A 72,089-nucleotide genomic window follows, 5' to 3' on the forward strand; every position below is an offset into this window, starting at 1 on the left:
AAAGATTAAAAGTTTGTGTGAACCAATTCAGTCATGGTCGGACAGAGCAGAAAGAGGACTTTTGGGTGAGTTAAATGTTCAGTTTACGCCTCTCAGACAATAATGAACCGTATGAGAATACTGTATTAATTTCTAAAGCCTCTAAATGATCAACAATCAGAATGTTGCTGAAAAACCTGCTGTTCCTGTTATACTGTTTAAGTTTTTTTGTAAAAACAACCTCCATTTACTTGTGGTTCATGTGTCTTTTTGCTGTGAAATCTTCACTGATTTTTTATAATGTAAGCTAAATGCAATGACTTTAATATTGTTCAAGATGAACATTTTCTGGACTAAGGCAACTCAGGTTAACTTGATTATTGATACATCATTTTTTTTATATGTCATGTAGGCTTTTGAGGAACGTTTGTTCTCACAAACATCATTGTATTGCATTGCATTATATGTTTTGCCCCCACAATTAAAACTACAGCGTCTGATCATAAGACTAAGCGAGGTGTCTTAAAGCGTACCGTTCACACTATCTCAACCTGTACTCAAATCTTCTGATCCACAATAATGTAGTGTATCATCTTGTGAACACATCATTGAGCTTTGAACACGCTCAGCATCACTGTTGTGGTCAGTCCAGCGCCCTCACGACCTCAGGGGTCAAAGAGGACGAGGAGGGAGCCCGACAGTTACTCTCTAAATCCAACCTGAAGGACCCAGTTTGGTTTAAAACCAACAACGAGCAGTGCCCGACATCTCAACTGGACTGCGAGCAAAGTAAGTTTAGTTATAGTTCTGGTATGATGTTGTATGTAAGTATCTCAAGATATTAAGTCAATATCTCTGTAACTTCCCAGAAACGACACTCAGAGTATTGTCTTTCACGTCTAAGGACGGCTATGCCCGTGTGAATGCGTCTTTCCCGCCACTTTCCGCGGTGAGCGTTTTCGGAAGAGGGTTTTGCGTTAGAAGAATAAGCCCGTGCTGGCCTAGAGGAGAGAGGACAAATATCGTCTAAGGTTGAAGTAGAACACAAAGTGGTCAGTTGCTGCACTTACACCCAGAGATAAGAAATGGGTACTGAAGGTGATGGAAGATAGGAGGATACTACGGAAGAAAGATGGGAGGGGAAAGAGAGCGCACGTTTCATCTAAAAGTAACCAGTATGGGGGGTGGGGGCACACAGTTAGCAAAATGTAGTTTAAATGTAATGAAGAAATGGTCAGAGATATGTAGGGGTTTACCAGAATGTTGTCTGCAATACAATTGCGTGTGTAAATGAAGTCAAGTTGGTTGCCTTATTTGTGCAGGGCTTGTAGTGGTAAGTCGCTTGAGATCAAATGAGGAAAGGAGTGAATGGAAGTCTGTAGCATAAGGCTTGTTCAGGTGAATGCTTGAAATCACCAAAGACTAAAAGTGCACTGCCATCCTCCCGGTTACAGTGATGACATGAGATTCAAATGAGTTATAATTGCATAGGGGAGAGTATATCCGATTTGTAAGATAATAATAATAATATTAATAATAATAATAATGTATTTATTATTATGATTATAACATTTTCAATATTTACTGTTTTCATTATATTTGTAATATTTTTTAAGTAGTTAATAATAATAATAATATAATAATAATTGTATATATATATATATATATATATATATATATATATATATAATATATATATATATATATATATATATATATATATATATTTCTGTTAACTTCTGGTGAAAATGCCTGTTTTTGCAGTGCCCCTGAAGACAGAAAAGCCACAAAAAAAGGATTGTGAGGTTTTTAATGGCTGGTCTGATGGTCAGCCTCAGTACAGCACTGCTCCCTGCACACACACGCTCCCTTCATCTGCAGAATGAGCAAAGGTGATAAAGAGATATGTAGACACTTTATTAGTGAAGTGTGAATGTATTGAAGAATGTGAGTTGTGAGTGTGTGCAGAGTGACAGTGCAGCTCTCTGATCCACAGACTATTATCTGAAGAAGAAGGACCTGAGAGAATCTCTAACGCTCAACCCAAGCCCCTTCATGCAAAGCGCCATGCAGTATGGCGTGGTACAGCCGTTTTCTAACAAGTGCTTTCTTAGCATGAATATTTTGCACACATTATTACCAGACTACAAATAAACTAAAACAATGACTGTAAAGAATTCCAGCAATAAGAGTAATATTTTTTTACCCACTAACATGTATTTGTCCCATTTCTCTCAGACTGCAGACAGTGTGCTCTCTGATACTGTAGATGTGCAGGGTTGGGCCTCTGTGTCCCGTCTGTTGAACGTGTCTGAGCAGGCTGTTTTAAAGAAGCAGGAGCAGCTGGAGGACAGGGACATGTTCTTTCTCATGCATGTTCTCTCTCGGGCCGCTGACCTGCCCAGCACCGCCAACCATAGTCAGCGTGAAGTGGAGAGCCTCGGCCAGAGCTTCATCACCATTGCAGATTCACTCATCAGCCAAGACAATGTCAGTAAATGGAACAGCATCAAAGAGGTGACTGTGGTTTTGTAATAATTAGATTAATTATTAATTATTAAAAGTGATTTTTGATGATCTCATGGACTGACACACTTATTTAAGTGAAACAATTTTCTAATATTACTTCTAATGTCAATTCTAATATGTTATCAAGAGTTCTAAACATTTAATTTAAATTACTTGGTAGTTTTATAACTCTGTAATAACTTTAATAAACATACTATTGCCTACAATTTGGGATCAGTAAGATCAGTAAGAAAAAAAACTTTTATGGTTTCCACTAAAAATAATAAGCAGCACAACTGTTTTCAATATTGAACATAATAATAAGAAATGTTTCTTGAGCAGCAAATCAGCATATGATAATGATTTATTTAGGATCATGTGACACTGAAGACTGGAGTAATGATGCTGAAAAATTCAGCTCTGCCAACAGAAATAAAATACATTTTAAAATGTTAAACAGTTATTTTAAATAAAATAATATTTCATAGTTTTTACTGTTCTTACTCTATGGTCAAATAAAAGCAACCTTTGGAGACCTTAAGATACTTCTTAAAAAAAAAAAACAATTCTAAATGGTAGTGTAAGTGATTAAATGATACTTGATAATTCAGTAATGAATGTACATTCAAAATATTAGTTTTATAAATAAGCAATATCACATGAGCAGTTCCACTGTATATCATCACTAGAGCATAATTGGTGTGTGATATTGTTTTTATACAACCGCTGAATAAGTTCAGTAATTAAGTATTTAATTTAATTTATTTTATGTATGTAAATAATTTATTTTTTAACCTCTTAAACTCTGCAGACCCGGTACCGGGTCCGAAAATAGCATGCCACATGTTTGTGTCTCATTTGCATATCCTTCCTTATATGGCATTTGCCCAAAAATGGGTTCATTTGAAAGCTTAGAGTGTTTTTCTTTACAAAGAATACCATTAATTGGGGTTTTATGATACATAAAGTAGTCAAATTAAGCTAAGAAATATATTTCCCCCCCATAAATTTCCATCTAACGATTGCGAATACGTTTTCGTAAGAATGTGTATTTAAAATATTTTTCACAAAACAGTCAAGTCATATATCACAAGAAAGCTCTCATTCTCAGGAATCTGAATGATGTAGATCATTTTATTGTGTGACAATCACAGATCGAATGATCTCAACAGAATCGCGATGTAAAATTTCTCACCTTATTATTCTTATACATTTTGCACCGCTTCAGTCAGCCGCAAAACAGCCACGCATACCTATATACTCGAATATAATCTTTTAGATTAGAATCTCTTCTTTCAAACAAGACAGCATTTTTACGTTTCTGCGTGCTTCCATTGCTGAGATATAAAGCGTTTTGTACAAGCTGCGCAAAAGCGCTCCAATGGCTGTTTTATTGAAAAGATCTTCAAGTCATATAGACGGGTCTAAATGCCTTCTTCTGGTATAGACGTCTGTTTTCTTTTGTGAAGCGCTATTTGTCATGAATAGGTGCCATTCACAAGTCGTTCTCTCCAATCGAAGCTGTGATTCAGCACCGCGGGGGTGCTGGAACTGGACAGCGACTGCCCACTCCTTTTCCGCTTGTGAGACGCAATGGTCTCTGGAAACTGAGTCTTTGGCTGCTTCTAAACAAAGGACACGCAAGGAAAAAAACTACTAATGGCCGACGCTCTTGGATTCATAATGCATAATATTCATAAAACAAGTTTACGGGGTGGCCAGACTTCGCCGTGGAGAGGTCAGGACGCGCATCTGGTAAGCCTATACGCGTGCTACTCGCTTTCATACATTTGATTCTTTATTCTGAGGCTTGGAAGCTTCGCTAGCAATAAGCTAATATGTTTATTTTCATAACTGTGCAGTGTTCGACCGCATCTCAGTGAATGTACAGTAATCCGTACAGTACTGGGGGAATAAACATAAATTAGTTTGTTGACGCTCCGAAGTTTCGCGCAAAAGCTTCGGGGAGCTTGTTTACACTGTATAGAAACCGAAACCAAAATACACGCTGGTAAAAAATCAAAATATGAAATATGAAAGAGACCGGCAAGGTCTCTCAATCTCTACACGATGCAGAATAGACATAAATGAAACGATATGAATCTGGAAATTGTGGATTCTATTTTAGATTGTGATAGACCAGATATTTTTTATAATTTTATGCATGCTGCTATCCTGTAATATGACTTTATTCTCTTTCAGAAAACCCACACACAAAAAAAGCACATTGTATTGAGATGGTTCATCATATGTGAAACAACATAAATAATACTATTTGTCACAAACAGCAGCTTTTTATGTAACTTCTGAGTGTTTTCTGTCAAATAATATACAGAGATCACATTATTCCATACTGCAAGTGTGCAAAAGATGACTTCATACTTATTTAGACAAAAATTTTATACAAAAATGGTATTATTCCTTCCTTCAGTTGGAATAGAATAACTTTTGCATAGATTAGGATAGAAAGAAATTTCTGTTTTCCTCTAATAGCAGAGAGTTGGAAGAATCACAAGCAATTGGTCTGAAGTTGCCAGCCCCTTCAATGCCTGAGTTATACCATTTCAAACTTCAGTTTACACAAATAAAATAAAAAAGCGCCTTGTTTTTTTCCCTATTTATTATAACACAGACAGCATATATTGTCATTTTTATCAATTTCAACAGTGTTTATGTAATTTCAAAGGGTTTCCTTTGAAATTATACCAACTTTCTGAGCTTACACTGTAGCATTAGTATAGGCAGGCATTCAAAATTAGGTAGGAAATGAAAACGGAAATCCCCAAAATAGCATTTGTGCTTAAGAGGTTAATAATTAATCACCTTGTATTATTTACATTTTAAAGAAACCATTCATTTCTTTACAAATCTCTGTTTTGTAGGTAGTGAAGGGCCCAATGGCAGTCATACAGAGTGTCGAACGCATGGTGAGCAACCTTAACTTTCTACTGATGGGACGACACAGAGAGTGTGCAGATACGCTCCGACAAAATCAGTAAGTTACACAGACATACAGAGGAACAAGACAGACTGACACGCACTGAAATTAAAATCAAAGTCAGAAAACTGTGGTCCTGTGTTGCAGAGCTGCAAGTCCAAAAGAAGCTGCTTTCTAAAGGTTCTCAGGTTTCTGTGTTTTGTGGACCGGATGCAGGAGATCGTGACTGCATCTCTGTCTCAGCAGAAAAACATGAAGGAACTGCAAAACAGAGGTAGGGACCAGGAGGTTTTTCACAGTGTTTCATTTTTCAGTTGTCAATGTGAAACCTGTTTATTTTTCTTCCTTCAATTTTTTATATGTTGTGCTTGTATAGGCATCAAAAATGTGACTTTACTGAATACATGGTACAGCTCTGTGAATTGTGTCTCAGAGAGAGAGGAAAACATTAGCCTTTCTCCTAAAGTCAGTGATGGATCTCATAGGTAAGTCGTGATATACACAGTATGCAGATTCACTGAATTCATTCATCAGATCAGCTGTGTCTGTGTTACATGAACACAGTCTTAAAAATAAAGGTCATCCAAAAGAGCAACCTTATTCTGTTTTCCCAAACGAACATTCAGAGGACAGTTGTTTTCTTAGTGAGAGAAACATGTAAAAAATCTAAAGAAGCTTTTCCACGATAAAGAACCTTTTGCAGAACGGATAGATTCAATTGATGCTAAAGGCTCTTCATGGAAACATAGACGCCAATAACGAGCCCGATTTATAAGAGTGTGTGGTACTTACACAGAGATTTGCTTGTCATTTCATATTTCAGTGTAATTGCAACATGAATGTGTTATCATATGGCTAATGAGAGTGCGTGTTTGCGTAAATCAGTAGTTTGCGCACAGTCTTGGTCTCATCGGTCATCTCCAGTACAGTGCTGGCAGATGGAAAGCTGATCAACATGGCCGTAAACTTCACACTCCAGCACCGGATTCAGGTACAAGAAATAACAAGTATTATTTTTATTGTGATCAAGGAATCAGTAGGAATCATGTAACCACATGTACGTTTCATTACGTATCTATATGACTTCCCTTTTTCTATGGAACAGGTGATTTTACTAAATGTCAACGCTGCTCTTTTGCATATAGTTTAGTCACAAGAGACATCCAAGCTCAAAAAGCACAAAATCTGATCACCAAGGCGGCATTTATTTATATAAAAAATACAATAAAACTGAAATTATGCGAAATATTACAATTGAAAATACAATTTATATATATATATATATATATATATATATATATATATATATATATATATATATATATATACATACATACATACATACATACATATATAAAATTTATTCCTGTGATCAAAGCTTCAGCATTTTTACACCAGTCTTCAGAGTCAAATGATCCTTCAGAAATCATTCTAAGCTGATTTGCTGCTCAAGAACATTTTTATTTTAAATTTTAAAAATGTTTTTGCGGCTTTTTTTTTTTTTTTTTTTTTTTAATCTTTTGTAATATCATAAATGTTTTAGGAGAACTGTTTAAAATGAGGATTGATCATGTGTTGTTGGACAGTCATGCCTGACTTCAGCTACAATGCTTCTTTTTCACTCTTGTTTAGAACAGTTCACAGAATTTGACACCTGTCTGTTCTTTTTGGGATTTTGACCTGATGTGAGCAAAATTCATGTACTTACATTTATTGTACTTGTAAAATCTCAAATGTTCTCATGTATGTTTTGTGATGAAATCTTGTTCTTTTGTCTTGACACCTCAGGCCAGATGGGGGAGGGTGGTCAACAAAGGGTTGCACCTTTATTTCCTCTCGAAATAACTCAACTTCCTGTTTCTGTAACCACACTACCAACTTTGCCTTGCTGTTACAGATCTACGATGTTCAGGTTAATTCTAATGAAGAAAAGGTTTGTTAAAGTTATTTTAATATTATCTCTATTTAGTAATATAGTATTTGTTCATATTTTGGATTGCATTTCATTTTTTATTGTTTTGGATTAGCTTATAATTTTTTTTCACATTTATTTCAATTGCCTGAAAATAATTTTCAGTTAAAATAGCGACCCTGGTTGCAGATAAACATAAAGAAGCAGAGTCTGTCCACTACAGAAAAGAAAGAGTTCAATTAAAAGAGCCAGAAAATTGTGCATATATTTTAAATATATAGTTAAATACAACTGAACCAATATAGATTTAGGCCTCATAAAAAAATTCTACATAAGGCATATTTATATCATATTTAATGAGTGTGTAATATTTTGTGGTAATTCATATATATATATATGTATACATATTAGTGGTGGGCCGTTATCGCCGTTAACGTGCTGCGTTAACGCGAGACTCATATCGGGCGATAAAAAAAATATCGCCGTTAATCTATTCTCAAAGTTGGGTTTGGAGCTGGGTCTATACTAAGCAAGCTATGATGACTTTCACCTTGATATGTTATATGACTGACTCGCTGAGGACAGCCTAAAAAGATGCTCAGGACAGTTGACGGGCCACTGCTGCGCATTGTCACGAAAGCTTATCTTTTTCACATGTTTTTACGCCTTACCGCTTGTCGATTTAAACATTAAAGCATCCAAACACAAGACACGGAAAAGCTGAACGGAGTAACTGGTTACTGGTGTTCGGTTCGGAGAGAGAGAGAGAGAGAGAGAGAGAGAGAGAGAGAGAGAGAGAGAGAGAGAGAGAGAGAGAGAGAGAGAGCCACGTATCACGGACAGCGACACTGAACTGAGCTTTCTTCTGCTAAGAGAAAGGCGTCTCAAAACACTTGAACATCGAATTTGTTTATTTTTGCTCTTGTGCCGACAAATACATACAAAATATGTCAAAATATCCACCTTGGAAATTATGCTCGAAAAAACTGTCAGTTATTTGTTAAGTGAAAGTAAACAGTTGAGGAAAAAATGGGATGTGTTTTATATTGGATGCGTTCAGACACCAGATATAATTATATATATATATATATATAGCAAAACTGTAATAATGTAAGAAATGTTGAAGGTGTCTGAATAAATGTAGGTTTTATTGTATATTTCATTTTTACATTAAAGACTATCCAGTGCTATTTTACATTTAATTATATATACTACAGCATTATACTTTTTAAAAAATTATTTGGACATCAAAATTCAAGTCTGGTTTGCTTCTTAAATTCTTTGTGTGTGTTTCAGAGCTATGAACAGGAGACAGGCCTGCAGATCTTCAGTTTGATTGGCTCTTTTGTGTCTCTGTGTGGTCTTGTCTTCACATTAATTCTCTTTGTGGCTGTTGGGTGAGTTTCTCTGTGTTTACAGGTATGATTATACAAAATAATAATAATAATAACTGTACAACTGTATAGTGTGGCTCATATCTAGTGTCTTACCTGGCATTGCATTATGTGTTGCTCTCTGTCTCCCTCCAGTGTTCCCAAATCAGATCGGACCACAGTTCACAAAAACCTGGTGGTGGCGCTCGCTGTAGCTCAGCTCTTGCTTATTTTCAGCGACTGGGCTGAGGGCAACCAGGTGGGACGTCACAAATATTAAATACAGCATCTTTTTGTTGTTGTTAATGCTGCTTAATACTAAAATGACTTGCTTAAATCAAGGAAATGTTCTGAAAATCCAATCGCAGACTTTTTAATTTTATTTATTTAAATGTTTTCATGTTTTTACTTTTTTTTTTTTATTATGACCCGCAAAAACCATGATGAACTAGCTTAGTGAAATATGAAAAGAGGACATTAAAGGGTTTTTTATTAATGCTTTGATAAATATCAGATGGTGTTATTTAATAAGAAATTACCATATAGTGGTGATTTCTTCTGAGGTAAATTATACACTACCATTCAAAAGTATATATATATATATATATATATATATATATATATATATATATATATATATATATATACTGATAGCAAGTATGGGCATGTTTTTTTGTCCGAATCTGAATAAAGCATATGTTCTGTATGTTGACGTGGAGCAGGAAGTCTGCTGGCTGGTGACGGTGCTGCTGCATCTGTTCTTCCTGTCGTCTTTCTGCTGGATGCTGGTGGAGGGCTTGCTGCTCTGGAGTAAAGTGGTCTCTGTGAACATCAGCGAGGACAGGAGAATGAAGCTGTACTATGTGCTGGGCTGGGGTGAGAACTGTCTGTGTGTGTAAATCATTATGATTCATCTTCTGTTTGATTAACCTTCCTCTCATGCATTGTGTCTGTGTTTGCCTTATCTTTCTCAGGGCTGCCGGTTGTTATAGTCGTAGTAACCTTGTCAGCCACTTTGGATCAGTATAAAGCACAGCAGTACTGCTGGCTGAACCTTCAGTCGCATGTTATTTGGGCTTTTGCAGGGCCTGTGCTCTTTGTTTTGGCTGTAAGTATATCACAAGTGTGCAGTTCCTTGAGTAAGTGTGTAAGAATAATTATCCCGATGGAGCTCTTATTTGCTTTTGAGTGTGTATGCAGTACTGTTCTGAAATTAAATGTATGCATTTAGCAGACGCTTTTACCCAAAGTGACTTACAGTGCATTCAGGCTATAAACTTTCACCTATCATGTGTTCCCGGGGAATCTAACCCCCAACATTGCTTGATATCGCAATGCTCTACCAATTGAGCTACAGGAACACAGGCATTTACACAAAAACACTAAAACAAATGCCTTTAAGGAGATGGAACCTGGAGATGAAAACATGCAACTCATTTCCAGGTTTTGGCCTATATAAATATGTCACCGCTGCTGTGAACGTGAAGAAGAAGCAAAAATCTTCACTAATATTATAAGTTTACCTACTGAAAAATACAAAAAATGTATTATGAGACCCTTTAAAAGTTGAAATATGGTCTTCCTTGATGGGAGATATGGTCTCTGTGCTTAGGTCAACGCTGTGGTGCTTTTTCGGGTGGTTATGGTCACAGTGGCCAGTGCACGTCGCAGAGCCAAAATGCTGACACCCAGTTCTGATTCGAAACTTCACATGCTGGATCTTACCTGGTGAGTTTTTTTTCACCTTTCAACTTCTTTTGAAATAAGAAAATAAATAAGAGATCGAAAGCAGTGTCAGCCAGTCATTACTCGCTATTGTAGACATTTCTAGTTTTTGTCTCATCTTGTTGAACAGAGGAAGCACCTAGAAAGCTATGGTCCACCAGTAACTCATTTATTCCTATCAGCCACCTGGACTTGAGAAGATATGATCCAAATAGCAACAGAAACGTGTTTGTCCTGTAATATGTATATTTCATATAAAGAAAGAGCAGAAATCAATCCAAAGTGTCTGTATACTTAGCTAGTTAAGCAGAGAACTGGAGTGTCCTTGAAGTAGATTTTCAGTCATACTGATGTGAAACTGTCCAGTGCATTCAGCTTTACTGGCTGCCAGTATTATGAAGGTGTAATACTGTGTTTGTGTGCGCACGCAGGGCAGCGACGAGGCCAGTGTTGATCTTGTTACCAGTGTTAGGTCTGACCTGGCTGTGCGGAGTGCTAGTACACTTGTCTGTCGCCGTGGCCTATCTGTTCATCACACTCAATGCTTTTCAGGTAACACACAAGACTTATACTATGACTAGGCGATTATTCACATTTTATTTTCAATTACGATTTTGGCTTCCAGTGATTATGAACACAAAATGAACTCAATTTCTCAATGCCGTTGTTTTGTCTTGCATTGCAAACTCTCCAGTCTGTCAACACATGTTGAAATGAACTTCCGCTCTCGGTTTTCAGCTTCACTTAGCTCTCTTTAACTGTATCTTTCTTCCTCCCGTGTCTTTAATGAATGAGAACTGAATTCCCTCCCAGAGCTTGTTAATGTAGATTTACTGTGTGCGTCTGGGAAAAAGATAAAAGAAGCAGGAGACAGATGGGGGAGACACACAGAGAGGAGGAGACATATGAGCAGAGTCCATCACTGCAAGGAAACTCTTCTGATATAATTAGCCAGAGCAGATCTGTCTTGAATGTTTTATGTAGCAGAGGTCTGGGAGAGCAGCAAGCATAAAGATACAGGAAGTATATGAAACATTCCTGTTAGCTGTAATATATGGCTGATTCTGTGCCATAAAGATCTAAGAATAAACCTTTTATGATTTGAGCTAAACTTCCAAAAATAATAAGGCTTCTCCTGGTTATTTTTGAAAGTTTTGTTATTTTTAAACTGTTTATTACACCCCAGACACTGAATCTTCAGACAGTAAAAATAAAAAGTAAATTAATATATATATATATATATATATATATATATATATGTGTGTGTGTGTGTGTGTGTGTGTGATACTTATGAATGGATAGAGTAAACAATATTTTAAGCGTTTTTTTTATGTTTTGACTCAGAGTGTTTATTATATTATGATTTTTATTTCAAATTGTTTATTTTCTGTTGCTTAATCTTTAAACACAATAATTGATTGAGACAAACCCATATTTTATATATTATAAAACAAAATTGAGAAATATTATAAATTATTTAGCTTATAGCACTATGAAGTTTCATGATTGCAGTGACCTTATTTTCATTAAAATGCAACATATTTCCACTTCCCCAAATTATTGTTACTGTAATGCAAAAAAAAAAAAAAACATAGTAATAATAATAACAATAATAGGCTTTATTTTCTTTATAAAGAAAATAATTTTTATTTGAAAAAATAAAAATATTTGGAGATGAAATATGACTCAGAAATGTCTGAGATCATTTTTATTTGTATATAATTGCTTTAAAATGTTTGCAAAACATACAGTAGAATTACCCATATACACCATTATAAATGAACTGTACATATAAACATCTTTTAGTGACTATAAAGTTTAAACTTTGCTCAGTGTTGTTAATATTCTAATCACTAGCTGCTTTATTAGCAGATGTGGCCTAATGGTTAGAGAGTTGGACTTGTAACCTGAAGGTCACAGGTTCGAGTCTTGGTGCTGGCAGGAGTTGTAGGTGGAGGAAGTGAATGAACAGCGCTCTCTTTCACCCTCAATACCCACAGCTGAAGTGCCCTAGAGCAAGACACTGAACCCCCAGTTGCTTCTCACTGCTGTGTGTGTGCACTTGGACGGGTTAAATGCAGAGCACCAGTTCTGAGTATGGGTTACCACACTTGGCAAATGTCACAACTTTCATTAAAAGTCTCTCATTCTAGGGCCTGTATATTTTTCTGGTGTATGGAGTTTACAACAGTGAGGTATGACTTCTACAATAACCTCAGCTATCAGTTTATATTTTTCTCATATTTCTGTAGTACAAAGAAGTTGTGTCATTTCCTTTCTAAATTGCATCATAATACTGTTTCTAAATGTTTTATACTTGTAATGTAGGTGCGAAACGCTATAAGAAGAATCCAGGACAAGCGGAAAGCTTTGTCATTTACAGTAAGACCATATTCATGTTCATTTAAATCTGTTTCTCTGTTACTGTACTCACTTTTGATGTCATTTCCTCTTGCAGAACTGCTCACAGCCGGTCAGCTGCTTGTCCTCCCAGAAGTCTCCCAGTGCATCATGGGTAAACAGCCTGTCGACTCGTTCCAGCCCGGAGAGCAGCGAGAGCTCGACTCCCATCACCACTTCCACAGCCGACTCGCTCGTCTTTGAGAACGGTGAGTCAAACTCATCCGTATCCACCATCTGCGGCTAAATTCCTCTTACTTTTAGTCAACAATGAAACTTAAAAAATTTAACATCTCTGTCCTTTCCTCTTTATATGCTAGAACGGTTTAAAGATGACCATATTGAGTTTCCCATTAAAACCAGCCAACAGAAGTCAGGTAAGCTGCAAACCACCCAAACTGATATTATACACATCAACAAATAGTAATTAGGCTTTAACCAGCTGTTATAATTTGAACAAAACCTGTTAATTTATATTTCTTGATTCTCAATACAACCAAATTACTATGGTGGCCAGGAGGTGACATGTTCAGTTCACTAAGTTTTGTCTTGGCCACGTCATAATAACTCGTGGGAACGTGATAATATGTTGCGACTATAAGATATTAATTTGTGGGAACGTCATATTAACCTGTGACATTATTACGAGATCATTTTATTGAGGGAACTATTTCTCATGGCCACGAGTTTAATACATAAACAAACCTGTGTGAATATATGTCGTTCCCCCAAAATACCATCTCGTGGCCATGAAATAATATCACGCACCCACGAGTTAATATGACATTCCCACAAATTAATATCTCGTGGCCACGACATGCAGTATTATCAGGTTGGCAAGAGTTTTTATGTAGTGCCATGACAAAACTAAGTGAACCGAACATGTCTCCTCCTGGTCACCTTAAATGATAAATTATTAACTTAAATAAATTGACAAATTACTAATTATTAATGAATTATTCAACTACTACGAAGTATATCCAACATTACCTGGACACATACAGAACACTCACATTAAGCAGTGATTTATATACCAAATTTCAAAAGCTTTATTTTAAAGTAAATTATATTATAGTCCAGCGATATATTAAAATTAGCATATATACAGTACATCCTACATACTGTTTACTCAAATAAAAAAAATGTAAAAACAAATTTTATATATACATATATCCCTTGTGCACTGTTCGATTTCTGTGTACACCCTTTACGGAGCGGGTCAAATTGACCCTAATTGGATTCAATACAATTCCTCAAAAATCACACTATAAAAAAAACAACAAAGATTCAGGTACAAACTGTAAACTTGTATTATCAACATTTGTCAAATATTCCCCCAAAAATATATCTGAAGGTATGATTTAATGAAAATGTTTTTTAACCATTTTTAAAAAGATGTTTTGTTTTGACAAAATTAGAAAATAAACAGTATGCTGACTTGTTTTGCATATACATTTTTTTTTTTTTTTGCTTTTTTTTTCTTAGAACATCATAACTGAACAATTAAATGTAGCTGTATAATGAAATTTCCAACAACTAGAAAATCTAAACAGGTCAAATTGACCCACAACATAACACAAGGGATATATATATATATATATATATATATATATATATATATATATATATATATATATATATATATATATTATATCCAACTTTAACCTCATACCTGTGCACTCAACTAAAGTGATATTTACTATAGTAAATCTCAATTTTCGTCCAATAATGTAACTGTATTATCGTGCAGCTCTTTATATAATGTTACATTATTGCATATATAAGTATATGCAACTTTATCTGCATACATACAGTAGGCTGATATTCACTAAACAGATAATCTCAGTTGCTTACTATTCAAATCGAATTGACTTGACTTGATATTTCAGCATTCTGCTTCGTTTCAGGTGATTCAGCTGACAGCCTTTAAGCCCTCAGGTAAAAACTGTTTCATATGAACCTCCTGCAAGATGTGATGTGTCCACACTGAAGCTCTAGGAGGCGCACTAGTTCTTCACTAGCATTGAACTGATGCGCTTCTCAACAAATACGTGATAAATAAAAATACATTAATATCAGAATAGACTACAATTCAATCTAATGCCAATGCTGATGGCAGAACAGTTTGAACACATTGGGAACTGAGGGAAATTGTTAAAATAGCATGACGGACTAAAGCTTTGACATGTTTAAGTAATGCCGTCTTAATACAAGAACTGCTATTTCTTTCTCTCTTTTTGCTTCACCACAGGTTGTTGAGGGGAAAACTACACTACAATTGTGCATGGACCCGTGGCTTATCCTGGGACGAGGACGTAGCTCATTCTGTGGAGGAGCACACACTGCCTCCTCCGCAATCCTGCAGGCCGTCTCATTCCCAGAGCTCAACAAGTGCATGAAATGACTTTTTCAGCAAACGTTCAATGAGACCGTGCTCAACGTTGTGTATTTAGTCATCATTTTAAAATGTATAGATGAGTACAAAGGTTCATAGTATTAAACAGGACAACAAAGAGCATCACACCGTTAATCGTGACCAGACAACAGAATGAGTTGTTAGTGATTTTTGACTTCGGTTGGGAACGAACAGCCCACATCCGTGGAGATTTACATTCAGTGTTTTGAAGAAACAGAAAACTGTGGACATTGAAACCTACCAGCTGTTTGATCTTTCTGAAGATACTGTTCAAAGTATCAATATATCATTTCAATGGCACTTTATTCATTTTTTTATTTAAAAAGTCTTTAGTTCTCAAAGAGCAAGTATGTGACGATCACCTGATCATAACATAATTTATATTTAATGGTTTATTCATGCTGTAATTCTACTACTCAATTGAAATTGTAAATAATTATCTTAATGTAATGGGTATAACCTATTTTTATTTAATGCATATAAAATGCAGTATGACTTTTTTCACTATTAAAAGTAATTTGTTTGTTTTGATGTGGAAAGTGTGTATCTCTGTAGTTATTAATGAATACTGCTTTTTTTTAAGCGATACACAGGACGTTTTATTTGATTAGAATAAAACTGAATAGAATAATAATTGGTTCAAATGGATTTCAGAAGAAGCACTCGCTCTTTATGCGCTTACAAAGGTGGCATCATGTGTGAATGTTTTCTGACCTTCATAACCTCTCTTTATTGGCCCACTGAAGAGACACATGAAGAGCAGCATGTCTGTCTTTAGAAACATGCCCATTCAAAGATTGCTTTCACACTGCCACACACACACAGTCCTCATACAACTGCCACGTGTTGTTTTATTTTATTGCAACCAGTTTTTTTCACTTAAATGGAAAGACAAATAAATGTGTAATCTATGTATAGAATAAAAGTGCTTTAAATAGTTAATTATATCATTTCAATAAATACCTTTTTTGATTCATTGTCGGAAAGGCCCCTTTGGAATGTTTTTTTTTAAATACCTCCTAAATAAATGTATTTGAAAACAAAGAAATTACAATAGTCATCATCCATTCAAAAGCAGAGGAGCATTAAGATAAAATAACATAGTCACATAAATAAGCGTTCAAATGAAACATCGCTCTTAGACTACAGAGATCACGCTTTGCAATTACCTTTATAGTCTAGAGAACACCAGGACAAATAAAATAAAAAACGCCTCCACGTCCACCAATGATTGTCATGCTTAAATGGTTTAAAAAGAACACAAATGAGAAAATTCTGTACATTCATCACGTAAGGTAAGAAAGAATTGCCTGAAAACTGTTCTCCATCCATTTTGCACAAGTGGCAGAAACTCTCCAAGCAGTGTCACTTTCACACGCCGGTGGACCTCTTGGCGTGAAGCATTTCTATAAGCAGGTTGTTGCACGGCACTTCTCCGCACAGGTGCTTGTAGCACAGGAAGTCCTCGGCCTGTGTGCTGAGCGACCGGACCTCAGGCAGCCGCAGAATGAGCTGACTGAAGCGATCCAGACACTGAGGGTAAGAGTAGAGCGTGTACTCGAGCAGAGCGCTGTTCACCTGCTCCTGAACGCTCTCCACTAACTGCTGGTTCTCCAGGAGCTTCACATCTGCAGACAAGAAACAAATCATTACAGGATACATTCACATCTATTGCTTAAAGCTGCAGTAACTTTTGTACAAATATATTTTTTACATATTTATTAAACCTGTCATTATGTCCTGACAGTAGAATATGAGACAGATAATCTGTGAACAAATCAAGCTCCTCTGGCTCCTCCCAGTGGTCCTATTGCCATTTGCAGAAACTCCATCGCTCCCGGTAAAAAACAACCAATCAGAGCTGCGGTCCGTAACTTTGTTTGTGTTCAAAATGTAGAAAAATTTATATAATAATAAGCAAGTACACCATGAATCCATTTTCCAAACCGTGTTTTTGGCTTGTCCTGAATCACTAGGGTGCACCTATAATAAGTGTTTATATTCTGACTATTTTAGATTGCTTCGGGGGCACCGCGGCGGAGTAACCCAGTACCTTTGTGATTCTTCATAGACATAAACAGAGAGAAGTAGCTCCGGCTACGATGTTCTTCCGCAAGACGCAAGCAGTTCTGTTTATTAACCGCTAGAGCGTCAAAAGTTACCAACTGCAGCTTTAAGGCTGGGACACGCCAAGCCGACTTCAAAGACTTCAGCAACGAACTGAACAGTGGTGACGAAACGAAGCCTCGTTTTTCTAAACTTCTGGTTACATACAACTGATTCGCAAACAATTCAAAGCTTTCTAAACAGTGTTTTGAAACACTACTGTCACTGTAATACTTACTCCTCACTGTCCCTCCACTGACTACCATCATGACTGTCTTCCATATTAACCGAGTGAAAAAAGTCAAATCTTTGGAGTGTCTCCAGTCAGCACAGAATTGTGACTAATGTTGATCTATAGTGGTGTTAAAGTTGCATGAATTCAGATATGACCATTCAGAATGAGCTTGCATTGCAAAACATCTGACTTGTATCTTATTTGATATCACATATGCAATTGTCCCAAACCACAAACTAAAAAACAACAACATGTGGGTTGTGTTATAAAAAAAAAAACTGAGTCATATATGAGAGAATTAATCGCATTTGGACTGTCTGAATATAGCTATAGTCTCAGCAGAGAGGTTTGTGTGTGTGTGTGTGTGTGTGTGACAACAGCCTGACCCATTAATGGAGCACTTTAAAGCATTAGCAGAGCTCATCAGAAGAGCCATTCACACAGTAATTAAAATGTTGAATAATCTTTTCAAGACATTTGAAGGACACAAATTAGTCAATAAAGCTGTTTCCATTTAGACCAAGAATGAAAAAAAAATCAATGTGAGCGTGAGAGGAGATGACAAATTCTTTCGCTTTCAAAACCAGCTTTCAGCTGTTAGTTTATTGTGCCTAATGAAACGGAAATTGGACATTTCTAGAAAAAGGTTTGTTTGCTAGGTACAAGTTAGAGTTAAAGGTGTTGTATTTATTTAATACCTTTAGTGCCCACTATATTTATTAATCTATATTTTTTTTAGACAGGGCTAGTTTTCATGTAAGGTTTCTGTAGAAGACACTTAGCTTAAATGCTTTTGAAGTATAATAACTTCTGAATGAATTCTGTCGTTCAAACTAAAATATTTTTAGCTGCTGTTGAAAACAACAACAACAACAACAACAAAAAAACAAGCATAAGTTGAAAAGAGTAACTAATTAATGTAGGCAGATATTAACTGAAAAGATACATTTTGTCCTCAAGACAAGTTTTTTTTTTTTTTCAGGAATATCAGAATGTAATATCTGAATCTGAGCAATACAAACTTTTTCACATATGTTTACAAAAGTTTTTTTTCTTTCTTTTGTGTGTGTGTGTTTAATCAAGACTTTAAGGCAGTGGTTCTCATCCTTTTTCACTCCAAGGCTCAATGTTGTCCACAAAAACCCCAAGACTTCTCCAGTTGTTTGTGTCTGAGTGGATTATGGACTAAGAATAAGAGTATTTATTATTATATATTATTATATATTATTATATTTTTATATTATACTATTTATTATATTTTATGATATTTATAGGTTTATTCTAATTTATTTGTATTAATATCTACATGATAACATTTTGAAGCATAACTAAAAATATATAATAAAATGTATAAAAATGATCATGAGGTTATAAGATTTCATTAAATTACTTGACTTTTCATTGCTTTGGTTTGTTTTAATGCTTGTTCATGACTATACAAAATTCATCATTCAAACATAAACCTACTTTATATTCAGTGGAATAAAACGTCTAACAGATTGCCTAAACATTTCAAGTGGATTTTTAAAATATGCAATCACACCTGTTTTTTGCTTCATATTTACCACATATTTACCACACTTTGTGTTTTGCATCTTTTTTTTTTTTTGCTATATTTTGTCCCTCTGTATACTGTCATTGTGTCTCTGTGTGTACTTAAAAGTATGTAGAGCAGTGTGTGAATAGGATGCAGTCGTACTCACTGGGGTTGAAGAGGATGAGGAACTTCAGACAAGCCATCTCTTTTCTGTCCACCTGCAGCAGCTGCAGTCTCCTGGCCAGCTCCTGTCCTCTCTGCACCATACTGACCAGAGGAGGTCCCGCGTCAGACACCGTCGACAGATCCACCTGCAGCACACAGAACCTTCACTACACTTTCTCTAATAACATCTTCTGCTCCTCTACAAGCATTGAAGCTTCCACACGATAATGATGAGGGCTGGAAACACTCACCTCCTGTCCTGTAATGAGTAGCAGACTGTTGTCTCTCCCATGATGCACCTGTCTGCAGATATGATCGAGAAGCAGCAGCTCACTCCAGCAGTTATGCAGCAGTCGCATCTGATCTCCTACCTACATCAGGAGAAATGAAGAGTTATTACATGCTTAGAGTATCAGGCCACAATACTGACTTAACGCATGATATTGTAATGTAAGAGGATAGTTCATTCAGTCTTTTTGTCCATAATCAGTGTTGTTAAATTCTATACTGAAAACTATGAGAATGTGTTTCTGTTAATTGAAACAAAGCTGAATAAAACCCTGTGGGTTCATCCCATAGGCGTACTGTAGAAACTGTATATTCTATCGCCCTTCACCAACCCTACCCCTAACCCTAACCCTCACAGGAAACTTTGTGCATTTTTACTTTATCAAAAAAACTAATTCTGTATGATTTATAAGCGTTTTGAAAAATGGGGTCATGGGTTATGTCCTCATAAGTCACCCTCTCCTTGTAATACCTGTGTCATACCCATGTCATTATACAGAGTTGTGTCCTGATATGTCACAAAAACAAGAGCACACACACACACACACACATATATATATATATATATATAGATTTAACATTAAAGGGGTCATACGATGTTGCTAAAAAGAACATTATTTGGTGTAATGAAATGTGTTTATGCAGTTTAAGGTTAAAAAAACATATTATTTTCCACATAGTTACTGTACATTATTGTTTCTCCTCTATGCCCATGTCTATACGACATGGCGATGGCGCCAACAACAATACTACCTTCTTTGTTTGCGTGAAAATCTTGTCTGTGTTATGCAAATCTTCAGATATAGTGATGTAGACATGTGGGGGCGTGTTTAAACGAGGTGTTTTGGAGGGTGTGGATGAGTCTTAACTTTTATAAAGAATATCTCTTTGGATTTAAGACTTTTGTGTTTGCAACTTAGAGCTTGTAACACTCCAAAGAGAAAGGAAAAATTGAAATCACATCATATGACCCCTTTAATAAATACTATGATAGCATATAAAAAATTAAAAAAACAATGAATTGGGTCCAATGTTGCTTTTGGACCCCATTGACTCTCATGATATTCTGTTTCCCTTTACACACACAGGGGGCGGAGCCTCTTTTCACATTCAACTCCAACATCCAATAACAGTTTGCAACACAAAAAGGAACAAAGTGCAACGTTAAACACCTTGTTATCCACAACACAACAACATTTTGTACATGCTACAGTATGGACAAAAACCGTTGAACACAAAAGTGTTTCGAAAGTCAAAAGGGGTCCAAACCATCATTGGAAACCTTTGACTTTAATCGTATGGACAAAACAGAGATACTGTATGTTTCAAAAGATCTTTTTCTGAGTTCCAAAGAAGAAAGTCTGGAATTACAGGAGGACTGTAAATAAAGTCGAGCGAATGCTTTGATTTAAGATCTGAGCTTGCCTGTAATTGAGTGTATGTGAGAAAGCAAAAAGCTTCAGAGAAAGCTGTGAATAGGAAATCGATGACTGTTCAACGAAAAGCTAAAGATATTTCACACATGATCTAAAAATATTAAATAATCATAATTTCAGAGTCTTGTTAGAATTTCTCCTCTCAATAAAAAGTCTCAAAAGGCCTAAACGACAATAAATGTGTCACATTCAGGCGATTTTACTTAACTCATAGAAAGTACACGGCACAAGCTCAAGCACGTCACCTCTGACTCTAAAACCCAACGCATGCAAAGGAACAGCTAAGCGGATAGAGACCATAAACTGAGGGAACGAGAGTCCTTGTGAGGAGCAGTCGTCGAGCACATATTGAATGCGCTGTATTTATGAGCACCGAACGATGACCTCTCAAACCTTCTCACCTGTCGTCCTTCATCGGTCTCTCCATCTCCATCCCGCTCTAATCTTCTGCTCGTATACAGTAGGCTGTATTCTGAAGGCCACGTTGTGTCAGTATTCTGACGGTAAAGCTCTAATAGAGGCGTATCGCTACATATATCAACCACAGCCCAGACACAATCACTCAAACCGTGTATCCACATCTAATCAACAGCCTCGGAAACCTGACCTCTCTCGTGCTTGCGGGCACAAAGAGTCAGACTTATTCACAAAACCTCCCTGGTACGCACACAAACAAGCACCCTTTTCAGTCCAAATGCAAGTTTTCAACATCGCACGAAACCTTTCAGCAGTTGGGAACAATGTGGCTGCGATTCCTGCACTATTGCTGTACGGAATGTAATTAAGTGTTTCTGAAAGCGTTGTGTCTGCAGGAGTCAGTCGCTGGAATGTGTTTTCAAACTCAACACAATTCATGCTCGCGATCGCAGAATGCTAGTTGCCATGGCTGCAGGATGGAATGAACTGTTTGAAAGTTTGAAATTCTGTTTCGGAATCACAGCAACAAGGACTCGTTTGTGATTTGCAACACTCCCAGATGTGAATATAGCAACTGAGTGTCCAAATTCGAGATTCCAAATTCACATCTGATGCCTTCTTGCCAAATTTCCTCTCAGGATATTAACATCCATCCGAACCCTTTTGGAAACTTGACGCATATCATCAGCGATACCGCCACTAAAATCTAAACATTAAAACGTAATCTTACTTTTAAAGCTGCTATACAAACATGCTACAACAAAACATTAACAATATCTGAATGCCTTGGCGTCCCTAAATGTTATCTTTCAGTAAGATACGTGGTTTGGCGACAAAATAGCAGACTTTCTCGTATTAGACAAAACACTCCAGAATGATCATTTGGATGATCAGAGATGTGTCCACAAGCACACACACACACAAACACACACACGCACACACACACACACTTTGTCTTATCACAGACATGTACCTTTAGTTCCTTGAAGAAGACACAGCTTCTTGCCCACTCGACTATTGAGAATAATGTCTGATCCGCCATGACACACAACATGCTGAACGGCCGCAGTTTATCCAGTTTCCCCTTCCCGCTCTGCTCCTGATGAAGATACGCACAGATCTTCCCTCTCACCTGCAAGTATAAAGGTATAGAGCAACTAAGTCAAATTGATAAAATAAATGTATAAAAATGGTGGGACCCACTTTATATTAAGTGGCCTTAACTCCTATGTACTTACATTTTAATTAATAATTTAGTACAATGTACTTATTGTGTACATACATGTTTTTACATTGTACTTATATCTAAAAAAAACTGTAATTACATCTGTATTTAATTTCTGTAATTACATTTATAATTACACTGTTGACCCATACTTTACACCTTAACCCACCCTTAAACTTACCCATACCTCCAACCCTCTCCCTAACCTTACCCCTATCCCACCTCAATAGCAGCAAAAGTGTTTTACAATGCAATATGAACACAATAAGTACATTGTACTTATTTTTTTATGTAAGTACATAGTAGTTAAGGCCACCTAATATAAAGTGGGACCAATGGTGTGTGAAATTAAATACCTTTGCACTGTTTTTAACTTAAATACTGCATCAACTGAAAAGCAGCATAAAACAGGTTTTTTATTTTAAATTTAGAGGCGAATACTGTTTAGTACCCTCAAAATACAAACTATTAAAGGAAAAGTGGTAACGTTTTACAATAAGATTCTATTAGCTCACTAATTAAAGGGTTAGTTCACCTCAGAATTAATCTCACCTGAGGCAAATCCAAGCATTTTTGTAAGATAAATATCCAGATTTCAAACTTAATAAACACTTTTTTCTCACTTCTGCCGACTGATGGACACGGAAGACAAAGAGGCGGATGTCGTAGTTCGTCAGTGCTGCGTGGTTAGTGACGAGCGCGGAGGGAACAAGACAAAACGCTGGTCACGAATTAGAACCACAAAATGAGGATTCGTAAAAAAAAAAACGTCTGAGGATTTCGAAATAAGCCAAGAGGAGACTTTGTTGAAACTTTGTTTCCTTTGCTCCTATATTTCCCAGAGGTGCACGCGACAACAAACACCCACTTACCCCCAATGAAAGACTTGGAAGAGCAAGGACAATATTTAATATAGCTTCGATTAGATTATTCTGAAAGATGAAAGTCGCATACACCTATGCTTCGAGGTTGAGTAGAAGATGGACAAATTTTATTTTGGGGGTAAACTAACCCTTTACTGTAGTAACTAACATCAACTATCGATCAATTTTGGTAATTGCTCATTGTTAGTTCATGTTAGTTCAGGCCATTAAATATTCTTAACAGATACAACTTTTGATTCTTGTATTTTTTGTTTTGTTTTTTGTTTTGTCTTTTGTACTGTATTTTGTACTGTTGTATTAGTAAATGTTGAAATTAACTGATTAATAAATGCAAAGTATTTTTATTGTTAGTTCATGTTAACTAATGAACAGTAGTTAACTAATGTTAATGAATGAATTCTTACTGTGAGGTGATAGAAAAATTTGATATTATTAAACAAAAAATAAAACATGCATTTAATTAAAACATATAAAAATAAAAATTTTACACTTGTCTTTGAAAGGTTTGAATTAAACTATGCACCCTTTTTAAATCCCAGATATCGCCTCCCTTTAAAGGGATAGTTCAGCCAAAAATAAACACTGTGGCAAACTTTGCCTAACCTCATGGTATTCCTCTTTTTTTAAATGTTTAAAATCATCTTTTGCAATCAAAAGAATGTCTTGGGTTAAATAAAGTAGATTCATTTTCCTTAACTAATTCATTTCTATCTCCAGACGATGAAACTCATACCTGCTCCTCATCTGGATCACAGCTGACCAGCTCGAGCACCAGCGGGGGCAAGCCAGGGTTCATGGGGCTGGTGTGTGGGGACGCAGGCATGCACCCGTCAGGGTACGGGTACCCTAATGAGGAGTCTGGTGAACTGGAGTATGTGTCTGGGTATTCAGCTTTAATGGATCTGCTCTGTAATGAGGGAGCAGTGTATTGGTACTGAGCCGGGAATGAACCATAGCTCTGCAGCGCAACTCCCAGGGCCGGGGGGCAGAGAGGGGGGCAGTCGTACTCCGGAGAGCACAGAGAAGGAGGGTGGAGACCTGAGAGTGATCCAGGAAGTGGGTACTCAGTCTGGGTGCTGGACAAGAGGGATGGCTTGACCTCTATTTTAAAGCCGCTAGCTCTGATTAAAGCTCTCTTCTGCTGTTTCAGGGCACGGTCCCGCTTGTACATGGGGCCAAACTTGTTTCTTCCCCCTCTCATTCGATCTGCACGGACAGCTGGGAGGAAAGAGGATGAGAGTGTTAAAGTTTGCATATCAAACGTATCAAATATTATTTACATTTTGCAGATGTGCTGTTTGTCTAATGAAATTGCCGATGTAAGTCTATTTTAGGAGCACGGTGGATAAAAAGCCAAATAAAGCAAGGAATGCCTGGCACGGTTTTGCTTGAGTAATTCAGGGCAACAGCAAATGGATATTTCTCTTCATATGGACATTTTCCGGCCTGGTTTTTGTGAACTCTCAACATGAATCCCCGAGTCTTATCAGCGCGTGAGGAATGTGTCACAGGCGCGCGCGGAAACAGGTGCTTCTCTGCACTCGGCCTGGGAATCGCGCGCACAGAGAGCAACATAAGAGACGAACAAGGATTTTCCATCCCAGAAACTTTAAAATAAGTAAGTTAATACATTATTAGTAGTTTAAACTGATTTGGAAGAAAAAAAGCTTGGGTACTTGTTCATAAATGGCTATGAAGCATTCAAATATATTTTTTACAATTTATTAACTGGTATAGATGCTGTGCGCATGTTCCCCAATGAATCAAAACACATGGTTTTCGTTACTTGTAAGTAAATCTAGGCTATAAGTCTTTTCATCTTCTGGGTATAAACTTCATAATGAGTGTTGTTAAATATGAAATAAAAATAATTGTAATTAAATCACAATAATGAAATATCCAAATAAATGTCTTTAATGACAATCAATGCTTAGTCTGAAGTGAAAATATAACTTAAATATACCTTTCCAGCTAAATGTTTCCTGTTTTCTCTACATGTATGTTTTCTACTGAGCACGGCTCACCCTCGAGTCTCATGCCGACGCTGAGGCACTTCTGGAAGCGACAGAAGGGGCATCTCTTCCTCTGGGTTTTGTCAATGCCACAGTCCTGGTTCTGTGTGCATGTGTATCTCTTGTTATTTTGAACCGTCCTCTTGAAAAAACCCTGTCATGGTAATATAAATAATAAGGACTATATTCTGATTGTTCAAAAACAACAGGAGTAAAGCCTGTAATCACACTGGACTGTTCTAATTGAACAGACCAGAGTTGGCAGCCAAATGTAGTAAATATTTGCATACATGATGAACCAAAAAGTACATCTTATTAATAGCATTAAGAAAGACTGTTATGTAGTAATACATTTCATTGCATTAGCTACATCAAAATAATTCAATCATGGACTTCACTGTTCATAAACTCTTTGGTTATGATTATTAGGCAAGTGCAGCATGCTGAGTTAATAACAAAAGAGAAACTGGATCGTACCTTACAGCTTTCGCAGGTAAGAAGGCCGTAATGATATCCGGACACCTTATCTCCACACACCGGACACAACTCCTCCAGCTCCTCATCTGCTGTGAAGTCCATCACCCTCACAGATGCGTCTGTGACTGAGGCAGCAAATCAGGTGCTTGAGATGCCATGATCAGATGATCATATATATATAACATCATTTTGTTTTCATTTTTGTAATTATTATTGAACAATAAAATAAGAGTATAATGTATAATGAGCTAAACATCACGAGACAGCTTTATCACATAAAGTAAAGCATGCACTATAAAATACCTTAGTGTATTCCCGAACAGTTGTCAAAAAATAAAACACCAACTGTGTAAAAGTGTCAAATCTCAGACAAAAATGAGAAATTAATGCTAGAGATCTAGAGCTCTCGATGCATCTGCTTTGTTGTGTATCTGGACACGCAGAGGAAAAGATCGATTTGATTATAGTGACTCTCGTCATCCTCCTATATGGATGTGACCACCCACCCACCGACCGCCTGATTCCCACGCCCACTTCACCACACACACACACACACACACACACAGCCACACACACACACACTGTGTTTGTTTACTCAGATTTCATACTAAAAGTATTAAGCAGCGAGTTATCAAAAGGTTAAGGTAAATCTATACTTTATTGCCCCTGTGGGAAATTTGTCTTAGGCTCAAAAATACAACCACCACATCTCATTAAAAAATATAACAGTAAGAAAAGAAAGGGAAAAAAATAATAATCCTGAAAAACATAACCTGACACAATTTTATTTAATATCTTAATTGCAGAAGGAATAAACAAGTTCTTAAACCGATTTAATCTACATCTTGGAATTCTTCATCTCCTACCTGATTGAAGCATTACAAACTCACAGTTCAAGAAATGTGTTGCATCATGCAGAATCTTATCTGCATGATAAAGCCATAAAGTCTGAGCCTTGTCAAAAAATACATCCTTCGTTGAAGCCTAGTGCACAAACTGTCAACATGAACACGCCATGTAAGAGAACAATCAAGATGAACAGCAAGGTATTTATATGAGGACACCTGTGTGACTGGAACATTATGAAGGGCGATGTTCACTACTCTATAAACTGACTGATTTCAGAGTGTTAAGACAAAATGTATCGATCTTTATATAATAAGCTAAGGATAGTGGTGTCCTCACTAAATTACACAATGTAATAATTATTAGTTTTGCTCACACAGTTATCTGTGTATAATGTGAAGAGAACTGGGGAGCTCACACACCCTTGAGGTACTCCTGTGTCAGAGATCATCTTATTGACCTTAACCTGTTGTTTTCTACCCATTAAGAAAAAAGAAAAAAACATCTTATAATATAAGGATTTACATCCATGTGTTTCAGTTCAATAGTTAAAAGCTGAGCTAAAATCAATAAAATGAAGAGGTGCATATGCCTTTGACTCCTCCAAATGTTTAGAAACTAAATTGATAATTCTCCCTACAGCATCTTCAGCACTCCTGGCCTGTTTATAAGCAAACTGCCATGGATCCAGTTTTGAGGATACTTCACTTTTCTTTATAGACACAATGTATTTCTCAAAGCTGAAAAAGCGTAGGCTACCCCACACCGTTCTGCCGCACAAGTTTACAAAAGTCGTGCGGAAATCCCATCAGTCCCTGTAGATTTATTTCACATAGTAATTCAATTGTAACTCAAATGACAATATTTATTATTTGATTGTCTTTATTAGTTATAATTATAAGTTGTATTAGTTATAATTTATTGATGATTTAATTAATATTTACGATGAATACTTGTCATTCTCATGTGGAAATTAAACTACGGACTAGTTAAATTGTTTAATTAGCCTAATTCAGGTGGTGGAAATAATCGTCATTTACGTTTTATTTTATTTTATTTTTTAATCCGAATTAGTTTTCTTAATGTTTTGGGGTAACTACTGATAGGCTACAGAAAAAAGACCCTGTTGCATGCATTTAAATAACTACTGCAATATATTTAAACAAGGACTATATTTAATCATCAAACTGAGGCAAAAAATTAAAAAATTATGCGCTCGATAACAGTCTTGAAAAGCTTGAAGAAATGGTACACAGATTTTAATGGAAGAGATTAATTGAAGATTGTTCCTTTTGATAATTGACAATATCAGTTTAAGATTTATTTAACCACAATTTAGCCTCTATCCACTTACCTGTAATGCATATATTTAATATCCCATGTTTAACTAGAAATACTTAAATAAACGAATAAATTGAAACACATGCATTATAGGCGGAAGTCAAGCTAATTCACCGACAGAGTTGTCTAAGGCTAATGTTTTTAAATAATGCATTCTCATTAGGGACGCGTATTTGCGCTGCTCAAATAGATAATTAGTATTAATCTATCTGTATTTCTATGTTTTGTACCGCATAAAATTGTTTGCGCTTCACAGCGTGAGAACTGAAACTTAAAGGAGGACCGATGCTCGAACAGCTTCAGAATGATTGTTTCGTAGAGACTCACCATTGATCTGCGCGTCCAGCACGTGAGCCGCTTCAAACTGCGTCTTTATCATTAAGCTCCAGTGGTCCGTCCAGTCCTTCAGAAACTTCAGAAGCGAATCTAACAGGTCTGAGGTCTTCCTCGGTGTCTGAGCGTCTTCCTCTGCGCTGGATCAGAGTATTGGAGAGGTCTTCATTGGATAGCGCGCGCTCATGTGACAGCTCTCACGAAAATGATGCGCGCCAGTCGTTACAGCCACAGCACTTTATTATAAGGGCCGCAAAAAAAAAAAAAAAAAAAAAAAAAAAAAAAAAAAACTTTCCTATAAACTAAAAAAAGGAGGCATGTCATTCACACAGTTAGGATTGGTACATTAATAAGTATCCTACAATGATGCAAAAACAAAAGAGTTTACATTTTATTATTCTATGAATAGGCTATATAAGCTATATATAAATATATATTATTTTTTTATCGCTTCGTCGTTTTAAAATAAGTATTATTATCATATTGTATTGGCTTATAAAGATTTAATATATTAGCTAATGTAGGCTAATTATAAGGGCATCTTGTATTCAAGCCAGAGTTGTCCTCTTTGAGATACACCAAGACTTAAAACGGTTAGAGCCTTCTTTGACAAAAAGTAGGGGTCAATGACATGACAAAGTCTGAATTTATGAATTATTCAAAAAATACATGAATAAAAAAAATCTAATTCACGCGATGCTGATTATTTTTCTTCAGTCCGAGTGAAGGCCTATCAAAAATAAATACAATGTAATTAATATTAAAATATTATTAATATATACATATATAAAAAAACATAAAACAGAGGTCCATTTTGTTATCGTTAGATTTATTTACGTAGGCTATTCATTGTGAAAAGGCACGCTTTTTAAGGTGAAACTGATCAAATTGTAAAAACTTAATGTGACTCAAAAGTATGATTTACCTTGAGAACTTCTTTGAAAATAACGATTGTGTAAAAAATAAAAGTAAATATTACTGTAGGTCTACATTTTTCCCCCTAGGTGGTTACACCTTTTGACATCGGAGTCATTAATTCCAGTGTTTGCACGAAATCCATTGAATGCGTTTATTAGCTGATGTAGGTTAACTATGATGACATCTCGTATTCAAGCCAAGGTTGTCCTCTTTAAGATACACCAAGACTTAAAACAGTTAGTAGCCTTTAGCCTTCTTTCTCTAAGATTCACAAAAAGCGGGGGTCAATGACCTGACCGAGTCTGAATTCATTAATTATTTAAAAATACAATAAAAGAAAAAAACAACTACTGCTACTTCAAGTGGCGCTCATTATTATTATTTTTTCGGGAGTATTAATAGAAATAAATAAAATTTTATTAAGATTAAAATATTGTTAATATATATAAGAAAACAATAAAAAAGAGGTCCATTTTGTTATCGTTCAATTTATTTATGTAGCTATTCATTGCGAAAAGGCACGCTTTTTTAAGATGAAATGGAGCAAACTTTAAAAACTTCATGTGACTCAACAGTACGATTTACCTTGAGAACTTCTTTGAAAATAACGAATGTGTAAAAAAATGAAAGGAAAATATTACAGTAGGGCCTCGTGGTAACACCACTTGACATCGGAGTCATTAATTCCAGTTTGCACGAAATCCAATGAATGCGTTTCAAAACCCAACTTGATTACAAAGACGGCATTTCTATGAACTCGCGGACGCTTTGAAAAGGATTTGTCAAATATTTCTCTACTTACCATCTCAGAAGTCCTTTATGTGTCAGAGACCCATAATATCCATGACCTATAGTGCACAAAAGTAATTGCTCTCAGAAGAATATGAGAGGAGGTCGCAAAAGCCTCTAAAGTTCTGTCTCAAATGTTCTTCTAAAAGCAGCATTTGATCAGATTCATATCTGTGCAGTTATTCAGTATTTAATGGCAATAAAAATGAACTGTTTATTGCCATTAAACTGAAATCACGGAACCTGTGAGCCTGATAAAAAAAAAAGTCTTCTGAAGTCTTCATAGGCCTAATCTTCCATGCAACTTTACAAAAGCAGGCGTATTATTTTATTACACGTGTATATTCATGATGCAAAATAAAATTAAGCTTACTTTGATTTATATTTAACATCAAGGCTGACTGAATGGAGTGGGTCAGCTGAAGAAGATAGTCAAAACTAGTCTAAATAGTGAAGTGGCCGTCGCTTCATGCATTTAAACGCATTTGACAGTGTGACAGACAGTGTATCAGTTAGCGCTGTCAAGGTTAGCGCTGTTATGTCGGGCTGCTGTGCTGCTCGCTCTGCTCTGTTCTTGATACGAAGAGCCTCACCGAGATGCTTTGACTCCCGAGAGACTATTTTTGCTTGGCGAGCATTCCTCCGTCTTCTGCTTAAACATCAATGTCTGATAGTTAAGAGCGAAGGGAAATGGTAACCCTTGTGAAAAAGAAGTGCGCTTAATTGCATGAATGTGCTACTTCAGGCTACTTCACATCTTAAAAGTATTTTTTTTTTTTTTTTAATAATTATTAGTTTTATGATTTTGATTAAATAAAAGGTCAATGACGTGTACTTAAAGAGAGCACGCTCTCATGTCTAGTTGTCTAATGTCTAATTACAAGTTATAAGTCCTACTTTATAATAAAATCAGTTTTAAATAATTGTTTAATTCATCTTTTTTTCGCGCTTTAAAGAAGTAGGCCACTTCTTATTTAACATACTAATTCACAAAAAAAAAAAAAAAAAAAAAAAAAAATACGTACACACATAAGTACTTTTAAAGAATTGTATTGATATATTATTACTCTTTTAAAAGTGCTAAAGTGTGAGTGTTAACAAGGGAACATTTTCAGACAACTTTCATTTATAACAACATATAAAGGTACAATGCATCACACGTCACACTTAATATCTGAATATAACTGCATATAAAAAATTAGTTTAATCCGCCAACGAGCCCAGTTTATTTGATTAGATTATCAGTTCTGCTCAAATTCACACAGGTATAGTTCATCACATTAGCTGTCAACAAATTCAACCAACATTTGACAAACCACAATACGTTTGTCTTCATTTAAAACAGTAGGCTACATTTATTGTTTTAGCATTTTGAGCTCTAACACAGGTCTGCTTATATTTCTTTTAGCTATATGAAACAGTTACAGTGATATTTTAATAAAATTAAATTACATTCATCCATTTTTTAGTGACTTAAGTTTCCAAATATACCTATTTGGGGCGACTATATTATTGTATATAGTTCACAGGAATTTTTCTAAACCCCTTGTCATGTAATTGCCCAATTTTCTTGAGAATACTGTATAATATCTTGTATTAATAACACTTGTATATGTTTAGTGTTCCTGTGGCTCAATAGAGCATTGTGAAGGTTGGGGGTTCGATTCCCCGGGAACACATGATAGCTAAAAATTGTAAGCCTGAATGCACTGTAAGTCGCTTTGGATAAAAGCGTCTGCTAAATGCTCAAATTTAATTTAAATTTAATTTAATTTATCAGCCCATAACAGGAGGGTACGTAGTGAATGTGCTTGAAGTTTCTTTTTTTTTTTATGTACATACCTTTTTATAAAAACAATAAGGCAAGTCTATGCAATTGTATGAATTTAGGCCTAGTCACAGTCTTTGAGCTTTGTATATACTCAAAGTGTAACACAGCCTCTCATACCTTGAAAAAAAACATTAAATAATAAACTTTTTTATATACTGAAAATGCAACATACACACATATTGCTATTATGAAGAGTGTGCGCATTTCAAACTTCCTCCATTCGACTGTCACAACTTCAATCTTAAAATGCTGCACACGTCACCCTTTGTCCAAAAATGTCCTCAACAAATAGTTCTCAACAAGCAGAGATGTTCTGGAAAGAGGTCGGGGTATTCTTGAGAAATGTCTTGCCCTTGAAGGGTTTCTAAAACTACAACATGCTTTATTTCCCCCCATTGGTGCCCATTTGAGAGATTTACTTTGTCCATAAACAACAATGCCTTGTGCACGTTTTGACAGTCATAAGGCCGATTCCATAGGCAGCCTTGGACACTTTCGGTATAAATATATTTACTGAAGCAGTAGGGCATTCTATCTTTACAGGATGTTCATTTAAGGCACACACATGTCTCAATATAGAAACGCTCCACGTCAGACGTACTGTAATGCTGCTTCAAGAGCAATATCAGATTCTGTTTACAATGTTAACACTTAAAACACCTCATCTGTTCTAATTGCCTGTAAATTGTTTAATTATTGGAGCTATCAATGTAATAATTAACATACTTAAGTCCTCAAAAGGAGCCAGACATCCATGCCTGTCAACCTTTGGATATGAAAAGTATCTTGAATAGATAAATCAAAATTTTGAGCAAAACTCAGCCCCGCTTTGGCCCTGTGCGGACAGAGTCCCTACACACGAGATATCTGGACTCCAGCAGCTGTGAGATCCACTGCCAGAAAACCCTCGACGTCCCCCACGCTGTCAAGGCCACTGTGAGCCTGTAGGTACAGTACACACACACTCACACTCAGTCTTCTCATTCATCTCAATGAGTGACCTGACATGACACATACTGTAAGAGGAGCCCTTTAGAAATTTAGTCATGGCCAAATTAGTGCAGTCTGACAATAAACATCTTTCTCGGCATTGTTGGTTGCGTTAAATAGTTTTAAATGCTGCTTCTGTATGATTTCTGCTCTTCTGTTCAGTCCAAAACCTACGTCTGTGTATGTTTTTTTTTTTTGCCTTTTTTTTTTTGTATTATCAAATGCACAAACATATGCATCACACAACTCTCCACATCCCCAAATTAGACTTACATGCATAAAACGATGCCAAATGCTTTTCTATAAATATATATACCATTCAAAACATTGTGGTGTTTATTTGATGAGAAATATGGATAAAACTGTAACATTGTCAAATATTATTGCAATTTAGATTTTTTTTTTCTATTTTAAAATATTGTAAAATGTTAATTATTCCTGTGATGCAAAGCTGGATTTTCAGCATTCAGTCTTCACGCTTAATTCAGTGCTGTATTTGATGTTTCTTTGTACTTATTTGTGAAATTTAACCGGGGAAAACAGTGTGAAAATTGTTTATACACAATTTATTCCCCTGTTTTTGCTGATTTGGTGCTCAAAAACATTTCTAATTATTATCAGTTTTGAAAATAGTTGTGCATTTTTTTCAGGAATTTCTTTTTATTTATTTATTTATTTTTTTACATATTGCCTACATCTTTTGTAACAGTATAAATGTCTTTATAAACATAGTGCATCCTTGCTAAATAAAAGTATTAATAAAAAAAATACTGACCTCAAACATTTAAACAGTATAAAAAAGTATGAGTAATAATAACCATGAGTAAAAATTATGAGCTAAGTAATATTATTATTTTTACTAATGATTCAGAGGAGGACACTGACATTTCTTTTTATACAATTTCTAAAATGAACAGAGCAACTTAAAAAAAATAATAATAAAAAATAATAATAATATATATGTGCATACTGACCCCAAACATATGACCAGATGGACATAAATATTATTATTACTCATGATTTTTATAAAATTTCTGAAATCAGAACACTTCAGTTTGAAATAATATACAGAATAACCCTACAGTTTTTCACCAGGGATGAGTTGTTCTGTCAAAAACAAAAAGATGAATAGTTTTTGGCCTGTTTTTTGGCATCTAACAGGCCTATCACAGTCATCTGCTACAGACATGCTCCTGGAGTACACCAGCTACAGGTGTGGTCCTCCTCTGTATCTCTTTCTTATTTCTCCCCTCTCATTTAATTCCCTTCAACCCTGACACATGCTGAACGCCTGCAATCTAACGCGCCACACACACCGTTCACACACAGGCACGCACAGCCACACACATGCATGTCCTTACCCCTCAACCCTGACACACGCCAAACTACAGTACCTCTACCAGCCTCACCATTCCCCACCTAAATCCAGCAGACGAACACACACACACACACACACACACTTCATCAAACTGACATGCATTCCGACAGATGCAACCTTGTACATTCCTCTAACATCTCCTTCCATTGCTCCTCACATTGCAGAAATGACACAAAAACTCATTTACCTAACTTTCCATGCAAAAAGTATTTAAAATGGTTTGAATGTCATTGCATTAAATGCAGAAATATCAAACAAATGATGCCAGAACTTTTCTCAGATCAAGCTACATTCTTCTAGGTCATTTTGTTGCAGTGATTTGATTGGATGCATGAAGTCAGATGACATTAACATGAGACACTAATGTCTGACAGATCTAAATACATCTTATTTAATACTACTTTTATGACCTTTTTTTTCTTGAAAAGTCACTTTCTTTTAAATAAAGGTCACTTGGTTTGATACGTTCAGCTGACGTTCCTTTTCTTTCTCCAGATCTAAGTTATATATAAAATTGTTTTTAATACAATGGTTCAAATAACTACTTTGACAGAAGTAGTTTGACTCAATCTTTTATTGTATTTTAATTTTAATTTTTGACAAATCACCAAAAAAAAAAAAAAAAAAAAAAAACATTTATCCTCCAGAAGTCAGTGTGTAACCAACATGCATGAGTTAATTGAAAATTATAAATAAAAAATGAGATAAGGACCAGTGGAGGAACAGCTGTGGATGAAACCCTTGCGACCACAAGCTGAACACATGAAACCTGCACAAAGTCAGTTTCAAGAACGTTGCATCTGCTTTAGGGAGCATTTGGCTTTCATGCTGATGTTACCTGAAGCTGATGACACATTATTCAGCAATGAATGTTGAATATATCACAAATGAACAGGTAATGGTACTTCAAGCTTTGCGTAGATTGACCTTGAGTGTGAAAACAGGACAAAAGCACTAAATGAGTCGATTCTCAGCCACTCCCTTCCACGCAGTTTACACACTACATGCTTATGATTGCATGTGCACCACTACACACACACACACACACTTGAGAGTGAATGAATATATTATATCTGTGCTGGAAGTGGGAGCTGAGAGTGGGCCGCACATCCTCAGCCTTGAGGAAGGGTGCAGTTGTGAAGGCCAGATATGAGAGGGGCTCATCAACAAACAGAGGAGGAGGGAGATGAGGAAGAGGGATGACGTTTGGCCGTAGCTTGTCCATTGGCCTTGAGAAGCAAGGTACGTGCCCTGCACCCCCGACCACAAATACAACCGTGATGCAAATGCTGACAACCAAGAATTAGTCACATGATAACCCAAACAGGACATGGTCAGAGAGTTCAGAAGTGAAATAAACTCTCTTTTACTCTTGCTCTTGCCATAACTGTCCTTGTCGAGGTCAGAAGATGCAGAGACTGATACTCTTAACCCTGTAATAGACGGACATAAGAAATAACAGTCAGAAAAGTCAGTTCATTGAACCTTTCTACACAATAAAAAAGGCGTTTATGGTCCATGTAGTATGAAGAGGAAAATCAGTTTTATTCAGAGGCCCAAACTGAGCAAAAATATGTTTACTGATATTTTAACCTCTACGTAAAAGTTTCAGAATTATACTAAAAGGCCTTGTACTTGCTAAAAACAACACAAAGTATCAGTCAGGTGCCAGAATGCATGTAAAGGATTGTGTGCAACAGGTTTTCCAGCAAAGTTTTGATCATTTAGAGGGCTTAGAATTTTGCATATCAGATATGATAAACAAGTGAGGCTTTATAGGGTTAAAAATGTCTGCCAAAGCAGCAATGCTGCATATGTGTCTTTACAGGCGTATATAAATGAGAAAAATTAGAAGATTTATTTATTTAAAATCTGACCAATTTCCAAATAATTCATTTTTTTTCTTTTTTCTTTCTTTTAATAAATACTTTTTCTAAACATTAAAAGGAAAAGGTTACAACACTTGAGACCTGACAAGAAAATAAACCTTTTATTAATATAAAGCAATATTATGTCCATAACCTTCCTTAGAGATAACAAATGATTAAATAAGCCAGTATTTAATTCTGACTCAGGTTTCTCTCTGTGCTGTGTTGTGAAAGGATGTTTGAACACTGTGGGATCTCAAACACCTGCTCTCTGCACATTAGACCCGACACATGCCATATGTCTTCTATTCAGCTTCTTGGGAAGAACCTTCTGCTTTGTTAGAGACTTCTCAGAAATCAGCTAACAAATCTGTACTAATTGCTCTCTACTATTGCAACAAAAACTGTCCTTCAGAGCTGAAAACCATTCTGCAATGGATGAACCATCTCACTGAATATTCAGCATCTCACAAATCCTGATTCACCCACACCAGCACTGGAAATTAAAGGCACTTTCAGCAAAAATGTCACCAAACTGAACCAAAATGCTGCCCGAATTCAAGATAAGAAGGGAAAAATGTCCCTGCAATTAAATTAGACCTATTATTACTGCAGTGATTGAAAATCCAAAGCATAAAAATAGATTAATTCATAAATGTCTCTTAGCCTGTTTTGCATTTGTAACCAGATTCTGACAAACACAAAAACACTTTTTAATTTACTGTATTCTATTAATCGACATCAATAATCAATATTACAATATCAAAACCTGTAAACCTGTAAATAATCAACAATAATGCTTCAGGATTTTTATATAATGAAATATTTGCGGGAATACATATATTTATAATTAATTAAACATTCAATATTAAATGAAGCTTCTTTTCCACTTTTGCAATGTAGAAACGATTATATTTGTTTAATTATAATTTTTATTATTTTAAAATTTATGAAAAAAAATGACATGATATGATATTTTTACAGACAAACCCACCTGACATTAATTATTTACTTGAAGTATCCCAAAAATTTCACGTTGATTCAATAATTGAACAACACAATTGCATGTTCACAGTTCTCTAATGTAGTTTAATGATCATCAACATGACATGTTGGTAAAAAAAAAATATATATATATATATATATATATATTTTTTTTTTTTTTTGATGTATTTTTTTTTATCTTTTTATGGTTGAATTTTACCATTTCTTCAAATCACATACCACCTGCAGCTCCCTCACGAACCCCATTTTGGCAACCCCTGCAGAATATCAACTTAACCAATATACGTCTGTGAGATGGGTATTATGTGCAACCTTAAAAATCAGCTGAGTCAGAGGGGCAGTGAGGCCCGTTAGTCGTCTCTCTCTGTCAAATGTGTGTTTACACGACCTGCACAAGTCTGAGCTCAGTGAGGCGGCACTATCAGTGCATAAATATTGTTCATTCTGCAATGACGGAGTCTCAGTGCAACACATGAACACACACAGTTTAGTTTGGGGTGGATTGATGAGAACCCTTCATGGAGGTGCCATTGGTCTGTTTGTGTTTAAATGATAAAACTACAGCGTCTTTAGCACAAGCAAACTGGGCAAGCCACTGACTGGATGGGGTCAAGCTCATCTCTATTAGCGAGGAACAGAATTTGCTGACTTGTAAGGACAGGTCAAAATGATATCAATTTAACCTTTAAGGGAGGAGATTAGAAAAGTACAGAAAAATCACATTATTCATGAAAAATAAATATTTGTTTTTATAATGGGCATAGTACATTAATAGTATGGAACAGGGCGTAAAAATCTTTATTTTTATTTTTTATTCAATCTTATGAAAGACCCTCGTCCTCCACTTCAATAAGACCAATCTATAAGTAGTTTTGTCATCCTTTCATGTCTTTTGAAGTCTACGTTCTGCAGATGTAAACAGTATAAAACCCTCATTAACGTGATTTTATTTTTCAGCAATTTATATTAACATTTTTTCTTATCATGACTTGGTAACAGGGTTGAATCATCACAATGGAATGAAATGGTTTACCTGCCTTATCAGTCTGAATAAAAGGACCAATTATTAATTGAATTAAATAAAATAATGAAGATTGTCAGTCTTTATTTTATTTTATTCTTTTTATTTGCAATGGGGAAGATTATTCGGTAACAGGGTTGAGCTCAATATTTGTATACAGCCATTAGTTATATAGTTATTATTAATTAAAAAAAAATCTAAATAACTTATTACAATTAGTTATCTGTATACATTTTCTTCATGTATTATATTCAATTTCACACTTGTTTATAGATTATACATTTTATCATTATATTTGTATGTAAAAAAATAATTCCTCATTTGTTTCTGTCATCACTACATGATTGATTGATCGAACCATAATGACTTAAATACTAGCTCAACAGATAATGTATTTATTAGAAACAGTTAAGTTCAATCCCTGTGAGATAACACAGTCCGAGACATCACCATTTGATGAGCTATTTTTTATACCCAAGTGATTTTATTTTAGATTCTAGTTTATCAAACATAATTAACAAATATTTCTCACATTTTTTTTTTTTTGCAGTTTGTTTATGAAAGTGGCCAGCATGCTTATTTTTGATACATATAGTCCATGATGCTGCAGAACTACTGTGTAGAGATGACAAGACATGGTTTCACAGTTGCATAAGATTCACATTTATTTGGTTTCAAGTCCTAAAACATTCTAAACATGCTTTTATAACACATATGGGTCACATTCTTCACAGGTAGTAAAAGTCAGAGAAGCAGAAGAAGAGGTTTGTGACACGGGATAGGAAAAGCACCTCAGACAACACTCCCAAAAATGCCTAATGCAAAGACAAACAGACAGGAGTTCATTTAGCATGTACTAGTGTTGTTTGGGGGATTTCAGAAGTGTGTCTATTCCCTGAGATATCACCCATGTTTCAAAACCTCTCGTCTGGCTCTGTATGGTTAGCCCCAACATTCACCAATGTTTCTTCTAATAAGATTGCCACTGGACCAAGAAGAATCCCAAAGAGAACTGGTAAAAGACTAAAATAAGTTCCCTAGCTATGTAAAACTGACAGCACTTTGATAGTCTTTCAATAACCAATCAGCATACCCGTAACAATCAAGAAAGAAATCCGATTGGCTGAAAAGTGTCAAAGCATTAACATGATTACAATCGACTGACAAAAAAACTTGTAAACAGTTGAGAAATAATAATAAAGTCATATAGACCAAAAAAATACATTCTTCATGAAAACGATTCACAAACAGTGTTTACAACTAGGAATATAATACTGTTCATTTCACACGTTATAATTGCACTGAGAAATGGTCTTCGTTGAAGAGTGAGGTAAATATGCACCATCTCATGTCTATCAGGCATTATTTTAGAAATCATTTTAAGACAATGATGGAATTTGATTGATGAAAACTTTTATCTTAATCTCTGAGGTTTCCAGAATGGCATATGGTCAAAGGGTCAAAGAAACTGGGTGCTTTGAAACCAATAAATAACGATCAATACTTTTCCTAAATGAAAGCACGCTACATGATGATGACACACAAAAGAGGTAGTTTCAATGAAAAATGAATAAAAAGAAACAAAAGAGGACACTTTGTTGAATATGAAGGAACGACAGAAATCAAAGACCTAGATGGAGAGTGTGGCTCTTTTACAGGTCTGCTACGAGATTCAAAAGCTTCCCTCAAAAGCCAGATTAACAAAACGGTAAAAAAAAGGGATATTCCTGAGAGACCAAGCTGGAAACAAGAATGCAGGTCTGGGAAACTCAATTCAGGAAGGCTGGTGTTTAAAGTAGCTTCATTTGCGATAAATCTCCACCTTCGAGTCTATTCTGACGTGGGTGATGGATTACAAATGCATTCTTTCGTAGACCAAGTCGGTGTGTTTGGACCTTTTACCTGTAACAAACACTTCCACCGTATCAAGAGTTTAGTCTGACATTTAGCTGGTTCACACTCCAAAACAAGCCCTCGCGAAAAAAGAAAAACAGTCATGATATCTACCAAAGTAAACGACGTACAAAATGAATCGACAACAAATGAAGGGACAAACGAATGCGGTGTGGGATGGATGAAACGTTTAAGATAAAGGACACACCATACGGACAGATGTGTAGCATCCACCAAAACAACACAACGCCACCAAGGTTTAGCTGCACTTGAGATGGGCGTTAGCAGCCTGAACGTGCGTCTTCGGTATGTGCCCCTTTGTCATTGTCTGGTGCAAATATGTAAACATTACGACACATATCGAATGTGTTTGGAATGTCTGAAATGATGAGAGTTACAGCGAGCACATCCACTGACGTCTAGCTAAAAAACAACAAGGCATCAGATGGCTTGTCATAACCTGACTAGCTAGCATCTCAGTCATGTTTTTTTCCTCTAATCAGGTTTACAGTAATACTCAAAACCAAAACAAAATACTCTTCAAAACAATACTTCCCCCTCCCCAGTCTCATAAAAACAAACAAAACAAAAAAAACATCTAAAAGGACCTACAATGTCCAAAATACTACAAACTACAAAACCTACAAGTACATCAGCATTGCGGTATTTGAGAGAGATGCGAGTGAATTATAAAAACAGTAACTTTTTACCCTGTTTAAAATGTGAGGGAAGGAACCAGCAGCAGACCAGAGGAAACTAAATCATGAGGAAATCCATTTTTCTCCACATCTTTACTCAAATAAATGCCCTTTATTTTAGTTTGGAAGATATATTTTAGAACTTTGCAATCAAATCTGATGCTAATGCTAATGCTAATGATTCATGGTGATTGAATCTCTCCAATGCTCAATTTCTACTGATAAATACTTCAAGGTCAAACTCTACATCCTTCAACGAGTACTCCAAATTAAGGAATCAATAGTTTTCTGAATTAAGAACGCCCATACACCACATTTCACTGCCAGAATGAGTGCAAACCGTCTGGAGTGTGCAGTTTGATGACCGAAATGGCTATTCTCCCCAGAAGTCTCTTGTGTTTTTAACAAGGGTGAGCAGAGCAGGGATAACTTCCCTCCAAATTTGCATAACACTTTGGTCAAAAAAGAAAAAAAAAAGAAAGAAATCAACAAAAACAATATTAACAGACACATTCTGTTGTCGTTTCGTCCCCAGCCTATGATTGTGAAACATACCCGTACACCTCTATTTTGTGTAAACAATCACGCTCTCCATCCCGGCCTTGTATGGTAAGATAAAAACCCATGTGTTAAGAGGTTACGTGACTACCAAGCGTGTGTTTGAGAAATGCACCTCACCGCAAATGCGTAAGAAATGACAAGACGTTCTCAAACTCAAGACACAGTGTCGACGTTAGCGGCCACAAAACAGAGAGGGAGCACGTGAAATGCTTTCTTCCTGAGGTAGTCTTTCAATAAAACAATTCCTTTCATACATATCTGTCCCTATCAGCAGAAAGTGAACAGAAGTATAAAATAAAACCAAGCAGTAGATCTAATCCGATCAGTGGTTCCACGTCACATATCGCAGTTGGACTGAAGCGTGTGAAATCCACTGCGCTTTTTGTGCACTTTCATTTGAAAAGGAGCATGTGCACAGTGTGGATCAACATACATTCAGCTCTGTCTGGTAATAAATAGAGAGAAAAAACAACACTAATCTAAACAAAATGCGTAAAATAGTTTCTTGTCACATTCATGAGAGGAGAAAGAAGAGGGTACCGGGAGTCCCACCCCCGAATAACACCCTGCCCCCGTGCAATAGATGGGGAGGGTGTTTTCAAGGGAGGCGGAGCTAGTTGGCAGGGGCGGTACCCTTTGTCACACAGGGGGAGGAGCCTGTCCTGTAGTTGTTCAGACTTGACTTACAGGAGTGCAACACTGCCTTAAACAGCAGGGGGAGCTGCTCCAAAGGGATGTTGACCAACTTCCCTGAATAACGAGGGGAGAATGGTGAGATCTGACCGTTAAATGGATGCAGTTCTTATTAAAATACACAAAATGTGTTGTTTTTGGACTTACCTGCAATGCAGCGGATTTCTGGCAGACACATCATGATCTCGGGAAAGCGTTTGGGCTGGTGAGGGTACTTGTACTCAGTGAAATCCTGACAAACGTACCAATAACGTTTGTTCAACTGCTCCAACTGGGTCACATTGGTCAGCCCGCGGATATCTAGACACATACAGAGAAATATATGAACACGTGCTTTCGGTTTCGTGTCATAATGATGTTATGGCTCTTATTGTTGATTCTGCAGATCTGTATTATCTGGTTTAAGTGCTCATGCAGAGAGCAGTGATTATCGTAAGAAAAGTCAGAAGAGCATCAGCATACTGTATAATGTTATATTGTATTATAATGGAAATACTTCCTGTTTTACCCTGGTTAAGGAAATTGATGGCCTTCATGCAGGCATATTCCTCATTGCTGACCTTCATCTGATGGAACTTACGGAACAGATAGATCAGCTTCTCCATCACCTCCATCCCATCCTCACTGAAACTACACAAACAACGCATCAGTCAACTATAGATCCAACATCTGACCTCACAGCTACGTCAACAAGGTCCAATTGGTGTTGAAAAATGCCACAATGCATCTGAAGTTAATTACAAAGTTTATTACAAGCATAAAAGGCACAAACAGTTTTGAGGAGAATACAGGGAGAGCACAGACATAACATGTCTGTATCATTCTGCCTTTCTCCCACTTACACACACAGCGGCCTCCACCTCCATACAGAGATGCCTGAGAGTACCTGAAGCATGGAGAACAGTCTAACTATCGTGATTAAGCACTAGTAGGGATCACAACAAGTCCTGTATGCACAGAAGAGCAGGAAGAAGATATTTCTCAGGCCCAGATTCTTATTAGCAGTATCTGATCAATCACTGTATTGAATCGGTTCTTAGTAATGATACAAACCGATCAGCAACATGCTTGAAAATCATAGAAAAGGAAATAAAAGGTGTGTGACATAAGCTCTGTATTCCTCACCTCTGCAGCTCGTCATCTGACGGGGTGTATTTGTCAGTGACGCTGGCGAGGTCGCCCAGCACCTGGGCGCTGTAGACCGTCAGGCAGGCCAGCAGGATGAGCTCCTGCCAGGTGGCGCTCAGGAGCCGCGTGTAGTCCTCGATGGACAGCTCGCAGAAGAAAGGAAGCTTCTTGATCCAGGAGATCTGTCTGAAGAGAAGTTCATCCGCCAGCCGACACAATAGTGCAAACAGCTCCACCTGAGTGACCCGATACCTGCAAAAGAGCATTATGTGAGCATTAGTACATTTTATGAATGTTATACTGATAATGCGTAGAATATCAAAATAAACTGCGGGTGGCAGATCCTTTTTCTATTTAGCGCCCAAACTCTGGAATACATAAAGTTCCTAACATTGTTCGGGAGGCAGACACAATCTGTCATTTTAAATCTAGAAATCTTAAAGACCCATCTCTTTTACCTGGCTTAAGCATAACACACTAATACATGTCTAATACTTAAATCCGTCAAAAGGATTGTTATTCTGCATTAATTAGATAAACCAGGAACACTTCCCATAACACCTGATGTACTTGCTACATCATTAGAAGAATGGCATCTATGCTAATATTAGTCTGTTTCTTTCTTATTCCGAGGTCACCGTGGCCACCAGATCCAGTCTGTATCCAGATCAGAGGGTCAATGCAGTCACCCGGATCCAGTACGTATCCAGACCAGATGGTGGATCAGTACCTAGAAAGGACCTCTACAGCCCTGAAAGACAGCGGAGACCAGGACAACTACATGAGCCCCAGAGACAGATCCCCTGTAAAGACCTTGTCTCAGAGGGGCACCAGGACAAGACCACAGGAAACAGATGATTCTTCTGCACAATCTGACTTTGCTGCAGCCTGGAATTGAACTGCTGGTTTCGTCTGGTCAGAGGAGAACTGACCCCCCAACTGAGCCTGGTTTCTCATGAAATATTTAAGTTTTTTTCTCCATTCTGTCACCAACAGAGTAGTGGTTCCTTGCCGCTGTCACCTCTGGCTTGCTTAGTTAAGGACACTTTATATTCAATAAAATCATTGACTTGATTGCACAGATACTATCTAAACTGAGCTGGATGATGACACCACTGAATGAAATGATGAACTGCCTTTAACTGAAAATTTTGTGTTTATTATTGTTATTTTGCATTATTAACACATTAATCTCCTATTTAATACTGTAAAGTTGCTTTGACACAATCTGTATTGCTAAAGCGCTATATTAATAAAGGTGAATTGACTTGACTTAAAAATGAATGATGGCCCGCATGGGTGTTGGGTGAGTGAGCTGTTGTTTACCCTTCCTCAATGAGCATGGGTGTGCCCAGCGGGGCCAGTTCCTCTGCTGCCACCAGCTGGCTGATGAGGGTATGACTCTGGGGGTACAGACTCCGTGGCTGGGTGGCATATCCAAACAAGTGAGGCAGGAACTGGTAGTGCTGGGCCATTGCGTTGCCAATGTACTGTTCCCTCAAAGCAGCGGTGTAGCCATTCAGCTCCACAGAACGACTGTGTAGGAAAGAAATGGAAAGGAAGAAGAAAAGAAATATAAGTTGCAATACTTTTTTACGCTTTTTTATTAAATGCATTTGAGGCAAATACAGAGGAATCCAGTCTTTTGATTCACGTTCATTGTAGCTAAAACCTGTAATCTAAATTTGTAATCTAACATGTAATCTAAAAATTTGTCCTTTTGCATTTTTTGAATTATTCCCACAAACTGCTGTTGTTGCAGCGGAGAAGGGAATACTCACTTGGACGAAAGTGTTGATACAGGAGATGGCTGATTCCCATCGGAGACGCCATTGCCAGGGGAACTGTGGTCACTGTCGCCGTTGTTTCCCCAAGTGTGTTCCGGCATGTTGGCATCATCCTTAAACTCCTGTCCGGACATAATCCGTTCAATCTCCTCATCTGAAATCTGCGCAGAGAGATTTTTGATCAAAACTGTGCAAAATCTAGTATTGAAACTGAATGAGTCATTCATTAGGACTAAAGGAGCAATCACATTTACAATTGTTTCGTTTTGCCGATGAAATCATTTAAATATAAATTAAATTAAATTAAATTAAATTAATGCATTTAGCAGACGCTTTTATCCAAAGCGACTTACATTGCATTCAGGCTAACAATTTTTACCTATCATGTGTTCCCGGGGAATCAAACCCCCAAAGCTTGATAACGCAATGCTCTACCAATTGAGCTACAGGAACACTATGAATAAAAATATATTTCCTCATGCAGATTTCGCAAAAGATTTAGGGTGGTCCCATGGTTTTGCAAATTTAAGATCAAAATTCTACTGCAAAATGCAAAATGTTTAGTACGATGAGTGCTCACATTTATCAGAATATTGCATAGATTCAATAAGATTATATGCAATGGGAACATTTGGGAGAGATTTCTCTACATCAGTTTTGCCAATTTGTCAAGTTGACCAACAGAAAGCTGCTTGGTATGAATGTGACTTCTGTGAGAGCTGTACTCTATACACAAAGTCCCTTTAAGGCAAGTCATTTCACTCGCCGGCCATCTTTGAAACACCTCTCTTGCATGCAAGTTCAGCTTCTATCTCTTTGAATGGGGAAACATCAAATTCTCCAAAACTGTTTGCCAAGCTAATGATTATTAGCCTAAGTGCACATCTCAGAATGCTGACTGTTTCTATAGCAACAGGGACTTGAAGTGATGTTACAGATTAGCGATTGGCTCTTTTACTCAGAAGGCGGGGCTTCTTTCAATAGAGCGGCCATGATAAGTGTTGAATTTCCCCCCATTCAAAACTGAATGAGTGACATGTCTTGGGTATTCTATAGTCTTTGTTCATACATCACTACACTATTTAAAATAGACGATGGACCTTTTTGCCTGCAAAAGTTTTGCAAAAATTCATAATAAATGTAATCACACCTTAAAGTTACATTTCAACCCAAAATATAAATTGTGTCATCATTTAAGTTGTCCCAAACCTGTACGAGTTTCTTTTTTCTGTTGAACACAATTTTGAAGAATGCTGGTAACCAAACAGTTGACGTATCCCTTTAAGAATTTAAAAGAGTTTGTCAATTCCATCCTGTAGTGAATTTAGACCACAGGAGTTATTTACTGACAAAGCATGATACCATGAGCCTTATTTTCGCTTTTCATTCAAATATGACAGAAAGAGACAAACTAGCATTTAAGTCAAGGCCGTGCACTAAAAAAAATCCCTTTTCAATACAGTTGATGGGCTCAAGCCATCTTTAACAGTGCATTATTCTGTGTAAGATGAATCAAGCATCTATTGTGTGTTCCAGAGGCAATTAGGCCGAGTCAATAAGATGGCAGTCTCTAGTGCTGGGATCAGGTGCAAACAAGAGCGCTATATGGACCAACAAAGCTAAACCATTATACCCACTTTGTCCTGTCAAACACAACACAATAAATACGGCTCACCAGGGTAAACACTTCCATACACTAATATTGCACACCCAATGTATATAATAACAGAGCCTCAAGTCTTATATTCAGGGAGAAATACGAAGCAACGTTTCATTCTGCATCTACAATAACATAAACCTTCATATCAAAGGCCATGATTTGGATTATTAGGCATGTCGAGGGTCACAATCAACATATTCCCTCACATGAGAATTAAATACATTCACCAAATCCTGCAATTCACACAAATGCAGAAAAGCAGTTAAACACAATGATTTTATGAGGTCAGCTGACAATGAATGTGAAGATTGACAAGGCACTCCATTCACCGGTGCTCTGGCCTTGAGAACAGCGACTCCTCTGACGAAATTAACATCTTTAAATTACGCTGAGGTCACAAGGCCATTTATCGGCACGTAGGGCTATTTAACCCAAAACTCTATTCGGCTCGTATTCATATGCACTGAAACTAATCAGCTCTATTTCCTCCATTCATGACAGGAGAGGGCATGAACGCAATCAGCACGGCTGCTTTAATACACGGTGGACACGAGAGACATTAAAAACCAATGAGAAACTCGAGATGAATGGCAGGGCAGGGATGCAGTAATTAAATAGTGACTTTTAAAAAATCCTGATGAAGAGAAATAGAAGTATAGAAGAGCGGTAAAGAACTGAGAGATCAGAGCACAGCATCTCATCAGACAGGAATAGTCGATTTTGTTTGGAAAGAAAAGTGTTGGTGTGATGAAAGCGAATGAGAGGTTATGTGCACCTGTACAGGACCGATGCTTTTGTTCCTGCCTCCCGGCATGCCATCTTCTCTGATCGCTGAAAAACACAAGACCAAATAATGAGCTGAATGTCCATTTAAAAAGAATGTTACCTTCGAGATGAGGAATTCTGCGTGCCTCTGAAATGCTTCGCCTCTTTTCAGCATTCAGATGGAAATGACTAAATTGCTTTTTATATGCCTCATGATTTAGATGTTAACTGCTGAAAAAAACTAAATGAAATAAATTCAGCAGGGTTTCAAAAACACAAAACTTTGGAGAAGAAAACCAAACATTATAAAAGTGTGTCTAGAATCTAAGCTCAATACAGCTGAAGGTGGATTGGAAATGTTGCTCATAAATGGCAAATACTTTGACACCGTTCCTTGCCCTGAACGTTAACTCTCTGCTATGTATTGATGAGTAACCTATTATAGGAGTTTTCTACCATCAATGTTTTGAGTCTAACATCCTTCAGATAACGTAGTAAAGCAATAAGCCACTGAAAGCTGTGCGTCGCAGTGATTTGTCCACAAATAAGGCTTGTTGCTGAGTGCATAAACCCCCTTTAATGTGGTAAAATCACATATGGCTTTTGCTTTCATAAACTGACAACAATATATTTAAAATATGTCATATTTAATTAACAATAATTACAGTTCATACGTTTATGTTTTAACATTTTATGGCTTGTCTAACTAGATTAAATAGCTTAAATATGTTAGAATTGTGTTTAAAACAAACCGTACTTATCTTTTTCGGAAAAAAGTTTGCTTAATTGTATTGAATGTGTACTTGTAGTTGCAGGAAATATCATATTAATTAAATAAAAGGCCACTTAAGTGTACTTATAGAGAGAATTTTATGACTATGTTTCTTAACACGCTTAAAAAAATTTTTTACTTCAAAATAAATGTCATAATTAAACATTCTACTTCAAAGTACCTTTTAAATTATTTAGTTATACAAATTTGTCATGCTTTAAAATTGCATGCTTATTTTGATACGTTGACTAACAAAGTATAGCACATGTAAAGCACTTAAATTTAAAGTTAATATATTTTAATGTACTAAAATGTAACTTTATCATTACAAATAAGTATTTGAAAATATATTTAAATACATGACATATACATTTCAATGCAAATTAAATTAATATCATTTAAAGAATGAAGTATCCGGCAGTACTTTAACCATATTTCAAGGACATTTATTAACTATTAATTAGTTAATTAACTAAGGTAATATGAAATTACAGATATACTTAAGCCCTAATAAATAAATAAAATAAATAATAAAAAAAGTTTAGCTAGTTGTGTTTCTCTTTTAATTGCAATTATAACATGCACTTGTCGAAAAACATTACATTCAGTTCACATATTATATAGTATATTTTAATCTGAAATAAGTACTGTTTAAATATATGTTAAAGTTTACTTCTTTTTCACATGGGTTTCTCATCTCTTTTGGAAGTTTTGAGAGGAGTATACTGTATGGTTCTCAGGGGAGCTGAAGCTTGTATATAAATAGTAGCTTGTATGCAGTGTGAATGCATCTACAACCAATATAACAATATAACAATCATCTCCTGAACACTTCTCAATCTTAACCCAAACATAATATGACAGTAAAGGATGAAATGATCTGTGACTGTTGTTAAAGTCTTGTTTTTTTCCGAGATGTATCTAAAGCTCAGCCCTTGTGTATTATTGTCACTAGAGGGCAGTGGTGATTGTTTTTATGGGTTTTAAAACCAATTTGTTTTGGGGGTTTTTTTCAGGGCAGGGCTTGATTGGGCTTTAGCCCCATCAGAAACTTGCTTACATTTTTATTTAGTAGTGGAAATGGGCTTCCATACAATTCACTTTAGAGAAAGTTAAAGTAATAAAAAAAAAAACTGATGGAGCTTTCTAACACTGCATTAAATGGCGCATATTTTCTGAGACAACAAGAGACGAAACTACTCCAGCATATGCTGATAACAGCTGATAACGGTCTTAAATGATTCCCTTAATATTTCTCTTGTGACCCATACACCCAACTAGGACAGCGCATCATGCGGTGATTATTGGAGGGAAATAATTTAATGTAATTTAATAATAAATGTAACCTAATATTAATAGGCCTAATTATATCAGCTCTTGTTATAATATACACTAATTGAAAATGCTAAATCCTCTTAATATTAAAATTTTTGACACATCTCAGCACTCAGCACTGTGTGGAAATAGCTGTAAGACTTTTACGTCCCTTTATCTATTGTAAAAAAAATGTTTTCCTGCCAGTTGGCATCGAGAGTGACTAACATTATTAATAAAAGTTGGATATGAGAATTTTTATAGCATAGAAAAAAATTAAAAATTAAATGTGACTTTATGGAAGGTGCTGTATGTAAAAAACACAAGGTGGCTAAATTTTCATAATTTTTGGATAGCTGCAGCTTATAGACGTTCATTACTTTCACTCAGTTTAGTTTTTTTGAACCCCCCTCTGAACTGTCTGTTACCAAACTCCCTTTAAAATATGATTGTAAAACAGCTTTCCTAAACAGCACTAAAATGACTAATTAATGTCCCTGTTGAACAGACCAAATTAGACAAGCTCGAATTTCCATGCAGGTTCAGACTGGTCAGAGCTGGTTTGGCTAGTAAATGCTGATCAGCCAGTCATGCTAAACTCTATTGTGGAAGACAAGAAAATAAAAACAGGTCATACTAGTTTAAGATGAATTTTGGTTAACCAGCTCAAGTCGCCTAGGTCAGCTTTGTTTCCCACCATCTGGTAATCCAGCTGATCAACCAGACTGAAGCAGCTAGAAAACATGCAAGAGTTTTAGTTGTGTGTTTAAGCAAGGTGACAGATATCTCTCACCTTTGCGGTTCATTCCCATCTGCAGGCACTTGAGCAGCCTGCAGTACTGGCAGCGGTTGCGCTGTTTGCGGGACATCTCGCAGTTCTTGTCGCGGCTGCAGCGGTAGACGCGCTTGTTGCAGATGCTGCGCTTGAAGAAGCCCTTGCAGCCCTCGCAGGAAATAATGCCATAGTGCAGTCCTGTGGCGCGGTCTCCGCAGATAAGACAAGAGCGCTGCTCAGCCTGCTCATCTGAGAGAAACACACAAACAGACAGAGATAAGGACCACAGCATGTAGAGTACACATGTGCACCCAAATCTATTTTGTATATTTTAGATCAATTATTTACATGACAATCTACTGTACATTTATTCATACCCTAAAAATCTTACAGACCCCAAACTTTTGAATGGTAATGTTTTCGAAAGAAGACACGGTTGCATTTATTTGATTTGAGAAAAGTTATATTGTGAAATAATTTTAAAATAACTGTTTTATATTGGAATATATTTTAAACTGTTGATGCAAAGCTGAATTTTCAGCATCATCACGCCAGTCTCCAGTGTCACATGATCCTTCACAAATCAGATAATTAAAGTTAAATGCATTTCGAAAGACATGTAACATTACTTTCAAGAAACGTCCAACAAAATCATCAGGATTCATTTGTAGAGAGAAAAAAAGAAGACTTCTTTAATTGAGACTGAAGGATCCTATTCCCACAACACCAGGACACACACACACACACACACACACACACACACACGCACCCTCCCCCGGCTCCAAAACAGGATCCTTGTCCAGATGAGAGAGTGCCATGGTAACAGTGAATGGCATGGCCACGAGAGGAATGTGCTTGCTCACCGCGGCTGTGGCGTCACGGCTGACTTAGCGAAGAAAGAGTTCAAACCAAGAGCAGAGGAAACACTAACCCTCGATTCCTCCTCCCCTACATCCCTCTGTCCCGCTCGTCCGCTGTCAGAACTATGAGATCAGCTAACACCGAAGCCAGGCCCCCGTCTGCCGCCTAATGAAGCTGTACAATCAACACCTGACTAAATCCACATACAGTGGAGAGAAAGAGCTGAGAATGAGCTCACAGTGAGCCGCACTGCTTTTAAGAGGCAGATCCCTCAACAAATCATTCCGTTTTTACAGATTTTTCTAAAGAAAACTTAAGATTCACTTGAGAAAAACAACTACATCGTTAGAAGTATTTTCAGATTTAAAATTACTGGACTGAAAAATAATGTGTAAATCCGACAAGCTATCAGAATTTCATCTACATATTTACTACATAGCCATACATATTTATAAATATAAATAAATCAATAAAATAAATATTTTTATCAGTTTGGGCCTTTTTTTTAAGATGTTACAATACTATACGAGCCATAAAAGCCTCATGTTTCAAATATACTTTATTAAAAGATAAGCTAAAAATGTAAAACTATTCAAGCTTCTTAGCATTATAATGATGCCATCTTTCCATTTGTGTAAAGGTGATAGTTTACTCTGGTGAAGATCTACAGGTTAGTGAAGTGGAGATGTCACGATAAAGCATTGCAGAAAGTCAAATATGGATAAATACAAACAAGGATAGTTTCTGCGTGAAAGAGCGAGAAAAAAAAAAAAAGGAGAAGCACTGCTGTTGACAGAGAATGTGGCAGGACCGGGGCTGTGGACCATTGATGGAGAGTTCAAGTCATAAAAACAGGGTCATAGCCCTTTGCCTTTTCTTTCTCAATATGAGAAGGAGTTTCACAGGCCCGTCGTTACAGCAGAGTCAAGAACAGGCCATTCATACCATCTGACATGCCTTTTACTCCTCTATAGGACAGTATGATTACAGTGCAAATGCTGCCTTTTCTTTCGGCTGCCTTTCTGTGGGCTTTCAAAGCAGCGATGCTCCAGTGTTTTCTGAGGAGCACGGGGAACTGAGAAGGGGTCAGCAGTGCAGCGAAACAGTCGAGGGTTATACAAGTGTTAAGTGTGGGATTTTCAGTCTTATTTTACACAGTGTTTAGTCTCTCAGGGGGGTTAAAGGTTCATATTTTGACTTGAAGCATGAGAATTTGCTTACAAAAAATGTAAAAATGATTTACAAATGAACTGATAGATGACTGCTGGGGAAAAAAAAAATATCTGCGTAAATATTTTCCTTTCATTTTGCTTTATCAGTAAAGGCGGTATTTTAGAAAAGGGTCAAAAGAAAAACAATCAGTCTGGTATAATATAATAGTGACAGTACAGGCATTTTGACGCTACAAATGATTTTCTATTTCAAATAAATATTTTTCTTTTGAACTGAGAATCCAGAAAAACTGAAAAATAAAATGTTTCCACAAAAGGTTAAGCAGCATAACTGTTTTCAACAATGATAACAATAAGAAATGTTTCTTCAGACCAGCATATTACACTGATTTATAATGAATAAATGACAATCCACAATTTTTTCAAATAGAAAAGTTATTAGAAATTGTATCACTATTTCATGTTTTAGAAAACTTTTTTATTGTTTAAACTAAATGCTTCAAATGTATGGTTCCTCTCACTGAGAAACTTGCATAAATGTCAAGACACATGCCGAATATCATCAAAAGGCTGAAAAATATTGCGCCAATATATGTTTAGTCCTATATGGTGGGTCTCTTGTGTCTTTTTTTTGTCTGTCTGTCTCCCATTGAGAGATACTGGGTGGGAATATGCGAACAGACTCTCGCTGATCTGTTAAATGGAGATTAGGAGACTTCTAAAAGCTTTGCACTATTACCATCTGAATGACATTGGCATTGAGATACCTGCGGTGAACTTTAACATACTGAGAGCTTTACTATACTGGACCGCAGGAGTCACACATAAAAGAGCTTACTGTCAGATAAGGCTTATATGAGCCTTCCAAAGATACACAATAGTCCTCCTTTACCGTTTCTCAGTGCTAAAACTTATGCATCTGCTACCAAATCATAGACTGCTTGTGTTTAACAGACAAAAGCAAGTCAACCCCCAGCAAGACGACATTTATTGGGTTAGTAAATGAATCTGTATTTAGCACAAAAGTCAAATGCATTTGCATTCTCAATAAACTTTGGCTGTGACTTCATACCTTGGTGGCATTTTTCTCAAATGGAGAGGACGCCGTATGCAGTACAGTAACACTGACCCTTCCTTGTGACCCCGAACCATTTGCCTGGAATTCCTAGCAGATGTTACGTTATGCAGGAGGCATTTGAAACCATAAATTATTGACCAGTGTATGTGAAATGACTGACTTCCTTTAATGAGAAAACATTGCTTCCAAAGTTGGCTTCCTTTATTCACACCCTGGCCTGCGTTGATTGGTTAAATTTGTCACCCTGTCTTTCAAGTGCATGGCCACCCTATAAACCTGGAGTCCTCTCACACCTTCACACACTTGATCCCACAGCGTCACTTCACACCCCTCCGCCCCGTCACTCACACACACGCTCCAGAAAAGCTGCCGGGACCAACTGCCACGCTTGGTTGTGGAAAATGAAAGCGGCTTCTGGAATTCTTTAAAAATCAGCAAACCAGGATTTTAGGCTATATTAAAAAAATAAAAACAAACAATAATGGTCTTTAAAAATTATGTTTAAAAATGAATTTGATAAAATATTTTTCTTATTTATTGCTTTTGATTTTGATCTGGCAAAATATGATCTGGACATGTTCTTGACCAGTCTGGACATAATTATTCCCTTATGTGGTTATGTCCTCGTCTATTTCGAGTGACTGAGAGGCGTGTTTAATGTGTGGCAGAATGAAAAAATCAGGTTTATCAATTGATCTGAATCTTTCCTGTTGCTTCGGGCTGTGTGTACCCCACCCTCTGCACTCACAGGGCTCATACCCCCCACTGCATGCACCTATTAAAACCTGCATTGTTACCCTGAGGTCAGGCCGGGTTTCAGTCCATACTTTACCACAAGCAGCAAATGCAGATCCTGCCTTTTAAACATTGACACTGATCCCAGTATAAGTGACTAAACATACAGCTCAACAGAAGTATAGTATTAAAAAAAAATTAAAATCTTACATTAAATGCTCAAGTTATTTAGACTTTAGATTACTTACACAGAAATGCATATGTTAAGATATTTTTGTTTACATACAAGTTGTACAAGTTGTTTTTGTCAACAAAATTAATTTCAAGCATTTAGGCAGAAAAGAATAGAGAAATGAGAAACATCATTAGAAATATTTCTATTCAAGTGAAAATATGACAGAAAATACACTATCATATCATTTTTTTTAATAACAAAATATATATGTATATTCATCAAGAATACATTAAATTAATCAAAAGTGACATTATTACATTTCTATTTTAAATAAATGTTTTTCTTTTGAACTGTATATTTATCAAAAAAAAAAAAAAAAAAAAAAAAACGAGTTTAAAAAAAATATTAATATTAATCAAACAGTGATAATTGATTGCTAATCAACATATTAAAATGATTTCTGATGGATCGTCTGACACAAAAATTCGGCTTTACATAACATGAATAAATGACATTTTAAAATATATTTCACAATATTAATGTTTTTACTATATGTTTGGTCAAATAATGCAGCCTGATTATGAAAAATTTACCATGAAATTATCAAAATATCACATTAACCCTACTACAGTTACTTTTTACAAAAAGGGTTGCACTTTATTTTACAGTACGTGTACTTACATGTACTAATAGTGTACTTACAGTGTATTTAACTAAGAAAGTTCTGGTAATACAAGGTAACTACATGGGGTAGGGTTAGGTTTAGGGGTAGGTTCAGGGTTAGTACCTAGTTATTACATAGTTATTGTAATTACTAGAATAAGTACATTGTATGTACATAAGGAACAGGACTGTAAAATAAAGTGCTACCAAAAAAAGTATTGTTGAAAAATGTAGAAAGCTTCTTACACAAGGCACTATTAACTGTCGATACTATCTCTATTTATGCCTATTTATTTTACACTAGTAACAGTTACAGAAACTCTGATTACAGTGGTGAATGTTGGTAAGGATGTGTGTGTTTTCTGTAAAGCAGTGGCCATGTGTCCGGGCAGGTGTGTGTCTCAGCAGCGGAGGATGGGAGGACAGAAGAGATGATGGCGATCAGAGAGCGGAGGATGGGGGGAGAGAGAGAGAGAGAGAGAGAGACAGAGGTCTACCTCTCTACAAGGGCTTTGTCTTTCGTTTCCATTACAATCAATCCCAGCTGAGCGAGCATGAGGTTTGGGAGGGTGGGTGAGCTGTCCTGTACTTTTTCCCGCTCTTACTCAACTCTTCCTCTTACGTATGATCTATATGCACATGCCTTTCACTTTGTGCAGATGCCTAACCCCGTCAAGTCTGTCTATACATAAATCAAATGATTTCATAAATCAATTGAGATCTCATTCGTATTGGACAATTCAAAGCCAAACTGCGATCTGGGGTGGATCACGGAAATGCTGGTTAAATAAGAGCATGTTCTCTATCCCGAATGATTTCAGGTACCCACCGATCCCGTTCGGATCTCCTCACCGCCTCCACCGCCTGGACAGTGTTATGTTAATCATCTGAGCTCCACACTTTCACAGTCATGACAAGCTCAGTCTTTCTCAAACCCAAAGCATGAAAGAAAGAATGAGGAGACTCTCTGCTCCCCTTCCCCCTTTGACCTGCACACTGTAGTAATCTCATAACCATCACAAGAGGCCTGGAATTAGCATGTGCTAATTACACTGAGGCTCGGTCTTAATGTAAAGCAAACAGTTCTGCTTACATAGACCAGATGAATCCTGGAGCTCTAAGAAAAGCTTTGTGCTTCACTTACATCTGTTTCTGACAGTTAGGTTGGATTTAAACCAGATTTTACAATTTTTTCCCCCATTTTGAACCTTGTGAAATCATTGTAAATTTTGAGATGTTCAAGATGCATTCATTATACATTACAGTTCACAAGTTTGGGGGAAATAAGAATAATACTTAATACTTAATTGATACTTGCATTAAGTAAAGATTAAATGTTTCACAAATCTTCATAATCGAATGATTTCTGAAGGATCATGTGACACTGAAGACAACTAATGATGCTAAAAACTGATCACAGGCATAAATTGCATTTTAAAATATATTCGCATAGGAAAGAGTTGAATTAAATTGCTTTTTACTGTGTTTTTGATCAAATAAACAAAAGAGACTTCTTTCAAAAATGTTAATATTAATTTAATCATCATTTATATTATATCACCAGCTATATGAAACCATCTGAAGGCCAATTAACTGAAACCTTGATGAAACAAAAGTGAAAATTGAAACCTCGTAGCCAAACGGCATTAAGGACACACAGAGTAATGAAGTTACGTCAGAATATTGACGCGTTCATCCAGATCTCTGCGTTTCTACATCATGGGCATTGTTTGGCCTCTCAGTAGCATCTATAGTTAGCTTGACAAAATCAATAAAGGCCATCAGCAGATAAAACACATCAAAACCTGAAATATTTGCAAACATTACACAAGACAGAGCCGTATTGATCCCTCATTGCAAGGGCAGATGTTTTTCGTAGCTCACCATGATCAGAGATCTGCTATCTGGGTTTATGGGTCAACATGAATACGGTCGAGGCCTCTGAAAACTTTTCCTTCTTAGTTTCATCTGACGTGATTGACTTAAAAACCATGAGAGTTTTTGTGCAGCTCTTCAAATTATGAATGATTCTAGTCTATAATGGGGAAAGTTGTTTTGTGTAATTTTTGTGTGGTGAAAATCTCGTACCAGAAGGGTTTCAGCTACAGATCAGACCTTATTATGAATAGATGCAACGATAAATCAATGAAAAGGGATGAACACAAACAACACTGATACCAAACATAACACCATTGTTTATCATACTTTATGTGAGAATCGGCTTTATGTCTCCTAATGATAGGACAGTTGGGTTAGCTGTACACTGTAAAAAAGATTTTTACATTAGATATATGTATATATATATATATATATATATATATATATATATATATATATATATATATATATATATATATATATATATATATATATATATATATATATATATATATATATATATTATTGATTATTGGAGATTATTGGAGAAACTAGTATTCTGTTCTTCTACATCAAAATTTCACATTGAATTCAATTTGCTACTTGCTGTTTCTTTGTAATTATTTGTGAATTTACTGGAAAAATCTGAGTGAAAATCTTTCAGAGCATTTCCTACAACAAATTTTTTATTTTTTTATATATATATATATATATATATATATATATATATATATATATAATTTTTCACACTTAAAATTAAAGGTTCTTTATCGGCATTGTTGGTTCCATGAAGAACCTTTAACATCCAATGAATCTTTTAATTCCATAAAATTAACTTTATAGCGTAAAAAGAATCTTTGGCTTTTTAAAATGTTCTTAACACTAAAATATGTCTGTTTCATGAAAGGTTCTTCAAGAAACCAAAATGGTTCTTCTAGGCCATCTCTGCAAAATCTCTTTATTTTTGAGAGTGTAGATGTTGACACAGGCTCATTTGTTGGATAGCAGAAAGGCCACTTCCTGAACAGGTTTTAGTTACTAAATTTAGCCCAGAATGGCTGAACCTGTACACCCTGATGTCCTCTGCTGCTATTGATCTTCACTTGAATCTCCCTCCCCCGTGTGTATGAGCGCACACAAACGCCCCTCCACCACAGAGGTGACTTCCTACATGGAAGAGTGACGAATGGAGCTGATGGAAACATGCATGGAGAAACAGAGCAGGAGAGATGAGAGAAAGGAATAAGAGGAAGAGGGGACAGAGGGATGAGTGAGAGATCACTGAGAGATCCCCCACTTCTGTCAGAAACAATAACAGGGGAGATGGGCGGCAGGAGAATAGGATTAGGAGGAGACAGAGGAGTCGTGTACAGTGTCCTTTCAGCTCCCCCAGACACACTCACACACACACACAATAGTGCTCTCACATACCACCCTTGAACATATTCACCCTCCAGAACAATACTGTGGCATTTTCCAATCAAGGTGCATTCAAATTCAATCACAAAGCCACAAAGTGCTCTCAAAGTGCCGCCCAGGTTCCTTTCGCAAACCTCTTGTTATCATAATCGCTTGTTAAGAATGCACAACAACAGCTTATGCTTGGCCAATATGGGTTTAAACAGCCGACATCATTAAAATCAGTGACTAATGGCTGATATAATGGCAACAAATTAATGTAATAAAATTAAATTAAAATATTTGTAGGTATTTTTTTTATTTATATTTAATTTATTAGATTTAATTTAATTCTAATAGCATTATTTATTTATTAACTGTTCACAAGGCTGCTGTTAGAACAAACACACTGACTATCGGCTGATGCGTTTGCTCAAACTGGCCTAAACTGGCTCGGCTGATATAATGGTCAGTCTATCACTAATAACCTCTACATATAAAAGTGTGTGTTTATTTAGATTACATATTTAAACTCTTATCTAACTAAGCTGTTTAAATCAATGTCTTATAAAAGCAACAACATGAAAAGCAGTCGAGGTGTTCAATTTATTCTGAATCATGCCATTGAATCCGATTTAAAATCTATGAAACGGCTTCATGATCACCTTTTAGATGCATTGCTTTTTTCGACAATTATAGAAATGTGTGCATTTAGACTAGGAAAATGTGTGAAAGATTTTCTGTAAGCCGTTTCGATAAGCCTGAAAGCAAACTATTTCAAACATGCAAGGTGTTACGACTGATTTCTTCCTGAACGAGCCTCCGGGGGCTTTAACTGTAGGACGAAATAGTCCGAGAATTTGAAGGCGAGATCACGCCTTTTCTAAATGGCATTAACTTATCAAAAGGTGTTTTTGTTATGAAAGCACCTGGAATAAGTAAATCAGACGCACACAGAAAGAGCTGTTTGCACCTTTGTTCATTATGTGAACGCTTTTTCACACCAGCCTTTGAGGAAGGTCATTGGTGGGCTTAAAACTGGACTTAAAACTAACACAGGGCAGACAGAAAGCTAATATCACATTTATTCAGAAGTCAGCACGTGTGCGTTTAACATGGGCTTCACACTTCTCAACCCTTGTTTTTGTTACGGGCAGGAGGAACAATGGATAAAGCAAACTATTCTTGCATGTTGCCATTTTAAAGAGGATGAATGCTTGGAGATATTGACTTTTATAATAGTAGATTTTTTTAAGGAGTTGCTAAAGGGTTGCTTTTGGTGTCAAGGTTCAAGGCCACCGCTTTAAGATGCGATGTTTTTGATCTTTAATGTAGTGTGGGATATCACAGCGCCAGAACAGAGCAAACTGAGATATGATTGTGTGGCCAAACTGATAACATCTCGAGCACTGAGGGGTGAAGTTTGGGCTACAGTGATAAACCCACGCGGGGGATGTGTGGATGTATCGGGGGTTTAACCAGATGATCGTGGAGCCTCGCTGACCCCCGCTCGAATCGCACGAGGACAGCTGCCTGCTCAGCACAGAAAACCTTTTCCAGATGGGTCACATACCACAGAGCACACACACTATCACCGTAAACCCACTAAATACACAAGCACGAGCCACCGAACTCCTGAGCCAGAGGGAAAAAAATGTTGCAACATGGCCGAACGATGCTAGACAGAAAATAAAACAACATATTGTGCAAACTAGAAATTGCTTAAAACATGCAGTCCATAAACAATATGTGATTATAGTTGCAAAGCTAAACAACGTCTCGTTCCAAAAAATCAACTGTTTCTCTAAACCAAACCTGATTTACTAAGAGCTCAAGTGAATAAACATACCTAGAAATTGGTTACTAAGCTTCAATCAGCATTTACAGCAAATAGATGTAGATATGATTTAAAATAGACTGGTCAAAGAATGACACATAAACAATTACTGTGCCTTTTTTGTGAATATGCACGACATATGATTGATCATCATAAGTAAAATAATAACAAAGTGTTGTAAAGCTAAAGACAATAAATGAAATTAATATGATAGCAAATAACAGTATGCAACATTTAGCAGCATAACAGACCAACAAAATCTGGCTTATCAGCTATTATGATACAAAAAAGGCAGAAAGCTGAATGAAATATTCATGATATTGGCTTTACCAACATCTAGTGAACAGGATTTTGAGGTTTCACAAGGAAAATTTTATCTCAGACTGCAAAAAAAAAAAAAGAAAACGTAGAGTCCAATTCTTCCTACAGCTGTTAGCTTTAGCAGGTTTACCTTTCAGGAACACTAAGAGTACCAGGATGGGCCTTATTTGCTTGTACATTAGATACACTATTAATCTGATATCAGCACATACAGTCTTTAACAGCCTTGCTAACAAACCCCCGTCTCTATGAAATGGGCTCTCTGGTCCCTTCTTGCTGTTTTTCTTACCTTCCCACGAATCCATTTCATGTCTCTCCTGGGCTCGCTGTCATCCATTCATACATGTATCCTCCTCAGAAACAGCGTAGGCCTCATGACTCTTTCCTTGTCCTCCTCTTCTTTCTCTTGGCTCCCTCCTCTCCTCTGCTCTGACTCTCACTGATCCGCCTCTCAGCCTCAGCCCTGCTGGTCAGTTTCAGCCCGGTCACATGACCGCTGAGTTCAGGCCCCAGGGGTCACGGTGTGGCCGGAGGGCCAATGGCAATGCGGGGGTTATCTGAGTGGAACTGATAGCCCTATTTTACCCTACTGCTGAACAATGCAAGCCACCTCCCTCCCTCTCTGACTCGCTCTACCTTTCTCTCCTTCGCTTCTTTCAAAGTCAGCAGAAGTGCACGGACGGTCGAAGGCTGCAAACCTCAACTCAGGGACAGATTCAATTGAGCCGTTTTGTTGTCAAAGTGTATGAAGCTTGAACTGTAAGCCATGCTAATAAAAATACATCACGTAATCCTATGTTGCCATTCTTTATATTTACTACTTCTACTAATAATAATGTCATTATTGAGACATTTTTGGTCAAAAGTTTCTAAAATCTCCCATAGCTGCAACCTGTTGAATATTATAATTATCCAGAACCATTCTGAATTAATATTAAAGCATACATCATGGGTGCTTCTAGGAGGCCAATGAAAGAGAAGATCACCCCAATCCAGTTCAAGCCTGTGTGATAGCATTAGCCTCTGCTAAGACTAATGACGCCCCCTCCCTGAGCCACACAGAAGAGGCTTTCACATTCAAATGCAACAGGAGAGTCAGGAAGGGGGTGACTTTGTCATGTAGAGGTGAGGAGGGGCGCGTATAGTTGAGTATGAAGTCGGAGGAGGTTCAAGTTTCTGCTGCAGCTGTCACTGCACGGCTGGGTTTGACCCTAAGGCTACCGCTGACACATAAGCTAAATGCATTTAATTATCTTCATGCATGCTGGAGAGCTGCAGACATTCAGCAATCACAATGACACAGTCATGCCTTTTGTTTTTAAATGCCTTCTCATCTCCGAACATCACTCAGTAATATAAGATGCACCCAAACATTAAATATTGACTTGGGGTCTGACCTCAAACAAGCAAACACCTGATTCAGAAGAGGCTGATGATAGACGGGGCAACTTTTTCAGGCAATGTTGCTTGGTTGCATTGAGGATGGATAACAAATTTCTATCTGGGTGTTTTAGATCTGTCATGGGCCCTGTGTCTCATCTGGCTGCCTGTTGACGGCAACATTTCCCAAAGTTGCATGGCAACATTGCTCAAAAAGTTGCCCCATGTATCATCAGACAGAAACCTTGACTGTTGCACATGCTTTGTATGAGAGGACAACAGTGAAGGTACTGGATCTGGAAAGACTGCTTATAGACCTTTTACCTGACTGAATGAGTGATATATATATATAAAAAATACTATGAAAAACACAGTATTCACATATTAAAGACAGATACTAAAGTTGAAAAAAGGGGGAAACACCCAAAACTAAACTCAACAAAACACAAACAATTTGAAATTCAACAAAACAAAATACATAAAACTTAAAACATAAAACTAAACTATTAACAGCACCCATACATCAAATAAAACAAAACGAAACAAAACTCAAAATGAAACAAAAAATCGTTCAACAAAAAAATAAACAAATCAAAACAAAATTCAACAAGACATAAAGCAAGACACGCAAAACCTAAAGCATAAAACACAAAAGTAAACTATTAACAATCAGCACACATCAATAAAATAAAAATAAAAAAATGTAACAAAACAATAAAAAAAAAAAAAAAATTAAAACACAAAACTAAACTATTAACAATCAGCAGCCACGCATCAATAAAACAACAAAGCAAAAACACACAAAAATCAACAAAACAAAAGAACACAAAATAAAAAAACAAACAACAAAAAAACATATAAAACCTAAAACACAAAAGTTAACTATTAACAATCAGCACACGTCAATAAAAAAATAAAAAATATTACACTAAACCAAATAAAAACAAAAAGGTGAAAAAATTAAACCGTAAACAAAACAAACAAATATAAACACTCAAAACAAAAAGATCCTGACATGGTTTGAAGAAGATCTGACATGATGATTTATTATGATCTAAAGCAACAGTAACTGTAGTAACTATGGCATTTTTGTGGAAACTGTTATTTCCATTATAAATTAGTGTAAAGGAAGGAACAGTCTGGCAAAGAGAAGCATTCTGTTGTTGGCCTTGATAACATAAATAACGTAACGTGTGAAGGAAAGAATAAAGGAAGTGATATTACAGCACAACAAATGTTCCCAGTCATTTCCCAGATTACCACGCAGTAATGCCTCTCTAAAGAGGGTCTTCACCATATGCTCTCAGTCAGAACCTGACCTAAAAAAGTCCTGTCAAGGAATTTCTCAGAAACATCAACAGGCTTTTCCCCTCTGCTTTGGCAGCACTGATTCCATCATCTAAAGAGGATAAATCTGCTACTAAAACTTAAGTGGCCCAATGTACATGTTCAAAGCGTGATTGGTTGCTCGAGTTCTGGTGACATAACTATATAAAATGTCCACTAAAACATTTAAAAGCAACAGAACTGGTATATTCAGCCAGACCAAAACCTTTTTCAGATGTAATTAAAAATATATAACAGCATTAGGGAAACCACACTGAGTTTTTGCCAGTTTTGCCCGTGCAGCATGAGGCCAGATTAACTGGGCTTTTGAAATGTAATGGTGTTTATAACAGAACCAATCAAAGCAAAGTTTCCTGTTTGAATATTATGACCTTGATCCATCTTCTCAAGCTCCCTGGTGTATAAAGTGCAAATGAAAAAGTAATATTCCCCTTATGAACCGAACTGCAACAACAAAAGCATTTTCCGCCTCAAACGCTGCAAAACTCATTCATGTGTTTAAATAGAGACGGTTCACTTTCTCTCCTGAGTTTAAATCTAATTATACTGGCTGGAGTAATTAATCTTATTAAACTATTAACCTTGTGAGACTGTGCTCCAAGTTAACAAGGGAACGAGGTATAAAAATGCATTTTTGTCTGCATGGATTGAGCCTTCATTAAAGAGAAGATTAATACAACACACAAGCTTCAGTCGAAAGGATCTGCTGTGTGGGTTTGACCTTGGCTTGTCATTTTTAATAGGTGATCAAACTTTCTGAACAGGAGATTAGCCAATGGGAAGAGACCATATGTCACCCTTGACCTTGCCATATCCTTCCTGACCCTTCTACTTAGCACGTGCAGGATGAATGGCATAATCAGCTGGTTTGACCCCGGGGTCAAAGTTGACCGAAGTATGTTGCATTTCCTGTGAGCTTGTGAGCGGACGGAAGCACTAGCATTAGCTATTGTTATTTATTTATTTTTTATTTATGCCTTTACTGTCAGTTTTGATCAATTTAATACATCTTTGCCAAATAAAAGTATTATTTATTGCAAAGAATAAATAAATAAATAAAGGCCCATAAAACTGAACGTATGTATATACTCCAGAAAGAAATATATGTATATATTGTTTTACATTATTTATTTATATATTAAATTGCTATAAATTGTTTTACCTTTTAAACAAATAATTATTCTTTTCAGCTTATTCTATATGATTTTAAGATCTTAAAATAATTCCTACAATTTTAGTACAATCTCAGACAGTTGGCTGATGTTACCCTGGTGACAAATTTAAATAATGAGAATGTGCAACAACAATGTTCATTACATCAGAGAAAACCAAACATTAGAGAAAATGCACAAATGGCCCATTATTTTTTTAAATAGCTGTTGCCAATATGCACAGAGCAGAGATGCAAATGGAAAATGAAATGAACTCAAAATTTTTAAAACATGACTTTTTTTTATTATTGTTTATTATCCCTTGACATGGCTGTTGTTAAATATTGAAATAAATGCAAAGGAGAATTACCACTAAAGTTATTTTAGTCAAGTGAGATATTGGCCATCAATCTCAAAATGACCAAATATTGATAGATTAATCGATAAATAGTTGATACATTAATCTATCTCAACTCGCTGATTCACTGTGGTTCGAGTTTGGCTTGTCATTTCCTGATCCTGTTTCTCCCCTTGCCCTTATTTCCTGTCCTCTCTTGAATATTGCTGTCAAATGGCCTAAAAATAAAGAAATACATTTGGTAACAACAAGGCGCACATACACACAGTTAAACCACCACTCAAACTATCCACCTCAACACATTCAACAGAAACAAAACAATAAATGCACCAGCCCAGGATCAAAAAAAAGAGAGAAAATTTATCTTTTAAAAAACTGCTAATTATTCCATAAGCTGTGATGTGAATGATGAATGAGTGACTTGAGATATGTGGGGTCACAGCCACTCCAGACTAGATTGGATTAGGACGCAGCAGATTTCATTACAACCGAGCTTTTCTTTTCTCTTTTCAAGGCTTTGGTTATTGATCGATCTCTGAAGCTCATCACATTGTAACGGTCACTTCTGACACTATTGTTCCCTGAAGAGGAGCGATATGATATGCTAAGAACACAAATACAATGAAGACATGAATGGTTACTGGATACAATCTATTCCACAAAGCATTGTATGAATGGATATGGCTTATAGTTTATGACAAATAACATGTCCATAAACTTCTCACATGAAGATTTTTGGTTCAAAGGTATGCAGGAGACATTTTTTTTAATATCTCCCTCAATTGGGGCGTAGTGCCAATTTGCCTCAAAAGTGCCATTCTGTTCCAAAGATGTTGAGTCCAGTCTTCTTAAATGATTTTCGCCCAGTGGCCCTTACACCAATCATAATTAAAGGTTTGGAGCAGCTGGGTATGCAGCACGTTACGGGGCTGTTTACACAACAAGGTTTTCAGCCAAAAACGGGAAACTTTTATGCATTTACTGAAAACGGGTTTCAAAGTGCACGTTTTTTAAAACGCCACCGTTGTCGTCTCCATGCAAACTCCCAAAGCGGGAATCATTGAATACATTGACGTCATGACTATGCATAGTATGTGTTAGGTATGTAGACATGTACAGTACGTGTCGATTTTAAAGGCAAGTGCGAACAAACATACACAACAATGGCGGAGTACATGGTACTGTTGTTGCTGCTCAAGAGTTTGCTAACGCTTCTTCAGCAAAGTGTGGATTTACTTCACCAATATTACAACCAACAGCGGTGACGCATCATATCATACATATAATCGGTAGTACCCTACAGGGACTGTTTACTAACAAGGTGACAGTGCCAACTACTGGCCTGGCGTACGTAATACAGTGTTTCTGGCTGTTTTCGCAGATATTAGTAAACTCTAATCGTTTTGAAAATGTTGTACACGTGAAACAAAAAAAAAATGCAAGGGAAAAAATAGCAATTTTGGACTACAACTGATAAAGCGATCATTGAAAATCATTTGAAATTTGTGTCGATACGCAATAAATAGAACGCAGCAGCAGTTTTCTGTCAAGGATTTGTTGTGTCACGCTGCATCCAGTGTAGACAGTTCACTTACAAAACCAACCAATCTACAGAGGATGCCGTTTCTACTATACTCCGTGTCATGCTCACGCACTAAGAGAAGAAGAACATTAATGCCCGGATCCTTTTCACTGATTTCAGTTTGGCTTTTAATATGATTATTGAACAACAGTTGGTGGAGAAGCTGAGGATGCTAGGAGTAGACACAAGCACATGCAACTGGCTTCTTAACTTCTTGACACTGCAGCTGCTGAAAGTCAAGGTGGACAGTGATGTTTCAAGAACCATCACAGTGAGTTCGGGCTCTCCGCAAGGCTGCGTCTTGAGACCCCTGTGGTTCTGCCTGCTAACCCATGACTGTACTGCAAGAGTAAGCACCAACCATATTATCAAGTATGCTGATGATACAACAGTAGTGGGTCTCATAAGTGACAATGATGAGGCTGCATACAGGAGCAGTTTACATCATGGTGCACTCTCAGACAAAAAAAAAAAAAAAGATAGAAAAGTTGTCACTGGAGTGTTACCTTTTCAGAAGGCACACCTTTGTACCAAAAGAGTCCATGATTGTACCTTAAAGGTACATATTAGGAAAAGTGACAGCTGTTGTACCTTTTTTCTGAGAGTGTGTAGACTTCATAAACTTGCCCTCAATGTGGACAAAACAAAGGAGATGGTAGTAGATTTTAGGAGAGGCAACCACCTACTCTTACTACTAACCATTGATGGTGCTGTCGAATTGTTGTGAAGCTCTGATTGTTCTTTAAAATGTGCCATATTTCCAGCTCCTACTCATATTCTTGAAGAAATATATTCATCAATTAAAAAAGTAGACCAATGTCCTTGTTTTTTCTGAATTTGAAGGCAAAGTTCATTCAAGTTCAGTACCTGATATACTTCCAAAAGTTCCACTATTCCAAAGTTTAAAAACACTTGCTTTTTGCTTGTGCATCTCAATCACAGGTAGCTGTGCTATATATAATGGTTTTATATATAGTGAAATAACAAAAATTGGGCAGTTTCCTAGATCAAGGGGCAAAAGAGCATACCTGACACATTTCACCCCAAATATCTGATAAATTCGGGAGATTCTGGTAATGTGAAACTTCTTCAGTTATGTTTTTAATGCAACAATAATTATTAATATGTCCTGAAATAAAGATCTGATCAAAAAGGTAAAGTGGATTTGTGTATAAGGTGTGCAGAATACCCTGTGTGATAAGTTATTTATTTCAAAATGTTTTTAAAATACATTTTACCAACTTGTAGAATATTAATACTTTTAAAATTTTCAACTTAACATTAAACTTAAAAAAAATAATGGAAGAGACACAACAAAAATATTATAAATTGTGTCCAAACATCTGTTTTTCTGTTGTGAATGTTAATTAAAAAAAAAAAAAAAAACAGAAAGAAAGTCAGCACTTGGTGCGTTGAGTCAGCAGAGGGCAGCAGTAAACTGCACAGAGATGTGTGCCACTCCCAGAGCTGCCCCAGTCCCACCCAGTCATTGTTCATTCTAGCTTTGATTTGGCTTCTGACTCGGAAGAAAGTGTTACCGTTAATACTGTTAAATCAGGTGTTAGGAAATCAGGTGATTTGCCTCAAGGAACTCTGTAAAAGAAACCTAAATGTATTCACCGAAACCGTGACTCACCAAAAGCCCGATGCATTAGAGAGCAAGACTAAACTTAATGACCGAAACCAGCACGTGTATGACTTATTGTAGTGTTCTAAAGAGCTCATTTGTATCAGTTCTATAGAGCAGTTCTGGGAATTTCCTGACAATGGTTTGCAGAGATGCAGATGACTGAGGCAGTTTCCTAAAGCAAAGGTCCATTCAGAAACTTACAAACACCTGCAATGAGTGTGTGATTCTGTTCATTAAATACTGAATACTTTCAGAAAGTTGACGTGTCCGGCAGTGTGACATGCTATAATGCATCAAAACCAGATAAAAGCGTTTTTAAGCATTTTGCTCTTTCTTTTATAAAGATATATACATGCTGCTTTATGAGCACATACTGATTTAGAGATTACTTGGCTTAATTTATACAAATATATACACTAAGGGATTAGTATTTATGAAGTGATTATGAGTGATCTGAAAATATACTGTGGTGTATCCAAGAAAAAAAAAACAAAGACAAATATTTTCCTTACTTCAGTTCAAAATAAAAAATAAAAAAAGGTTTTAAATATATTTTTTACTTTAAAAATATAATTAATTATAAAAAATATTTTGTAAATTATTATGAATTAATTAATAAATTATTCATTATTAATTCATAAATATTGTAAAGTTTTTAGGGAGTTGAACCAAATGACATTTTGTAGCCTTAACTATTTTGTCCTTGTCATAAAAGGGTCAAATTATTTTTTTGATTTTTAGAGACTTCTTTACATTGACATACCGGCATGAGGATTCTTCTTATTATTTCCTGTTTTACATATTTACTTCTTGGATGTTGGTTGCACCGCGTGACGTTGTTGGTTGTACCATATGACATTTGGTAGACGAACAATAGTTTCAGATATAAATTCCTAATTTTGGTAGTAAAATTAGTAGTTAAGTTTTGTTAGAATATTCCTTTTACATTTATTAAGAATGCCGAACAAATTAAGATTTTCTTTCCAAGAATTGTATTCTTTTAATGAGACTTTTTTTTTTCTTTAATACAACATCTAAATTGCAATTTTTTTTTATAGATTAAAAGATACCAAAATAATAAGCATGTTATTTTCTTTTGATCTAAATTCCCCCAAAGTTTTTTAAACGTCTCACTGGTTCCTTAAACCTATCTGAGTGAGGCAGTTGACACTATAACTATCTTTTTCATTACATAAATGCACAGTAATGGGAGTTTCAATTCTGCAGGTGTTGTGTTTTCTTGGAAGGGGGCAGCAGAAGGGTTGAGAAGCTGCCAAGACTGCAGGATGTTGGGATGCGTCTCAACTTCTCAGATTCACACCAACAGCCAACATCTGACTCAACAGAGTCAACCACTACTTTTACATAACATGATAAATGTGCTTATGACAAGTCTGATGAATAATTAAAACAGCAAATCAAATATTTAATAACCTCTTCTGTCACTAATAGTAGTTAGAAGAAGCATCTTCACCCTATTAAGTGTTGAAAAACAGATACTGGCATGATTACCACAGGAAAATCTGCACTTGGCACTGGATATTAGAGCATGTTAAATTCAACTAACTCTATAACTCAGATATATTTTCTTGCGGTTATGGTATGCATGTATTATGTATATTCCACAGCATAAAATTTAAGATGATGTAGTTCAATTTAAAGGAAAAGCTCACCCCTAAAAATTGCATTTACTCTTTCAAAACCAGTATCACCTTTTTTTCTTTTAGTCCCAGACTAACTTGTAAGTCTGAGCTGTTTCACCTGAAAGATACTTACACTGATTGATCTTAAAACATGCCACTGCCCTTGTTTGGTCTCAAGATGCACACCAGTAATGTTTTTTTTCTTTCTATGATTTGTTCCTAAAAATTATTTAAATGTCCTAATTAAACTATGACCTAATCCTGGCTTAGTCTAAGCCCTGTCTGTGAAACCAGGCCTTAATCACTTAAAAAAAAAAAAAAAAAAAAATTCACTCATACGTTCAACTAATTCAACTAAAACAATCTCTTTTAATTGCACTTAACATGCATCTAAGTGTCTAAAAACACGACATTAATTTTGCACTTATTATTTCGAAGTATTTTAGTTTTGTAACTTCAAACTAGTAACTTATTTTTAAATTTTTAAATTAAGATTTTCAGTGTTGCATGCATAAACGTACCGTATGACTTCAGAACACTTAAATATTACAAGACGTCTGGACTGCATTTATATTGTAACAGTTTTTTTTTTTTGTCTTTTTGGAGCTTGACGGCCCCTGGTCCTCATCTACTTTCATATTAAGGAAAAGAGCAGCATGAACATTCTACTAAACTTCTTATTTAGTGCTCGACAGAAGTCAGTCAGTCAACGGGTTTGGAAATGACATGAGGGTGAAGACGTGACATTTCAATTCTGGCTAAACTCTTGGAATGATTCATCGCGGGGATTTACAGTGCAGAAAACTGAATGATGTGCGATACTTATTGAATGAATCTGACATTTTTTTTGATTTGCTGTACAAATTAGTTAACTGGAGACAACGAGGGTTTCTTCTGTCGGATGAGCGTTTCCATCACTATGTCAAATGATGTTAAAAATGTCAGATCATGTTGAACCTTTCTTTCACGGTTCGATGCCGCCATTGACATTTCAACAAAGAACAAAGAGCCCTTAACGAATGAGCGAATATATCGCAAAAAAAAGCATATCGCACTACAATGATGTTAGGAAACACTCGTTTTCACCACAAGACCTCGTCACTCCATAAACAAAGGGTTAATAACTTGAAGCAAAAGAGAGGGACTCCAGAGGTCACAAAAGATCAAGCCTTCTGCATTCATGACCTCAATACATAACACTCATCCTCATCATCCCCCATCTCTCCTGGACTCTTGCCGTCTTCCCTCCCCCGCTCTTTTCTCCTCATTGCCCCTCTTTTTCTCTCCTCCTTTTTCTGTCCAGCCCTCCTCTTCTTGCTCCAGAACTGTCAGATCACATTAGCGCATTTCATGCTCCACGCCTGCGGAAAAAACAGCCGTGAACCTCGCCGCAATTCTCTTGCTCCAGTTCCCTCCCTGCACTCATCGCAGCTAAAATACCAACATTATTTTATTCATGATGAGGCCCACACGAAGCTCACGTCGCCCCACTAAAGGCCACAGTGTTGCACAGACTAATGCAGAGGAGAAGAGAGATGCTGATGATGCAGGCGTGTATTTGTATCTCTGCGAACACTCTATGATCTTTAACTCCCAAACACGGCATCAGTGTTTGCCGTTTCACTCGTGGAATTGCACTCAGAAAATTGATTATTGCTGCTCGATCAGTTTAACTATTGTAATGATCTAATGCTGCACAATTGCTGAACATTTTGTTACGAATCGATTTTTCTGTCTATTTCAATGTGTTAACCGAACTTTATTTACTTAATTCATTTGTTTTATTTTGTAAAAATGTTTGCTCTGAACATAAAACATGACCTGTTGTCATGAGGTTGTATTTAGCAGACATAAATAATAAAATGTGTAGGTTTTCCTCAATTTCACTACATTCACTGAAAACTTATTTTAAAAAAGTCATCAGTTATGTTTTAAAAACCAAATGTTTATATTCACATACAGTACTGTTCAAAATATATTTTTAAGAAATATAACCTTTTATTCATCAAAGATGCATTAAATTGTTCAAAATTGGCAGTAAGGACATAATGTTAAGAAAGATTTATATTTTAAATAAATGCTCTTCTTTTGAACTTTCTACTTATCAATGAATCCTAAAAAAAAAAAAAAAAAAACTATTTCCTCAGAAATATTAAGCAGCATGTTTTCAACATTGATAATAAGAAGTGTTTCTTGAGCGGCAAATCAGCGTATTAGAGTGATTCTGAAGGACCATGAAGAGAGACACTGAAGAGTAATGATGCTGGAAATTCAGCTTTGCATCACAGAAATAAATTATATTTAACATTATATTAAAATAGAAAACAGTTGCTTTAAATTGTAATATTATTTCATAATATTTTACTGTATAATAAATGCAGCCTTGGTGAACATAAAATACTTTGTTAAAAAAAAAAAGTAAAATCTTATGAACGGTAGTGTTTACTTGTTCACTCAAGCATGTGGGGAAAAAAATGAATA

At 36.3% G+C, this 72,089-nt stretch overlaps 3 protein-coding genes across 3 annotated transcripts; 1 reads left to right on the forward strand and 2 right to left on the reverse strand.

Moving 5' to 3' along the window:
* Positions 1–1,717: 1,717 nt before the first annotated feature.
* On the forward strand, positions 1,718–15,731 carry LOC113070676 (adhesion G-protein coupled receptor D2-like). Its single transcript, XM_026244066.1, is given in 24 exon segments — positions 1,718–1,842; positions 1,845–1,871; positions 1,976–2,061; positions 2,218–2,496; positions 5,370–5,441; positions 5,443–5,482; positions 5,573–5,670; positions 5,672–5,699; positions 5,802–5,910; positions 6,311–6,416; positions 7,058–7,110; positions 7,214–7,337; positions 8,634–8,734; positions 8,867–8,969; positions 9,433–9,586; positions 9,685–9,818; positions 10,323–10,438; positions 10,867–10,987; positions 12,589–12,630; positions 12,764–12,817; positions 12,894–13,061; positions 13,168–13,212; positions 14,743–14,773; positions 15,087–15,731. Coding segments are annotated over 24 exon segments (2,214 nt in total). The 5' UTR covers positions 1,718–1,727; the 3' UTR covers positions 15,095–15,731.
* Positions 15,732–16,084: 353 nt separating this feature from the next.
* Positions 16,085–28,605, reverse strand: LOC113070677 (steroidogenic factor 1-like). The gene is made up of 8 exons (XM_026244067.1): positions 28,548–28,605; positions 26,034–26,158; positions 25,569–25,710; positions 24,278–24,762; positions 22,409–22,567; positions 19,546–19,665; positions 19,296–19,440; positions 16,085–16,879 (listed from the first exon to the last, which is right to left on the reverse strand). Exons 1-8 carry the CDS (start codon positions 28,597–28,599, stop codon positions 16,623–16,625), a joined length of 1,485 nt encoding a protein of 494 aa, XP_026099852.1. The 5' UTR covers positions 28,600–28,605; the 3' UTR covers positions 16,085–16,622.
* A 10,387-nt stretch (positions 28,606–38,992) lies between these two features.
* On the reverse strand, positions 38,993–60,981 carry LOC113070678 (nuclear receptor subfamily 6 group A member 1-A-like). The gene is made up of 9 exons (XM_026244068.1): positions 60,807–60,981; positions 50,418–50,648; positions 47,549–47,604; positions 45,108–45,274; positions 44,653–44,862; positions 43,324–43,578; positions 42,707–42,828; positions 42,346–42,498; positions 38,993–42,255 (listed from the first exon to the last, which is right to left on the reverse strand). The coding sequence occupies exons 1-9, from the start codon at positions 60,820–60,822 to the stop codon at positions 42,119–42,121; spliced, it is 1,347 nt and encodes a 448-aa protein (XP_026099853.1). The 5' UTR covers positions 60,823–60,981; the 3' UTR covers positions 38,993–42,118.
* Positions 60,982–72,089: the final 11,108 nt, after the last annotated feature.

This window comes from Carassius auratus, unplaced genomic scaffold (assembly GCF_003368295.1).
Source record: "Carassius auratus strain Wakin unplaced genomic scaffold, ASM336829v1 scaf_tig00005214, whole genome shotgun sequence".
Taxonomy (NCBI): domain Eukaryota; kingdom Metazoa; phylum Chordata; class Actinopteri; order Cypriniformes; family Cyprinidae; genus Carassius; species Carassius auratus.

Coding starts and splice junctions, on each gene's coding strand:
- LOC113070677 (XM_026244067.1), bottom strand. CDS start 28,599: ATGATAAAGACGCAGTTTGAAGCGGCTCACGTGCTGGACGCGCAGATC. Junction 19,666..22,408: donor TCTTCTTCAAGGAACTAAAG/GTACATGTCTGT, acceptor CTCCTGATGTAG/GTAGGAGATCAGATGCGACT. Junction 19,441..19,545: donor TACTCATTACAGGACAGGAG/GTGAGTGTTTCC, acceptor TGTGTGCTGCAG/GTGGATCTGTCGACGGTGTC.
- LOC113070678 (XM_026244068.1), bottom strand. Junction 43,579..44,652: donor CCCATGCTCATTGAGGAAGG/GTAAACAACAGC, acceptor GCTCTTTTGCAG/GTATCGGGTCACTCAGGTGG. Junction 42,499..42,706: donor CATCAATTTCCTTAACCAGG/GTAAAACAGGAA, acceptor GTATGTGTCTAG/ATATCCGCGGGCTGACCAAT.